The 72,089-nt window shown below is 36.4% G+C and overlaps 1 protein-coding gene and 1 long non-coding RNA gene across 2 annotated transcripts; both read left to right on the forward strand.

Annotated features, from left to right (window-relative positions):
• The first annotated feature begins 31,671 nt into the window (after positions 1 to 31,671).
• LOC138894586 (uncharacterized) lies at positions 31,672 to 32,664 on the forward strand. Its single transcript, XM_070179291.1, has 2 exons — positions 31,672 to 31,849; positions 32,069 to 32,664. Exons 1-2 carry the CDS (start codon positions 31,672 to 31,674, stop codon positions 32,662 to 32,664), a joined length of 774 nt encoding a protein of 257 aa, XP_070035392.1.
• An 18,808-nt stretch (positions 32,665 to 51,472) lies between these two features.
• On the forward strand, positions 51,473 to 52,057 carry LOC138894995 (uncharacterized). The gene is made up of 2 exons (XR_011409181.1): positions 51,473 to 51,563; positions 51,784 to 52,057. It is a non-coding gene; the product is annotated as an uncharacterized lncRNA (long non-coding RNA).
• Positions 52,058 to 72,089: the final 20,032 nt, after the last annotated feature.

A 72,089-nucleotide genomic window follows, 5' to 3' on the forward strand; every position in this document is an offset into this window, starting at 1 on the left:
GGTGGGCGGTAAGAACTCTCTGGGATAGCATTGAGATAAGGTCACACTGGAGCACCTCAAGGAGGTGGTGGTGCTGGATATGGGGGTCTGCTAGACTGTCCCCTCACGAACTGTCCTCTGCCCCCAGACGGAGCACCTCTAAACTCTCCAGAGTACCTGAACCGCTTATCTCTCATAATCTGCTCTCGGCTCCGCTGACGTACGCCCTCAATCCTCCGGGCTATCTCCATAACTCGCTCATAAGAAGTACCCATCTCAACCTCTCGAGCCATAGTGGCCTGAATACCAGTATGTAAATCGGCTACAAACCTTTGCACTCTCTCCGCCTCAGTAGGGAGTATCATTAGTGCATGGCGAGATAATTCAGAAAACCTCGCCTCATAATCAGTCACTGACATCTGACCCTGCTGGAGCTGCTCAAACTGAAACCGCAACTCTTCCCTCTGGGAGGGTGGAATATACCTGTCCAAGAAGATACGGTGAACCTGTCCTAAGTCATGGGAGGAGAATCTGCCGGTCTGCCAAGAGCATAAGACTGCCACCATCTACGGGCTCTACCCTCTAGCTAAAATGTAGCAAAATCAACCCCATGGGATTCCAATATCCTCATGTTGTACAGTCTATCCTTGCAACGATCAATGAAATCCTGTGGATCCTCATGTCGCTCACCCCCGAAGACAGGAGGATGTAGTCTAGTCTATCTATCCAATAGTTTCTGAGGATCGGCAGCTACAGCTGGCCTGGGCTCAGGTGTAGCTGCTGCCACTGGCGGAACTCCACCCACGGGTAGTGCACCCTAGGTCTGATATACAGCAGCTGCCTGTCCATGAGCCTGCGCAGTAGGGGTCTGTGCTCCCCCGCCCGCCTGAGATGTGGCTGGGTCTGCTGGAAATAAACCGGCCTGAGTCATATTATCCATGAATCGCAGCATACGACCCATGACATACTGAAATCCCGGTGCAGATGTGAAGTCCACCGGAGCTGGCTCTGCCACAGGCACCTCACCCTGCTCCTCAATAATGGGATTCTCTGCTGGATCCACTGGCGGCATAACCGAAATAGTCCTAGGACGTCCTCGCCCTCTACCACGGGCTGGAGCCCTCCCTCGGCCTCTAGCAACTGGAGGAGTAGCTCTTCCCTGGTCTGGAATCTCATTAGAGCGTGTTCTCACTATCTGTGAGAGAATAAGAGAAGGATATTTAGTACTACATCAATTGCACGATAGAATATGAAGAAAGGTAGTTTCCTAACATCATATAACCTCTCGAAGATAAGTACAGACGTCTCCGTACCGATCCGCAAGACACTATTAGGTCTGCTCATAACTTGTGAGACCTACGTGAACCTAGTGCTATGATACCATGTTGTCACGACCCAATTTCACCTATAGGTCATGATGGCGCCCAACACTACAGCTAGACAAGCCAACTAATAAGTCAAACATACATTGGTTACTTTTATTCCAAGAAGATAATAAAATACCAATTTCTACCAATGTGTGTGCCAAGACCCGGTGTCACAAGTGCATGAACATCTAGTAGATTATACAAAACTCCAAATACTGTCTGAAATGAAATAGACAGAATATAAATATCAGAAGAGACACTGGTAGTTGCAGAAAGGCAGCTCACCACTATGTCTCGGGATGACGTGGGTATGTGATGATAGGTCCTCCACCAGTACCTATCTCAGATCCCGCACAAAAAGTGCAGCAAGTGTAGTATGAGTACGTAAACAACGTGTACCCAGTAAGTATCAAGCCTAATCTCGATGTGGTAGAGACGAGATGGCCGAGTTTGACACTCACTATGGGTCAATAATAATTGAAATAGAATTAGAATATTCAAATCGGCATGATTTACAGAATTTCTAAATAATTTATTTAATCAGCGGAAATAATCAAATTCCTTCAAATGTAACAATTCTCAATATATTAATTAAATTCTTTCAATTCAAATAAATTCCAATTTATCAATTAAATCTCATTTACAAGAGTAACAATAAATTCCTAAACAAGCAAGAATAATAATTCATTAAATTTCAAGGATTTTCCAATTTATTAATTAGCTTCACAAGTTGAAATAAATTATTAAAGTATCATGTAATTATTATTATTAAGCACGATTTCTGTCGAGGACGTACGACCCGATCCAGAGTGTCGTGTACACTGCCGGGGGACGTGCGGCGCGATCCATAGATGCATCTATCCTGCCGAGGCGTTCGGCCCGCTCCACAAGAAAGGAGGACATTTTCTTATGTGCCTCCGGAAGGACAGTATGTTTATTATAAGATAAATTTGGGAGGAGAATAATTTCTTGTGATAATTAATTGATTTAAATAGAAATCAAGCCTATGAGATTTCCATCCTTTAATATCTTTATCATACAATTCACAATATATTCATATATATCAATTAATATTAATTAATCAAAGAATATAATTTACGCAAATAATACATGCTTTGAGTCCTAAACTACCCGGACTTTAGCATTAATAGTAGCTACGCGCGGACTCTCGTCACCTCGTGCGTACGTAGCCCCCACAATTAGCAACAATTATTTAATCTTAATCACCTATGAGGTAATTTCTCCCTCACAAGATTAGACAAGAGACTTACCTCGCCTTGCTCCAATTTAATCCACTATAAGGCCTTTTTCACGATTATCCAACTCCGTCTGGCTCGAATCTAGCCCAAAATAATTCGATACAATCACTAAATATTATAGAAAATAAATTCTATAAGGAAATACTATATTTTTATTAAAAATCCCGAAATTAATTAAAATTTTGCCCGTGGGGACCACATCTCGGAATTCGACGAAAGTTATGAAATCCGACAACCCATTCAATTACGAGTCCAGCCGTACCAGTTTCACTCAAATCCGACTCTGAATCAATACCGAAATCTCAAAATTTCGTTTCTATGAGATTTCTAAACTTTTTCCAAATTTCAATCTCAAAACACTAATTAGATTGTGAAAACAATGATATACTTGTATATGTAGACCAAATCCGAGTTAGAATCACTTACCCCAATATTTTTCCCTTAAAAATCTGCCAAAAGTTGCCTCTGCTCAAGCTCAAGTTCGCCAAAAATGGCAAATGGGACGAATGTCCTCTGTTTTTATAACTTACAGCTCTGCCCAGTTTGATCAAGGAGCTCGATCTCGGGAGCTCGATCTCAGGGAGCTCGATCAAGGAGCTCGATCTCAAGGAGCTCGGTCTTAGGGAGCTCGATCTCAGGGAGCTCGATTTCAGGGAGCTCGATCTTAGGGAGCTTGATCTCAGGGACATGGTCATGGCTTCGATCAGGGTATCGAGGTTGGGCCTTCGATCATAGCCTCAATCATTGCATCGAGCTTGAGCCTTCGATTGTGACCCTCGATCTTAGGTCTCGATCCTGGCCCTCGAGCCTTGCCTTCGATCATGGCCCTCGAGTTGGACCTTCGATCATGGCTCTCGAGTTGGACTTTCGATCATGGCTTCGATACACTAGTTCGAGCATGTACCTCGTCAACCCCGGGCTAGATATTTGGCTCGATATCTTGGCTCGATATCTGGCTCGATATTTGGGCTCGATCACGGCCTAGAATGTCCAACAGAAGAGGAAAAATTGCAGCGGGTTTTTAACTCAAATTTTTGATCTGTTAACCATCCGAAACTCACCCGAGGCCCTCGGGACCTCAACCAAATATACCAACAAGTCCTAAAACATCATACGAACTTATTTGAAACCTCAAATCACATCAAACAACGCTAAAATCACGAATCATGCTCCAATTCAAGCTTAATGAAACTTAGAATTTTCAACTTCTACATTCGATGTCGGAACCTATCAAATCAACTCCGATTGACCTCAAATTTTACACACAAGTCATAAATTACATAATGGAGTTATGAAAATTTTCGGAACTGGATTTCGACTCCGGTATCAAAAAATCAACTCCCTGGTCAAACTTTCAAACTTTAAATTTCTATTTTAACCATTTCAAGCCTAATTTCACTACGGAGTTCCAAATAAAATTCCGATCACGCTCCTAAGTCCAAAATCACCATACGGAGCTATTGGAATCATCAAAATTTTATTCCGGGGTCGTTTTCTCAAAATGTTGACCGAAGTCAAACTTAGCACTTTAAGGCCAACTTAACGAACCAAGTGTTCCGGTTTCACCCCAAACACTTCCAAATCTCGAATCAACCATCTCCGCAAGTCATAAATCATTATAAGCACCTCCGAAAAGTTTTATTTTAGAAAACGGGATTTAAAAATTAAAATAAATAGTTGGGTCATTACATTAATATTCAAGTTTTGCGTGAGTAGGCCTCCCGTATTAAATCAAGTGGTACAGAATTTATAGTTCCATTGGATTTCCCATCTCCGATATAAAAAAAAACGAAAATGTTGTTTTAGGCTTAATTAACATACTTAAATTATCATCTATTTATTTCTATATTATTACTTTTATATCCTTAAAAACTAAATTATTTTCTTCAACGAGATTTTTCCATGTAGGATAAAATGGTAAAGTTTAGCACTATCTTATATAGATGCTACTTTGAATTCAACTAAGAGAACTGTTTAAACTTTGTACTGGGATAAGAATGCTTCTCCTAAACGAACAAGATTCCAGTTTCAACTTAATTTCTAAAACCAATGAATTTTATCTTGTTTTCTTTCACATACCTATCTTGTTATACCTTAACGCTTAACTAAAACTTTGTACTGGGATAAGAATGCTTCTCCTAAACGAACAAGATTCCAGTTTCAACTTCATTTCTAAAACCAATGAATTTTATCTTGTTTTCTTCCACATACCTATCTTGTTATACCTTAACGCTTAACTAAAGTAAATCATCGCATCACAAAAAATAGTAAATAATGTTGTATTCTTTATGTAATTTTAAAATCTTTTTTTTTATCCGGTATCAGGTACCCCCATTATACTCCGACAAAATTCGGATTCGCATAAAAAAATCTCACATTGGAGGCAAACCGGTCCCTAACTATGTGATTTCAGAAAGTTTAATTTGTTTTCTACATTATGTCAAAACATTATTACAGACTGGTTTGAATTATATACTATATATATTTTTAAGGATTTGATTATTAAACTCCACATTATGTACTTCCGCAACACAATATATATAATTGAAAGTTTAGTTCTTTCAGTATGTATTTCTCGTGCAGCGCACGAACGCAGAGACTAGTATTATATTAAAAGCACTAAGGTCCTTAGCGAAATGTCGTTCGCTTTTTTATGCCCTTTAAAAATAGAGTTCACATTGAACAAAATAGTCATTTGACTATTTTCCTAATATTTGGAAATATTTATTTAGTTAATTTTCTAATATTTAGGGAATAGTCACTTAATTATTTTTTAAATATTTAAAGGTTTAATATTTGAATTTCCTTCCATTTTAGGAGTTTAATGCCGTTCCATTCACACTAGGAAAGCTTATATCTTAGAGAATTAATTTAATTTTCCAATTCCTTCATTAGGAAACTTTAGTTCTTTTCAATTCCTTCACTAAGAAAGTTTTGTATGATTTTCAATCCCCTCAGTTGGAAAGTTTCGCTCTTTTTCAAACCCTTAAAAATATATAATTTATTTATTTCCTAATTTTATAGACTTTAAAATTAGCTAAAATTTTGATTATTAAATATTTCCTTGTTTAAAATATGTATAATGATATTAAATGCACTAAATCTTCTTTTATAAACTACTTATATTTAGGAGTTTGTGATCATTAATGAATTTGCCATTTTTATTCTCAAACAAAGTTCAACATTAAAGTCTTTATGAATGGAAATAAGTTTAAAGCCTACGATCACCAAAGTATGCCTTCTAAAAATCCTACCAAATCTGGTGGCTTTGGGTTCACCTAAATACAAAAGTCACGTCGGAAAACTTTTCTTTTTCCATTGATTCCACCAAATGACTCAATGTAGTTTTTCATATTTAAGTTATTTGTAATAATTTATAAATCTTTGAGAAATTGTAATAAAAGCATATGGAGTAAATACCATACTTTTAGATTTAATATTAGGTCACACAAATAATAACATTTTTTAAAAGCAATAGTTAAAGGATATTTTTTTCAAATTCACGCAAAGATCGATAGATCAAATCCTTATGTAAAATTAAACAACTTTTTAACCTTATAACAAGCACTCATTCTATAAGAATATATGTACAAAAAATAAGTACATATTATACTCTTTAATTTAATATCAAATTCTAGAAATACTTAATTAATAAAAGGACACTTAACAATTGCACGTCAAGTTCAAATGAGACACCTAATTTTAGAGGAGAGAAAGATATTATTATTACATCCTTATCATTTACTTTATGTATATCAAGTATATTCTATTAATTAATTCCAATATAAAGAAGAATCGGGCAACTTCAATAACGTAATTGGAAGCATCAAAATCGCCACCATTTTATTTTGAACTTTATTAAAATAATAAATGGAACTATAAATTGCGTGTCAATCAGTAATTGAATACTCATTATCATAATTTAAGTTTTTCCTTATATTTTGAAGTTTTTAATTAATTAAATTTTATGGATTAAATCCTTCATTATTTGAATTGTATATAAAATTTTAATATTACATACATTACGAATTCTTTTCTTATTTAAATTATGTAAATTTTTATTTTATAATTCAAACATAAATTTAATATATATTTACATAATTATTTTAAATATATTAATTCATCGAAATGGGGTACACGCGCAAAGCACGTACCCTAAGACTAGTGTCAACTAATAACGTGAGTGATGCTGAAAGTGGAGAGTTAAAAATGCCACTATGAATATCTATATTTCTGTGAAATATAAAACCATAAAAAAGAAAAGAAGAAGATAGCAAAAGCCAATTAAATCGCTAAATAGGACGATGCGCGATGGCGCAGTTGGAGAGCGAGGTAAGGAGTTTGAATCACCAAGTTTAAATCTCTTTGAATCATGAGATATATCTTTTCAATTCAATTTATGTGATACACTTTTTTTTTTGTCTATCATAAAAATAATAATATTTTTTTATATTTAATAACAATTCAACTTTAATTTTTTTTTAACCCTTAGTAAAATAATTTCTAGCCACTTAAATTTTTATGATTTATTTTCGACCATGATATAAAGAATCTTCCTTTATTTTTTAAATTTTGTGTTTCGTCAAATACCTTCACATAAATTGAGACGAATGAAGTATACTTTAAATTCTTTATTCCTCGGGAATTAGTTCTAGTAACAAGTTTATGTTCTGTAATTGCATGTCATGTGACTTGTCAACAAGTACATGTGATAGAAAATCATGCTTCATAGTTGGGTTATCCAAATTAGAAGTAATAAGTTGACTTGATTTTATAAATACATGTGGGAATTAAAGATGGATGATTATATCTCACATGATTACAACCTCGTTAATTAGTGAACCTAATGCTTTGTAATTACTTATTCTATAGATTTAAATAACAACTGTACAAAATTAATTTTTAAGTGTTGTGAGCACCTAATTTTTTATCGTGCTTAAATATTTTCCGCTCCCATCTTCCCACGCGTGTCCCTACTCTTTGTCCCCCACACTTTGTCCCCACTCTACTTTCTCTTATCCCACATGCTTGTCCTCCCACACTTTGTCCCCTCTCCACTTTCCCTTATCCCCCATGTTTGTCCCCCACTCACAAACTTCATACCACTCTCCCTACCCATTAAAAACAACCCCCAATTCATTTCTTCTAGAGGGAGAAGATCACAGAAACCTCCCTCATTTTGGAAACCGGCCGCACCTCCCCAAAAATGGAGAACTCTCCATCGTCTCTCTTCTCTCAACTGAGAGTCAACAACCACCCTCTCATCTCTCTCGATCGAGACTAACTACACTCCACTGAATCTCTCGACCAGCCGACGCCCAACCTTATTCCACCTTTGCCATTGCCCAGCAACCGCCGTCCAAAACTCGCTGCTGCCAAACAGCCACCAAACAACCTCGAGTCTGTCCCAAAACCAACATGAAAAATCCAATGAAACACTGTCGAAAAGCAGCTCAAAGTATCCATAAAGCTCACTCCAAAATTACTGAAACACCATAATATTTGTCCAAGGTTCAGTTAGTTGAGTTCGATCAGTTTCGAGGTCATCGTTGAGGCTTTGGTAGTCGACGTTGAGTCTTACCATGTTCAATCAGTTAGATGTTTTTGTTGCCCTTGTACAAGTTTTGGAGAATACTTTTCAACAATAAAGGCTCTCTCTTCACTTTGTTGATATATCTTTTCTTATAAATCTTATATTGTTTGAATTTGCTGGTCAAGTCTTTGCTGGATACCATGATTGGTTTTGAGTTTGGAATGATAATTTTATGTGTTTAAATTGATGAGTGTGAGCATGATTATCTAGTAGCTTAAGAATATTTGTTTTCTAGCCCTTCTGATGTTGCAACGTTGGACCATGTACTATTGAGATATTTAGTTGATAGAACTTTAGGCCTATGGTAACTTAATAGATAGTGGACTGCCTTTAATTTGGAATAGATGGGGGCTTAAAATCAGATTTCTTTAGAACAATAATGGGCTCAAATAAGTCGATCCATGCTGGCCCGTTTCCTAAATCGATTTGTCCAATTTTTGTAACTACATAAGATGTCCTTAACTACTATGTGGATTAAATATCGTTGAAACTCTACATATATTTTCACAATGTTATATCCACGAAACAAGAGCCTCACGGTCAATATTAAAGTAGCTTAGGAAAATATTCATGAATAAACATCGCTAGTATGCTTATAGGCGCGATTAACAATAAATTATCGTGACTATGGGTACGGTTCTCGTGGCATAGTCATGATACGTAACCCAAATTTCAAGTGCACATATACGGGACTTGACTCTAACTTCAAAATAATAATAAAGTAAACATGTTTTAAATCGCGGGTACGTTTCACATGGCGCGATTCGCAATGTGCACAAAAACAAACGAGTGCGCGACATCGCGACTTATTCAAACAAATTCCATAAATAATAAAAGCGGTATAAAAGCGGTAATGTATAAAAGGTTCTAAAACATGTAATAATTCATTAATTCAAGCCAAGTTATAGTCAATAAAGTAACCGTGCTAGAACCACAGGACTCGGAGAATGTCTTACACCTTCTCCCCGGTCAACAGAATTCCTTACCCGAACTTTGTTTTGCAGACCAATAATAAAAGAGTCAAATCTTTCTTTGACTAGGTATTCAAACAAAAGGTGACTTGGAACACCCAAAAATCAATTTCAAGTGGTGACTCTGTAAATAAAATAATCTCTATTCAAGTTTGTCACTTTAATTGGAGAAACTTTTTAACCCACCATCCATAACACACATTATCGTTTTGGGAGGCATAAAAAGGGTGTGACAGCTCTGGCGACTCTGCTGGGGATACTCCATGAATTCGAGCTTGTACATTGACTTTATTTGGCTTTATTAATTTTTGTATATATTGTGATTTATTTGGGCCTAATGTGTTACTTGTCGAGTTTTTACTGTTTTGATATTGTTGAACTGTACATATAAATTGTATCTTCTCTCACATCCCTCTGAGTCTTCTGATAATTAGTTATGTTGTGTTTGCCTACCAGCATCACAAAATTTCTGTCTTGAGATAAAGCCAGTTAGCCTACCAGCTTCTGGTGAAGGATTTAGTCACACGTTTTTAGGCGGGAGAGTTGTTAGCTAGCCAGTGCTGTTCTACTACTGGTGACGCTTGACGCTCCTCGGCTCGGGTTGTCCGCGCGGGTAAGCCAGGTCTAGATACCATCTCCTTTAGGATTTACAAACTTATAAGAACAAGCCACAAGCAATGAATATCCCTAGTAGGCTACGCTTTATTTGCATCATGTGCATTTGACTTAGCAGCGCTCGACACAGAGGTCGAGTTCTGTTTTAGGACAGGCTTTGTTGAGACCATTATGTCATGTTACGTGCTACTTGTTGCATTATTTGGGAGGCTTGCATGTCGACTGGCTTTAGCATATATCAGTTGAACGAAGAGAGAAAAATGATGTGGTTTAGTGCGTATGGTTTTTAAAGATTAATTTTCATAAAAAAAAAGAACATAGTCGATTTGACCGAACTACGCGGGTTTGATTCTCACCGGATGTGAGATACGTAGGCAAACCTCATCGGTTCCGGCCCCCAATTTTCAAAAATTCAAAAAAAAAAAAATTCTTTAATTCCTTCTTTAGAAGTCTTTCTTTGAAACGTCAAATCCAAAATTCCAAAAATATTTTCTTCCTTTTAAAAATAAAAAAGGTCTTTCTCCAAAAATTCAAAAAAACAAAAATCAAAATCCAAAAAAATATTTTTTATCTTTTTAAATTTACAAAAAAAAAAAAGTTCAAAATATTTTCTTTCTTTTTAAAAAATATATATATATTTCTTTCGGAGATTCCAAAAAAAAAAAGCAAAATAAAAAAAAAATTTGTCTTTAGAAGTTTTCTTTCAACAAAAAAAAAACAAAATTCCAAAAAAATAATCTGAAATATTTTTCCTTGTTAGCAACTTTTATGGAATTATTTGTATATAAGTAAAAAAAAAAGAGTTAGTTTATTTTACTTTATTCTCGATTTGCCTGAACTACGTAATGATCTGATTCATGCGGCGACATGATACGTAGGCAACCCATAAAAGGTTCGATCAAAATTTTTTTCAATGATTCTAAGATGAGGGGAAAAAAAAAAGCAACCTCATAAGCCGGAATGAAACATGAAGCCTCTAAAAGCATGTTAGAAATAGTGACAATGATAAGAGCACGACACATTATGTGTGATTCATATCTATGAAATGCTTAACCCTAACACGTTTGTTGTCTCTTACGTAGTAAGCTTAAGGTGGTTGGTTTGTGGTGAAACTGGCAACACACCATTACTTCACTAGATCTAAGGGAGCAGTAGTAATGGCCAACGATGGTGAGATCGAGCTGATCAGTGATGACCCCCAGGTCAATCAGTTGAACAAGAGTCGGAGGAAATAAGAAAATTGAGACAACATTTGTCTGATGTATATCAAGCTTGGGTGTCTGGTCAGCCTCCACCCCGGGGTCCCTCAGAGGGAACTTCCACCGTACTCCTGGCTACTCAACCACCGCTCTATGCAACGAGCGACCACATTCTACCACCAGGGTATGTGCCAAACTACAACCTCCATGTTGCTCCTGGTACCTCTAATGTGCGACCTCCAGTCGCACCGGTCAGAAACACTCCTCTAGTCGTGTCTGGAGCACCAACATACACAATCCAGCCTCCACCTCCTATGACGAGGCCAATCAACGAGCCACTATCTCATGCTTATGATGGCCAATACTACTCTCCAAATATGGCTTTCGGGATCTCGGCTCCATGTAATCAGACTCCTCAGTACGAGTCACCAGTGGAAAATGAAAAGCCTGCCAAGACGGTTGAGGCGGATGAGATGGCCAGGAAAATGAAAAGTCTTGAACAGAACATACAGAGACTAGGGGGTCACAAAAGTGTTTCGTTCAGTGATCTATGCATGTTCCCTCACATCCATTTGCCACCAGGGTTCAAGACCCCAAAATTCGAGAAGTATGATGGACACGGCGACCCTATCGCCCATTTGAAAAGGTACTGCAACCAGCTAAGGCGTGCAGGTGGAAAATAAGAATTATTGATGGCTTATTTTGGGGAAAGTCTTATGGGGGTAGCCTCCGAATGGTTCATTGACCAAGATATCTCTCACTGGCATGTCTGAGACGACATGGCCCAAGCCTTCGTCAAACAATTTCAATACAACATAGATATTGCGCCGGATCGCAATTCCCTGTCCAATATGAAGAAAAAGCCTACTGAAAGCTTTAGGGAGTATGCAATCAAGTGGAGGGAGCAAGCAGCTAAAGTTAAGCCACCCATGGATAACCACGAGTTGATCACTGTTTTTCTGGAGGCCCAAGAGCCTGATTACTTTCAGAACATGATGTCCGCAATGGGTAGACCTTTTGCGGAAGCGATCAAAATAAGAAAAATGGTCGAAAATGGCCTCAAGACTAGCAGAGTTGTAAGTCAAGTTGCTCTCAAAGCCACCACCCAAGCTATCCAAAATGGGTCGGGAAGTTTAGCAAATAGAAAGAAGAGAGATGAAGGGTCCATGATGACTTTGGGATCCAGGGAAGTTCAAAGAGGGGCATCGCACCCTTATGTGCAAGTTCAGCAGGGGCAATCCAGCTACCCTCAGCATTACTATCCCCCGCCAATTCCTCAGTACTATGTGGGACCACCACAATATATAGTGTTTAATGCTCAATCATATGCTCGTCCTCCCAATCAACAGGTATGGGAACCAGCTCCAAGATTCCCCCGACCTCAGCAGCAAAATTTTCAGGCACCCTACAATGCTCGTCCTAGGCAGGATTATGATCGAGAGCAGAGGCCGATGGAAAATTTTACTCCATTGGCTGAATCATACTCTAGTCTATTCCAGAAGTTGAAGCAGATGGACGTGGTTGGACCCATCGCTCCCCACCATATGCATCCCGATTCACATGGATTTCAAGCAAATGCTAGATGTGAATATCATTCAGGTTCTCTGGGGCATAGCACTGATAACTGTTGGACCCTGAAAAGAGTCATAGAAAGACTCATTGTTGAAAAATCTATTATAGTCACGAATGGTGAGGACCCTCCTAATGTGACCAATAACCCGTTGCCAGTACAAAATGATGTTCATTTTGTGGGAATGATTGGCCGAGATCATTAATACAAGCCGGTTGGTCGAGCAGAAATGACAGTGGTAACGATTCAAGAGGGAACCAAACTGGAAGTAAGTCCAAGCCTAGATGCACCGTTGATTGTGAAAGGCTCCCAGAGCTCAGAGAGGGCAACTTTATCTGTTCCAAAAATCTCGAGGTTGGAAGTTCGCTCCAATGTTCCAAACCCAAAGTTATACGTCCTTGGAGGTCACCCCATCATAAAGCAGAATTAGGGCGATACAACGGGTATAATAGAACCGATCATAGTCAATCCTGCCACACAACCCCGTGTAACAAATACGAAAACCATCCCTTGGAACTACAACAAAACTGTAGTAACCTACAAAGGCAAGGAAATCATAGAAGAAGTGGGGGAAACTGGAGGTTTGACTCGATCAGGGAGGTGTTACTCTCCAGAAGAGTTGAGGAAGGCTAAGCAAATCAGAGAAGGCCAAATGCCAATAAAGAAACCGGTCACTGAAAAAGAGGCGGATGAGTTTTTAAAAAAGATGAAAGTTCAGTATTACTCAATCATTGACCAGCTGAGAAAGACTCCTGCCCAAATCTCTCTGTTATCTCTGCTCATACACTCAGGAGAGCATGCCCGTGTACTAATCAAAATCCTGAACGAGGCACATGTCACAGAGAATACCACCGTGAATCAGTTAGAGAAGATGGCCAATAGATTTTTTGAGGTGAACAAAATTTCCTTTATTGATGATGAACTTCCTGAGGAGGGATCCGGTCACAATAGGGCTTTGCACTTGATTGTCAAATGTGAGGGGAATTATTTGAAGCGAGTCATGGTTGATGGAGGCTCGAGTGTAGATGTATGCCCCCTCTCTACCTTGCAAAGTATGAAGATCAATACAGACATGATCCGACCCAGCAATGTTCGCATCCGGGCTTTTGATGGCTCAGCGAGAGATACCATTGGGGAGATCAACCTTACTATGACGATTGGGCCTATTGATTTTGAAATTGTCTTCCAAGTAATGGACATGAAAACTTCTTATAACTTTCTTCTTGAAAGGCCATGGATCCATACGGCCAGATCTGTGCCATCCACCTTGCATCAAATGCTTAAATTCGAGCACGACAGGCAAGAAATTATTGTTCACGGAGAAGATGAGTCATCTATTTATAAAGACCCGTTAATCTCATGTATTGGGGCCAAGGAAGGATGTGAGTCTATTGTCTATCAGGCTTTCGAAGTGGTTGTTGTGGGCCATGTTGAGGAAGGAAAGCCCATTATGCATCCTCGTCTCTCCTCCACATCTGTAATGGTGGTTGCACTTATGATGAGACAAGGTTATGAGCCAGGAAAAGGCTTGGGGGCATCATTGCAAGGAATTTCAGAACCTATTTCTCCGTTCAGTAACAGGGGTACTTTTGGTTTAGGCTTCAGGCCAACACAAGCGGACGAAGACAAAGCCAAGCACCGCAAAAAGTACGGGTGGGTCTTGCAGCAACCTATCCCTTACATTTTCTGCACTTTTGTCAAGCCACTATTCATACATGGTCAAAATTCCTCGGCGCATGCAAACATTGATGAAATTTGCCATGGCCTCAGCCAGATATTTTCTGAAGTGAATATGATCCAGGCTGGTGAAGGCCCTAGTCGTGCCGATATGCAACTAATTAGCCCAGACACCATGCTCAATAATTGGGAAGCAACTCCTCTCCCCACAAGGAAGGAGTCTTGGTAGTTGACTTTTGCAGCTTCTTTCTTTTGTACTTTGGGTTACTTTCAGGGTTGTAATCCAAATATCTTAGTATGATTGTTTTATTTTGACGTTAACCCTTCTATCCTTTCAAATTCAATGAAATGCAGTTCAGTTTCGTATTAAATTTTGTATCTTTTCCTTTTCCTAATTCCTGTCATTTTATTTCCATTTCAGTTTTGTTAATGTCGACTTTAATAACATGACATGCATGCGGAATTCATGCCCAAATCTCAAAAAGCTGTCTAATTTCGAAATAATGCATCAAGAGGTCGAATATGATAAAGATAAGGTTTTTGATAAAATAAAAAGAGAGTTGGAACAATTTGAAAACAAGCCTAGGCCCAACCTCAATGAAACTGAGCCAATTAATATCGGAGGTCATGAAGAAGTCAGAGAAACAAAGATAAGCATTCACACTGAACAAAAAACCAGAGATGCCTTGATTCAACTTTTATTTGAGTATAGAGATGTGTTTGCCTAATCTTATGATGATATGCCTGGTTTAAGCGCTGATTTAGTGGTTCATAAGCATCCCACGTATCCTGATTTTCCACCAGTCTAACAGAAGCAGCGAAAATTTAAAACGGACATGAGTGATAAAATCAAAGAGGAAATAATGAAGCAATTGAGCGCCAATGTTGTCAGACCCGTACGATACACCACCCGGGTGGCAAATGTTGTGCCCGTGCCAAAGAAAGATGGAAAAACTAGAGTCTGTGTTGACTACAAAGACCTGAACAAAGCAAGTCCGAAGGATAATTTTCCTTTGCCGAACATCCATATTCTTGTAGATAATTGCGCAAAGCATGAGATACAGTCGTTCGTGGATTGCTATGCTGGGTACCACCAGATTCTAATGGATGAGGGTGATGCAGAAAAGACCGCTTTAACCACTCTGTGGGGTACCTATTGTTACAGGGTCATGCCATTCGGTTTAAAGAATGTAGGGGCAACTTACATGAGGGCCATGACCACCATTTTTTATGACATGATGCACAAAGAAATTGAAGTATATGTCGATGATGTCATCATAAAATCAAAGACACAGGTTGATCACGTGAATGATTTGAAAAAGTTCTTCGAACGGCTTCGAAGGTATGACCTTAAGCTCAATCCAGCCAAATGTGCGTTTGGGGTTCCATCTGGGAAACTCCTTGGTTTTATAGTCAGCCGGAGAGGCATCGAATTGGATCCATCTAAGATAAAGTCCATTCGAGATCTGCCACCCCCGAAGAACAAAAAGGAGGTCATGAGTTTGCTCAGAAGGTTGAACTACATCAGTAGGTTCATTGCTCAGCTCACAACCACGTGCGAACCCATCTTTAAGTTGCTGAAAAAGGATGCTGCAATCAAGTGGACGGACGATTGCCAAAATGCTTTTGAAAGGATCAAAGATTATCTATCAAAACCCCCTGTACTGGTCCCACCTGAACCTGATAGACCTTTATTTTTATATCTATCAGTGATGGATAATTCCTTTGGATGCGTTCTGGGGCAACATGATGCAACAGGCAATATATTATTTGAGCAAGAAGTTCACCAATTATGAGGTTAAGTACACCCTTTTAGAAAGGACATGTTGTGCCTTGACTTGGGTCGCTTAGAAGTTGAGACATTATCTTTTGGCCTATACTACTTAACTCATATCCAGAATGGATCCTCTGAAGTATATTTTCCAAAAGCCAATGCCCACTGGCAGGCTCACAAAATGGCAAATCCTGCTCACAGAATTCGACATCATCTATGTCACTCGCACCGCGATAAAAGCACAGGCTTTGGCCGATCATTTGGCAGAGAATCCAGTTGATGATGAGTACAAGCCACTTACCACATACTTCCCAGACGAAGAGGTCAACTCAATAGAGGATGTAGTTCTAGACGACAACCCTCTATGGAAAATGTATTTTGATGGAGCTGTCAATATCAAAGGAGTTGGGATCGGGGCAATACTCATCTCACCTATTGGACAGTATTACCCTGCAACAGCCCGACTTTGGTTCTTCTGTACCAATAATACGGCATAATACAAAGCCTGTATCATGGGTTTGAAAATGGCCCTCGATCTGGATGTGCATGAACTATTGGTTATGGGAGATTCTGATTTGCTTATCTAGCAAGCCCAAGGTGAATGGGAGACTTGAGACATCAAGCTTATTCCATACAGACAATGTGTACAAAATTTGAGCAAAAGATTCAAATCCATCGAGTTCAGGTACATTCCCAGGTTTCACAACGAGCTAGCCGATGCTTTGGCTACTTTAGCCTCGATGCTCACTTATCCGGGAAACACCCATATCGATCCACCCAAAATCCAAGTTCGGAATCAACACGGTTACTGCAATACAATTGAGACAGAACCAGATGGTGAACCATGGTATCATGACATAAAACGATTCCTGAAAATAAGAGAATACCCAGAGCATGCCAAGGGAGATCAAAAAAGAACTATAAGGCGGCTCGCCAGCGGTTTCTTCCTGAATGGGGAAATTTTGTACAAAAGGACCCTAAATTTGAACTTGTTGAGATGCGTAGATGCCACAGAAGCTGAGCGAATCATGAGTGAAGTGCATTCGGGGGTATGCGGACCTCACATGAATGGATATGTTTTGGCGAAGAAGATTCTGCGGGCAGGATATTATTGGCTTACAATGGAGCGAGATTGTTTCAGTTTTGTTCGCAAGTGTCACCAATGCCATATTCATGGTGACATGATTCACTCTCCACCTTCGGAGTTGCATCCCATGTCCTCTCCTTGGCCTTTCGTTACTTGGGGAATGGATGTTATTGGGCCAATTGAGCCAAAGGCTTCAAATGGGCATAGATTCATTTTGGTTGCAATTGATTACTTCACCAAGTGGGTGGAGGCCGTCACTTTCAAAGCAGTCACCAAGAAAGCAGTGGTAGACTTTGTTCATTCCAACATCATCTGCCGCTTTGGTATCCCAAATACCATTATCACTGATAATGCAGCCAATCTCAATAGTCATTTGATGAAGGAGGTATGCGAGCAATTTAAAATTATGCATCGCCATTCTACCCCTTACCGGCCAAAAGCCAATGGAGCTATTGAAGCAGCGAACAAGAACATCAAGAAGATTCTTAGGAAAATGATCCAAGGTTCGAGACAATGGCATGAAAAGTTGTCTTTTGCTCTTTTGGGATACCGCATGACTGCTCGCACATCTGTTGGTGCAACTCCTTATCTGTTGGTATATGGGACGGAAGCTGTAATACTGGCTGAAGTCGAAATTCCCTCTCTTCGGATCATTGTGGAGTCGGGGATTGAAGATACAGAATGGGTAAAGACCCGATTAGAACAACTAATGCTGATTGATGAAAAACGGCTAGCAGTAGTGTGCTTTGGCCAGTTATACCAGCAAAGAATGGCACGCGCTTACAACAAGAAAGTGCGTCCAAGGCACTTCGAGGTAGGCCAACTCGTTCTGAAACGTGTTCTTCCACACCAAGTAGAAGCTAAAGGAAAGTTCGCCCCAAACTAGAAGGACCCTACATCATCAAGAAAGTGTTACCAAAAGGGGACTTGCACCTGGTAGATGAAGAAGGACGGGTACCAGACATGACTATTAATGAAGATGCAGTCAAAAGATATTATGTATGATATATACCCACTGTGGAACTTTCACGCATAATTTTCTTAGATCGAGATGATGAAGGCTACCATTGCTCGCTATTCCAAGCAAGTGTCACCCTTTTGTTACCCCTTTTAAGCTGTATTTTTCATCTTCCTTGTTTTCCACTTTTTGGAACATGTGTACTTACAAAGTCAAACAACAAATTTTTTGAGTCATTGAACTACGTCCGAACTGATTCCGAAAGGATACGTAGGCAGCCTTACCCTGGGTTCGGTCCCATCGCAACAAAAAATCCATATTCCCAATACTCCAAAACTAGGGCAGAAGTTTGTTTTTATCTTACGGTTTTCTCGTAGGAACAATTCCAAAAGTTATAATTCAGTTCAAGGTTCTTTTCGCCTTTTCCTGTTAAGAATTTCTGATCGATCTTTGAGAATACTTGAAGTCCCCATGCCAGGGGCATTGGCCAACCTTCCGCATGAAGAAAAAAAAAAAAGAAGAAATGAGAGAGTCTTATTGGTGAAAACCTGTATGAGCACTGTAAGGTGACAGTGAGCAGAGAAATGCAAGAGTCTTATTGGTGAAAACCAGATGGGCACCATAAGGCAACAGTGATTAAAGAAATGAGAGAGGTGAGTTAGCGAAAACCCACAAAGGGCGCTACTAGCCGAATGAGGGTCTTCGATGCTCCGGCATGAGCACAACCAAGACAGTTTCAAGATGAACATTTGCGACGTATTTTGAGAATTAGACAGCTCAGACAGATCAGACTTCCAGTCCAAAATACATGTCATGATTCATTGAAGTCGGCACATATCTCTAGATAAGTCTCATTGTTTCTCTCCCCTAAAGGGACACCTTTTATTTAGACACAATTCCTTTTTCACTTCCAATTGCTCTTCTATTATTTTCCATAATTTTTCTTAAATTTCCTTTCGGTCTAATCTTGCATCAAAAAAGCAAAGCAAAAATGGCTGCAAAACTGTCTACAGTTTTCCCGTAATACCGAGCATAATTTGGAGCATATACGGCATTGACGAAGGCAGGAATCCATCTGTGATCTCTTTTGATAAGGCGGACAAAGTGTCTCAAGAAACTGAAAAGGTCGCCTAAGCAAGACTTGCTTCATGGGAAAAGTTGATAAGCACTACAGACACAAATTGGTTCTCAGTGCAAGACAACTAAGTTTGATTTTAAAGAAAAATTGCTTTGTCTTAGATACAAGGGTTAATAGTACCGTGGACATCCGGGTATGAAACAGCCAGGGGAGACGTCAGAAAGACAAAGTCTCCAGAAAATGATACAAAGTATCCGAGCATCTCGGTACCACTCTGATAGAATCAGTTCTTCGACAATGGGGTATCCGTGAACTCAAACTCCTCAGTGCATCAAGGCCACAAACCGACCACCACTTTAAAAACTCACAAATTTTCTTTGTTTGAAGTAGGAACAAAGCAGTGCAGAATGGCGGTTCTCAAAGGACGAATGTCACCAAATGTAAGCTCCTTAAAATCTTCAGCATGCATCACTACTGTCCATACCTCTCATTTGCGTAGCTTAACCCATATAGAACCTTTTCGCCTAGGGGAATCCAGCTCATAGTTTCGGGTAGAAGTACTTTTAGCTCATGTTGTTTTACGTAGCTTTACCCAGGTAGAACTTTTCGCCTAAGGGGATCCAGCTCATAGTTCCGGGTAGAAGTACTCTTCGCTCAGGTTGTTTTACGTAGATTAACCCAGGTAGAATATTTTTGCCAAGGGGGATCCAGCTCATAGTTTCGGGTAGAAGTACTCTTCGCCCAGGCTGTTTTACGTAGCTTAACCCAGGTAGAACATTTTTACCTAGGGGGATCCAGCTCATAGTTCTGGGTAGAAGTACTCTTCACTCATGTTGTTTTACGTAGTTTAACCCGGGTAGAAACTTTTCGCCTAGGGGGATACACCTCATATTCCGAGTAGAAGTACTCTTCGCCCAGGTTTGCTTTTCGTTAGTTTAACCCAGGTAGACCCTTTTCACCCTGGGGATTCAGCATTTTTTTAGTAATACAGGGCGCCAACCCCTGGTTACATTTTCTTTTCAGTAATACAGGGCGCCAACCCCCCTGGTTACATTTCCTTTCCAGTAATACAGGGCGCCAACCCTTGGTTACATTTCTTTTTTTAGTAATACAAGGTGCCAACCCCTGGTTAAATTTCCTTTTAAGTAATACAGGGCGCCAACCCCTGGTTACATTTCCTTTTCAGTAACACATGGCGCAAACCCCTGGTTACGTTTCCTTTTCAGTAATACAGGGCGCCAACCCCTGGTTACATTTTCCTTTTTAGTAATACAGGGCGCCAGCCCCTGGTTACATTTCTTTTCTAGTAATACAGGGCACCAACCCCTGGTTACATTTCCTTTTGAGTAATATAGGACGCCAACCTCTGGTTACATTTCCTTTTCAGTAATACAGGGCGCCAACCTCTGGTTATATTTTCCTTTTTAGTAATACAGAGCGCCAACCCCTAGTTACATTTCTTTTTCAGTAATATAGGGCGCTAACCCCTGGTTACATTTTCCTTTTCAGTAATATAGGGCGCCAACCCCTGGTTACATTTCCTTTTCAGTAATACAGGGTACACAAATCCCCTGATTATATTTCCTTACCAGCATAGGGTACACCAATCCATGATCTCCTTACCAGTATAGGGTACACCAATCCCTTACTGTGTTCTCCAACATAGGGTACACCACTCCCTAGTTGATTTGATTTTAAATGCAGGATACACCACTCCCTGGTATCATTGCCAATATAGGGTATCCCATTCTCTTACCATATTTTCCCAACATAAGGTACACAAATCCTTAGTTGAGACATTCTTTTGGGACAATAAAAAAAAACAAAATCATCATGACCTTTTCAGGGTACACCATTACTGTTATTTGCTTTCAATAAAGAAGTAGTTTAGAATTTTATTACAATAACTCACGAAATTTTCCTAGTGAAAACTGGGGCAGAAAATTTTCGTTTGTTTGTTGTGATGTCTGATCAGGTTTTACCTTGAGGCACAAGGTTTGAGATGAACAAAAGAAAAAGTTTGAATCCAAATGCAGAAGCAGATCGAAATGATATGGACTGCTCAAAACATGACTGAAGTTACGAGCTTCACATTTCCCGTTTTGCTCAGAAGAAGCCGTAGAAGAATGAACTAGCACCTATAGCTAGCAAGCATCAAGGTTCAGATCAGAGTCTGCATGAACAACCAGTCAAGACTCAAGATCAAGGTTTAGAAATCTTATAACTTATAACTGATATGTTTGTTTAGTTCCTTTAGATTTTGATGTAATAACAGGGCCACAGACCGGAGCCTTGACGGAACCTAGATCGACTTTCGAACTCATCACTCCATCATTCTTCTTGAACTACATGCGACCTGATTCCCTTATAACCCGGGATATGTAGGTTGTCCAAAACCAGGACTCGGTTGTACTTTTTTCTTTTATTTTCTTCCTCTTTTGAATAACGATATAGTCAAAACTTAGTCACACGGCTCACTTTATCTTTGCCTGAAAACTTTTAATGTTTCCAAGCAAAGAGGGGCATGCTGTGAGCATCTAATTTTTTACCGTGCTTGAATATTTTTCGCTCCCATCTTCCCACACGTGTCCCCACTCTTTGTCCCCCATACTTTGTCCCCACTCCACTTTCTCTTGTCCCCCATGCTTGTCCCCCCACACTTTGTCCCCTCTCCACTTTCCCTTGTCCCCCACTCACAAACTCCGTACCAATCTCCCTACCCATTAAAAACAACCCTGAATTCCTTTCTTCTAGAGGGAGAAGATCACAGAAACCTCCCTCATTTTGGAAACCGGCCGCACCTCCCCAAAAATGGAGAACTCTCCATCGTCTCTCTTCTCTCAACTGAGAGTCAACAACCACCCTCTCATCTCTCTCGATCGAGACTAACTATACTCCACTGAATCTCTCGACCAGCCGACGCCCAACCTTATTCCGCCTTTGCCATTGCCCAGCAACCGCCGTCCAAAACTCGCTGCTGCCGAACAGCCACCAAACAACCTCGAGTCTGTCCCAAAACCAGCATGAAAAATCCAATGAAATACTGTCGAAAAGCAGCTCAAAGCATCCATAAAGCTCACTCCAAAATCACTGAAACACCATAATGGTTGTCCAAGGTTCAGTTAGTTGAGTTCGATCAGTTTCGAAGTCGTCGTTGAGGCTTTGGCAGTCGACGTTGAGTCTTACCATGTTCAATCAGTTAGAAGTTTTTGTTGCCCTTGTACAAGTTTTGGAGAATAATTTTCAGCAATAAAGGCTCTCTCTTCACTTTGTTGATTATATCTTTTCTTATAAATCTTATATTGTTTGAATTTGTTGGTCAAGTCTTTGCTGGATACCATGATTGGTTTTGAGTTTGGAATGATTATTTTATGTGTTTAAATTGATGAGTGTGAGCATGATTATCTAGTAGCTTAAGAATATTTATTTTCTAGCCCTTCTGATGTTGCAACGTTGGACCATGTGCTATTGAGATATTTAGTTGATAGAACTTTAGGCCTATGGTAACTTAATAGATAGTGGGCTGCCTTTAATTTTGAATAGATGGGGGCTTAAAATCAGATTTTTTTATAACAATAATGGGCTCTGATAAGTCGACCCATGTTGGCCCGTTTCCTAAACCGATTTGTCCAATTTTTGTAACTACATAAGATGTCCTTAACTACTATATGGATTAAATATCGTTGAAACTCTACATATATTTCCACAATGTTATATCCATGAAACAAGAGCCTCACGGTCAATATTAAAGTAGCTTAGGAAAATATTCATGAATAAACATCGCCAGTATGCTTATAGACGCGATTAACAATAAATTATCGTGACTATGGGTACGGTTCTTGTGGCATAGTTATGATACGTAACCCAAATTTCAAGTGCACATATACGGGACTTGACCCCAACTTCAAAATAATAATAAAATAAATATGTTTTAAATCGCGGGTACGTTTCACATGGCGCGATTCGCAATGTGCACAAAAACAAACGAGTGCATGACATCGCGACTTGTTCAAATAAATTTCTTAAATAATAAAAGTGGTATAAAAGCGGTAATGTATAAAAGGTTCTAAAACATGTAATAATTCATTAATTCAAGCCAAGTTGTAGTCAATAAAGCGACCGTGCTAGAACCACGGGACTCGGGGAATGCCTTACATCTTCTCCCCGGTCAACAGAATTTCTTACCTGGACTTTGTTTTGCAGACCAATAATAAAAGAGTCAAATCTTACTTTGACTAGGGATTCAAACAAAAGGTGACTTGGAACACCCAAAAATCAATTTCAAGTGGCGACTCTGTAAATAAAATAATTCATATTCAAGTTTGTCACTTTAATTGGAGTAACTCTTTAACCCACCATCCATAACACATTATCGTTTTGGGGCATAAAAGGGGTGTGACAAGTGTGGAGGAATAACATTGGAATAAGTGAGCTAATAAATTGTATTTACCAACGGTTTAAATTAAGAATAATGAGGTGGATTTTGTTTTAAATTCTTTTTTTTCGATAGATACATTTGAGAATAATTTGATTTTAGATTCCTTCATTTCGATAAATGCTTGTGAGGGATTTGACTCCCCTCCATTTCTCATTCTCTCAATTACCCTAAGTTCCTATTTAGATTTGTGACACTTGTCCTCTTTACATATTAATGGTCCAGATTTATTTAATTATCAAATAGTCTTAATCATGGTTAATAAGGTTGATATTTCCATTATTTTAGGAAATATACTCTAGAACTTTAGTAAGAATTAACTCCAAAAATATTAAAGTATTTGCCTAACAAAATACGAAAACGTTGATTTTGGCCGTTGATAAATACGTTTCAACTTCATTTTGTTCTATGTTAAATGGGTGACTTCATGGCTTCCATTCAGTTTCTGCTAGTGGAAAAACTAATTAACTTAGAGTTCATTACTCAGATTGTCACTCAATTATCCGATATTATTTATCAAAGTCATTTTTTTTCGTTTGTAACAACAAAGTCACTTAACTGACAAGTGAGGTTTGCTCAATTGGTAAAGCACCTCCACCCACGATCGTCAGGTCGTGAGTTCGAGTCACGCTGGAGGAAAAGTGTGGAAACACTATAGATCCTCCTACATTGGGGGGAGGGGAATTTTTTTTTTTCAAAAAAAAAGTCATTTAACTATACCTATAGTACCTAGAAGGTCACTCAACCAAATTTTTCAAACTTTTTATCGCCAAATACCTATTTTACCCTCTAAATTATCAACTTTGATCTTCTTTTTATTTTTTTAGCTTTTTAATATTGTAATTTTTCTCTTTTTAGTTTATATTATGGACTTACCTTAGAATAAACAAGTATTATTTATAAATTAAAAAAATAAAAATAGTATTTAAGCATATATAATGTGGAATAACAAAATATTAAGCATAGTAGAAAGTTAATTAGAACAATTTGGTCGTAATAAAATTTTTGATATTAACAACAAAATCTCAAACATTTATTTACAAAATTGAGAACGAAAGAAAATAAAAATTTTAAAATATATATTCCATACACGTACTATAGAAAATAATTATTTAAATAAAGATATTTTTATAATATGCATTATATATTCTTGAAAATTATGCTCAATTATATTATTATTCCGATATTATATATGCTAGAAACTAATTTTTTATCTTTAAATAAAATTTATTTATTCTATAGGTAAATCCATAATGTTTATTAAAAAGTATTAAAAAAAGAAAAATATAAAAGTTGATAATTTAGAGTGTAAAGTTAGCATTCGACAATCAAAAGTTTGAGAAATCAGGTTGAGTGACATTTTGAGTGCTATAGGCATAATTAATTTTTTTTTTGTTGCAAATAAAAGAAAAATAACTTTACAAGATAATTTTGAATAGTTGAATGACCATTTAAGTAATGGACTCAGTTACCTTATGCATTTTTTGATCCAATGATGTACAACTTTTAAGGATGTTTCTCAACAAAAACAAATAGAGGCGATAATGTCAAATGTTAGATATATATTGCAGCAATTTATTCAACTTTTTTTTTTTGTGACTGGTTAAAATTTCCGCCAAGTAGGCAAATAAGTTACATATTATCTTCATTTAGTCTGTGTATCTTTGTTTTAATATTATTTTTGGAGATGAAAATTTCATACTAAAGTTAGAGAGTATTTTTTCCTAAAATAAAGGCATGTTAACCATGATTAAGACTATTTGGTAGTTAAATTAATCTGGACCATTAATATGTAAACTGTAAAGAGGACAAGTGTCACAAAGCTAAATAGGAACTTGGAGAAATTGAGAGAATAAGAGACGGAGGGGAGTCAAATCCGCTTGTGAGAACTCAAAACAAACCAGAGCCACTGCATTTTTCAATATGAGCACTAAAATATTCTATTAAACAAATTATACATTTCTTGTACGGTTTTATTTTAACGGTACATATTCTCATGTTAGAATTCTAATTAGGAAATCTTTTCTGTATATTTAGCTCCATTCCAACCATTTCATTTTCTCTTTGTTATATTCGTTTGAGTTAGTTTTGATATTTTATTTTCAAAAAATTGCATATGAATCACAACATTACTAAGATGTCTCACTTGTTTATAAAACGATAACAAGGTTTTATCTATATTATATTAAAGGTATGAAGGCCCTTAGCGAAATATCGTTCGTCTTTTTTATCCCTCTAAAAATAAACTTCACACTAGACAAAATAGTCAGTTTATTATTTTCCTACTATTTAGGAAAAAACTTTTAATTAAGTCCCTAATATTAAGAATTGTAATTTAATTATATTAAAAAATAATTATTTAATTAGGACTTTGTAATCAACTAATTTTAGTTATTAGATCTTGTCTTATTTGAAATATGCAGGAGTTGTCGGTTAAAATTTTTACTTTATTAAAAAAAATAAAAAATAAAGAAGCTATAGCCCAGAAAAAAATGTTATACTTGGAAGATAACATAAAAATATAATAATCCTAAGAAACGAAATAAAGAAACACAAGTTATGGATAAACTAATTACTCTGGAGTTTGTGTCACGACCTAAAATTTTCACCTTCAGGATTGTGATGGCGCCTAACATTTCACTTGCTAGGCAAGCCAACGTTAAAATAATCTTAACTGTTTTTAAGCAAATTTAATTAAATAGAAGTCAAATTACTAAAATAAAGTGCGGAAGACCATAAATACCGAATTATCAAAATACATCCCCAAATTTGGTGTCACAAGTGTACGAGCTACTAGGATAATACAAATAAAGGTCTGAATAAAATTCAAACTATTTGAAAGATAATACACAACTGAGATAAAATAGAAAGAGACTTCAGAACTGCGAACGTTGTGCAGTTATACCTCAAGTCTCTACTGAATAGCTGAATCCGAGCACGTCTATGGTACGCTACTGGGACCAACTTCAAAATATGCACAAAAAGTGAAGAGTGTAGTATCAGTACAACCGACCACATGTACTGGTAAGTACCGAGCCTAACCTCGACGAAGTAGTGATGAGGTTATGACAAGACACGTACATAATCAACTTGTACAAGTATATACAAATACAAAGTAACAATAATACAATAAATAACAATTTATCAATTGGGAGGGAACATGCTAAGGGGAATGATATAATAATTTTAGCAGGAGAAGTGTCACTTAGCAGCCAATTAATTCATCAACAATAAAATGAGCAAATGATAATATGAAAGTGGCACGGCGCCATCTTCGTGCTTTTACTCTCAATTGGCACGGCATCACCCTTCGTGCTTTTACGCTCTTTGAAAATAACACGGCATCACCCTTCGTGCTTTTACACTTACAAATGGCACGGCAACACCCTTCGTGCTTTTACACTCACAAATGGCACGACAATACCCTTCGTGCTTTCACACTCTTCCTTACTATGACAATGATATTATGAATAATTAAAATGGCACGACATCACCCTTCGTGCTTTTACACTCTTCCTTACCATGAAAATAATAATATAAATTTGAAAAGAGTATTTAAATGCGGGGATATACACTTATCAATCAATTCAATACCAGAATACCGACTTCACCTTTCAAAATATTCAACAATAATTAAATGAATAATAATTTCACGACTAATGATTAAATAATCAATAATAAACTTAAGCAGGAATATCTTAATTAAATAGATAATTATTCACAATAAACAAATTCCACTCGCATGCTTTGACTCAACCACAACGCATAAGTACTCGTCACCTCATATATACGTTGTACCCGCACATTAAATCATGTAGCAAATAGATAAATAAGTCATACTCCCTCAAGTCAAGGTTAACCAAAACACTTACCTCGCTTGCAACCAAATTCAAGAATCCAATAAACCTTTGCCTCGCATATTCGTGTCTGAAATCTTCAAATTTAGTCATAAACAATTCACTATACTCAATACAAATCGTAAGAATTAATTCCATATGAATTTATTAATTTTTCGGATTAAAATTCAAAATTCATCTCAAAAACCATCAATGGGGCTCACGTCTCGAATCTTGAAAAAACTTACGAAATTCGAACACCCGTTCCGAGACGAGTTCAACCATACAAAAATTATCAAATTCCGATGTCAAATGGACCTTCAAATCTTAATTTTTTATTTTTGAAAAGTTTTACAAAAATTCCAATTTCTTGCATCTAAATCCGAAATAAGTGATGAATATAGACATGGATTTATAAAATATAAATACTTTTGGTTATAGAACACTTACCCAATTCAAAATCGTGAAAAACCCCTTTGGAATCGCCAAAATTCGAGACTTAAAATGTCTAAAAATGAGAAAAATCTCAGACTCTTTGATTTATACACTGCCCAGGCATTTTTGCACATACGGTGCCTGGGCTCGCACCTGCGTATCTGCTTTTGCGGAGGGAGTTTCGCTTCTGCGAACCTCATTTGCCCAGCCTCCGCTTCTACGATGCTTAAGACCGCATCTGTGGTCGCACTTTTGCGCAAAAATGGCCGCACTTGCGAAGACCCCAGCCCAGCCCAATCCCGCATCTGCGATGGAAGGCTCGCTTCTACGAGCTCGCACCTGCAATGGAAACTCCGTAGGTGCGATTACATCAGATGGCAGAAACCTTCAGATTTTCTTTTAAGTCCAAATTCGATCCGTTAACCCTTCGAAACTCACCCGAGGCCCCCGGGACCTCAATCAAATATACCAACGAGTCCTAAAATATAACACGGACTTACTCGGAGTCTCAAATCACATCAAATAACATCAAAATTACATTTCACACCTCAATTCGAACTTTTGAGTTTCAAACTTTTTAATTTACAAAACTTGTGCCGAAACATGTTAAATGAATCCGGAATGACTTCAAATTTGGCATACAAGTCTTAAATGATATAACGAAGCTATTCAAATTTTCGGAATTGAATTCCGACCCCAATATCAAAAATTCAAATCCGTGGTCAAACATTTGGAAATTTTTAGCCTTTAAACTACTAGTTTTTGTTAAATGGTCATAACTTGAGTTAGGGACCTCCAAATTAAATTTCGGGCATACGTCCAAGTCCCAAATTATGATACGGACCTACCGAAACTATCAAAATACTGATCCGGGTTCATTTGCTCAAAATATTGACCAAAGTTAACTCAGTTGAGTTTTAAGGCTCTATTTCACATTGTAATCCATTTTCACATAAAAACTTTTCGAAAAATTATACGGACTACGTACGCAAGTCGAGGAATGATAAATAGTATTTTTTGAGGTCTTAAAACACAAAATTAATTATTAAATTTAAAGATACTTTTTGGGTCATTATAGCTTATAATGATTTAAGAGGAAGAAGAAGATTCATTCTTGAAAACATGAACCCTCAAAAGAACAAAAAAATAATTCATAAAGTATATATTACTTCAGTGACTTTGCCTTTATTAATAAAGTATATTTTTTATGAGTTCTACTTATTCTTCTATCAATTATCTAACAAAAATTTCATAAAAAGGAAAGAAGAAAGAATAAATCTAAGAGGAGAAACAAAGAGACACAATATCAGTAATATTCATTTTATTTTTTTATAAAAAAGTAAAAAAATAGTTGCATAAATCTATAAAAGAGGTTTTCTCGACAGAATTAAGAGGTTGCATAAATCTATAAAAGAGGCGTTCTAGACAGAATTAAGAGGTATTGATGTGCATATTAAAATTCAACGAGATTTATAGTTTTGAAGGATTTCAAAATTGTAGTATTTTTGAGTAATTCTACCTAATGTTTAAAAGTTTGAAATCCACTTATTTTTTACTTATAATTTCAAGATGAATAACTTATGCTTGAAAGAATAAGGATGAGACAGATTAAAATATGTTGGACGTAAGTTGTAATTAATTATTAATGTTTCTTTTCATCTTCTATTATTATTGAATATTATTTAATTATTTTGAGATTTTCTTTATACACTGAATTACTCAATCATTTTGATTTTTTTATTCCCTCTAAATAAGTTCTTCAACAATTAACACTCTATCATATGGACTATTTTTTCTATTTAATATTTAGAATTGTTCATTATTATTAAGTTCTCTTGATTTCTTAGGAAACTTTTTTTGTAAATTGACCAATCCCGGTCATTCAATTGAGTAAGACTAAGAAAATAAAAATAATAGTATTTGCTAGCAATAAGAAGTTTTATTTTGCTCGTCTCCTCTCATGCTCTCAGCTCACGTTAGCTAAACGTGCGCTAGTTGCGTCCGCCATGGGAAGGGAGCGAGGTAGAGGAAGAGGAAGACCAAAAAAAGTTCCTAAAACGCCGATCTCAACAACTGGAAGCTCAATTAGTAACAATTCTAAAGCCGGAGAGGCAATTCAAGGGCAAGGTCATGAGCTAAAAACGCCAGAACATCAAGGATTAGTTATGACTGGAAGTGATGAGATTACTCCCTCGACTAGCTCGGAGGTTAACAGGAAATTGACTCTAAGTACACCAGCTCAAATTGATCAAAGTGAAGCGAGTGTTAATCCTATGGTTGACGGAAACTCCAATGGAATACTAATTAAACTAAACACTAAGGACATGCAGGGGGATCTAGGCAAAGAGGCTATGTTAGATCAAATTGAAGCTACTATGGGAGCTATTGAGCAGGTGGCTCTGGACTCTAAGGTGGTGAATCTTGTAGATCGAAAAACAGAGCCAAAAATATGGACCAAATTGTTTCAGCAAAATCGAGTAGCTACTCATGGAATGGCTCTCGGGTATGTTCCTCCTCAGATTATAGAAGGTCAAACTGTGGTGAAACTAGATTTGAAAGATGTGAAAGAAGCAGAAGAGAGATGGAGTGCTTCGTTGATAGCCTATATTGTAGGTGATAATCCTGGATATAATGCTATGAGGAGGTATATTGCTCAACGTTGGCTTGATGTTGCTGAGCCAGATCTATCTCTTCATGAGGATGGATATTATGTGATAAAATTTCAAAACCTAACTGATATGTATCGAGTGTTTTATGTTGGACCTCACACTATCAGAAATAGACCAATAATCCTCAAGCCATGGTCTCAGATTTTGATCTAAGTAAAGAGTTCCTATCTGATATACCACTGTGGGTGATTTTTCCTAAATTGCCAATGAGCTGCTAGGGTAGTGATGCCTTGAGCAAAATTGCTAGTGCTATTGGGAAACCCCTATTTGCTGATGAGTGCACCACTAACCAAACACGAATTTTCTATGCAAGGATGCTGATTGAAGTGAATGTTACAAAAGCAATGCCTACTTAGATTATGGTGATGGATCCTAGAGGAACGGTATTTCAACAGGACTTGGTGTATGAGTGAAAGCCAGTATACTATGACAAATGCAAACAAAGAAAGTAACATATGAATGGAGGACTAAAGATCCTATCACTAATGCAGCAGGTAATACAGAAAATGTGCAGAAAGAAGCAAGTGGTATAGAGATCTCTAAGAAAGATGGAGTAACTGATAAGCAAAATAGGATTGTCCAGGAGAAAACTCAACACTGTTTACCAGTGGAGACAAGGCAGTCCAATCATAATCAAAGTGAAGGAGGTATAAAGAACAATGGAGCAGCTGCAATAGACAAAGGCAAGAAGCAAGTGTTAGATTTTAGCCTTGAAAATTTTCCTATGCTAACACCTTTGTCTAGTAGAAATGGATCTAAAATTGGAAAAACAGGTCCTAGTGGGAGCTTTACCTTGCCTCATGATAGGGGTGGGGTAACTAAACTCAATCAATGAAGTGGTTACTATGGAATGACAGGGGTATTAATAAGTCGTATAAGAGGAAGGAGCTGAAAAACTACTTGAAGACCAAAAACATCAAATTTGCAGGTATCATTGAAACTAGAGTAAAGGAGCACAAAGCTAAAGGAGTCAGCCACCACATTGACTCTGGCTGGAAGATGCTACACAATTACAATATTGCAGTAAATGGAAGAATATAGGTGATATGGGATACTAGTTACTACTCAGTCAAGTTAATCAAGGCAGAAGCGCAGGTTATCCATTGTGTTGTTAAAGACATCAGGAAGGACAAGGAGTATGCAGTATCAATAGAAAAAAGGAAGCAGTTATGGGAAAACCTGATAGACATAGATCAAATGACATCCATTCCATGGGTGATTGGGAGGATTTTAATATTGTCCTACAATTGCAAGATAGGATGCATGAAAATCCAGGTACTATGGCTGAAACTCAAGACTTCAGCAAGTGTATACAAGACCTAAGACTTAGTGAACTGACTTGGGAAGGTGAGTACTACACATGGTCTAATAAACAAGATGGTTATGACAGGATATAGAGCAGAATTGACAGGATTTTTAGTAATTATGAATGGATGATGCCACGGGGACATATTTCTACTGTATATGAGATGCCTTTCATTTCTGATCATGCACCTATAAGCTTAACTTTCAATGATAACCAAAGAAGCAGGAAAACTTCATTCAAATTATTCAATGTCTGGGCAGACTATGAGAGGTTCTTAACTGATGTTCAGCAAATTTGGCAACAAAGATTTCACAGACAGAAGATCCAAGATGTGTGGATGAAACTCAAAGCATTAAGGCCAGTACTGAGAAAGCTTAATATTGAGGAGTTTAAGTTCATTAGACAGAAGATAGAGATAGCCAGAATTGAACTTGAAAAGGTACAAAGAAGCATTGATGCAAACTGCTCTGTTGAGATGCTGCTGAAGGAAAATGAGCTGGTTCAAAATCTGGAAAAATGGGATATGATTGAAGAAGGAGCTCTGAAACAAAAAGCCAGAGCAAAATGGATACAGCTAGGTGATTCCAATACTAAATATTTCTCAGCTGTCATGAAAGAAAGGAGCCAAAGGAAGCAAATATTAGAGCTGCATTCTATCACTGGTAACAGAATAACTGACTCGGAAAGCATCAAAAGGGAGATAATAGAATTCTATAAGTCACTGATGGGCGCTGCTGCTCAATCACTTCCTGCTATAGATAAAATGGTTTTGCACAAAGGGCCTAAACTTAATCAACAACAAAGGATTGAATTATGTAAAGATGTGACTCCAGAAGAAATTTATGAGGGTATGTAGTGATGTATAGATGCTCATGCACTCTATGACACCCCGATAGTTGGGAACTTCCGCGTTGTGTTTTGGATTTCTCTCCTTATTTATGAGAATTTTTATTGTTAAAGCTGCTTTAATTCAATTTCTGTTAGAAGTATTGAAAATATTTTTGAAATGTCGATTTGCCTAGTACAGCGATAGGTGTCATCACGACAGGTTAGGATTTTGGGTCGTGACAGCACGTCGTAGAAAGTATTATTGATTTATGATAGGAGCGGGCTGCATGCCGCAGCAGATGTTATTGATTACGCCATGATTGACTTATTATAGCGCTTGGGATGAAGGAGCCCCTCTAGATTCTGTACACACCCCAGTGAGCGCAGGTACCTACTGAGTGCGAGTGCCGAGTGCGAGTGCGAGTGCCGAGTGTCTGGGAGGATTGACTGACTTTGAGGACTGGGTGACTGTGAGGATATGAGCGATTGGGAGGACTGAGTGCATTGATTCACCGAGAGTATGCATATGGTTTCATCACTGCATTGTATTACAGTTGGCATGCATACATTGACATGTAGGCATAGAGATGTACTTTTCTCATGCCATTTGATAATGAAATATCTTCCCTGTTGTTGGAAGTTTTTAGGAAAAATCACAGTTTTCAAACTTACTCATATTTTTGGTGTTTTCGGTGAAAGATTTAGAATTTACTGTTATACTTGGAAAGTATGCCTATTTTCAGTAACTTTGAACGAGCTGGGCATCATATCTTTGAGTTATTTCTTGTACCATATTATTTATATTGATGTAAACTGTTGCTGGTTATTGGAGTTGGACTCTAACACTTGTCCCAACTCTTTACTACTTTCAACCTAAGGTTAGTTTTGTTACCTATTGAGTACATGGGGTCAGTTGTACTCATACTACAATTCTGCACCTTGCGTGCAAATGTTGGATGTTGATGTTGTTGTTATGGCGGGAGCTAGATTTGAAGATGTACCTGCATTCCGGTTACAACTTCCTCTTGTCCTTGGTAGCTTTAAAATTTTAATCTGTTCATGTATATTTCAAACATATGATGTATTTACTTCATACCAGCTTTGTAAACTCTAAATCTTAGAAGCTCATGATTTGTACTACCTGTCCTTGAGAACTTTTGTATAATAGTTCAGTATATTATCATTTCTCCTCTTAATTAATCTCATTAAAATGGATAATTGTTAATTGGCTTACCTAGCGGGTTGGGTTAGGTACCATCACGACTAGTCGAATTTTGGGTCGTGACAAACAACAACTGATTTAAATAAAAGGAATTTGGGAGATTTTGGATTACTTAACAGATCAAGGTGTATTTTTAAAAGTTTACTGATTGTAGGGGTAAATTTGGCCTGATAGTATAATGGTATGGGGTAAATTTGGCCCCACAATATAACGGAGGTTAAACATAGATAATATATGAAAGTAGAGGGGTATATTTGGCCCTTTTCCCTTTCTTAAATGAGAAGGGAGCATTACGACCATTTTTACCGACGGATTCTCTTTGTAGGTGTTTGGACATAAAAATTATAATTTTTAAAAAAAAGTCATATTTGGAGTTAAGTTAAAAAATAGTATTTGGAGCTTGAAATCATGTTTGGATGTGCATTTCACTTGAAAATTATGCTGCAGTTTTGTGAGTGGAAAAAAATGTTTTTCTATAAATTTTGAAAAAGTTGTCAAACACTTTTGGATTTTTGAAAAACTCATAAGACAACCACGTTTTTTCTAAAAAAAATCGAGAAAAAGAAAAAAAAAATCTATGGACAAACAGGTCCAAATTTGTGATTGTGTGATTGAGGTTAGATGTGTATTTATTGCCAATGTGTTTTTCAGTGACAATTAGCATTTGCTTGAAAATAAAAGTACGAAAATTATATTCGTGGTAAAAGCTAGGAGTGTACATAGGTCTGGTTGGTTCAGATTTTATAATTACCAAACCAAATAAATGGTGTCCGGTTTTTAAATCTTTAAGCCAAGCCAAACCAACAAAGTCGAATTTATCAATCTCGATTTTCTCGGATTTTTTGGGTTTTCCGGATTTTTAATTTCTTTTCCGGTAAAGTCTTCATAACATAAAATCTGTAACTTGTGCTCCAAATTATTTCTTAAGTCCTAGTAAGATACAACTATATAATGTATTTTTCAAGAAAATAATACAATAATATGAGATAAGTCATAGCATTATACTAAAATATTCAATAACAAAGATAATAAAATTGCATAAAGCACATATTGCTAATTAATAAGCCATAGTGAAAATTAACATAATCTAAAAATACTATATAGGTCATGCTAAAATAAGTATAGCTAATAAGTACTACAATATTATTTACATTACTAATCACTAAAGAAAAAGATAAAATAAGTTATGCATTTTCATTATAAACTAATATAAAACTGAAAAATAGATATCCAACACTATTGGCATTCCTAGTGTTGAAGTGAATTTCTTTTGTTAGTTTTAGTATTGATTTGAACTTTGTTTGAGTTATTACATTTATGGGCTATAAAATTTATTTGTCATTCAAGAATGTTAAGTCCAAACTTGAAATAATACGTTAAAAGATAAAACTGTGAAAAAGTTTAAGAAATATTTATAAATTACATTACAATAAATATTTATATGTATAAAATATTTGTAAAAATTATATAAATATACTATCGGGTTGGTTTAGCTTCGGTTTGACTTTTCTTAGTTAAGACCAAACCATACCAATTATGGTCGGGTTATTTTTTCAATACCAAACCACAATCAGATTTATTTTTTTTGTAGAATAATACCAAGTAGCCACTCTAAAGGGCTGCTATTTAGAAATTAGTCAATGCGTCCTGAATTTCAGCTTTTCAATTTAATTTTTTAGGACGAAAATGTCCTAAGTTATCCCGAAGTTGAAAGTTTTAGTTTAAAATTTCAGAACAAAATAAGTATTGGCTAATCCCTAAATAGCATCCCTAAAATGGCTATCTGTTCACTTACCCCTTTTTTCACTCGGATTATTGGTTTCTTTTTACACACCTAGTAAAAGCACATCGTACAGCCACTGTCTTTTAGTTAACATTTTCAAATTATACTTACATATTGCGATATAAATAGTGATAGAAGTTAATGAGATAACTTTCTCTTCGTGACAAAATTAATAAGGAAATTAGTGACGGGTTTTTTTAAATTAGTGGCAAATTCTTCACGTTGCTTATGTTCCTGAAATTCGCCCCTATTCTCTTAATTAGCTCCGACAGTATTATATAGAAGCTTATTATCGTTTTTTGAACAAATGAATCATTTTAGTAATGTTGTGATTTTTATGTGACTTTTTGAAAATAAAGTATCAAAACTAAACGAAACGAACATAACGAAAAGAAACAAAATGATCGGAATGTAGTTGAATTGACATAAAATATTTCTTCATTATGATTCTAACATGAGAACATGTACAATTAGTGTAATGATCCGACCGGTCGTTTTGAGTTCTAGCGCGTCGTTCAGCGGTTTGAGACCTTGAGTAGTTTCACTTCAGGTATTATGACTTGTACGTGTGGTCGGAGTTGAATTTCGGGAAGTTCGGAGTTGATTTGGAATGAAAAGTTTAATTTCAGAAGCTTTATGTTGGAAAAATTAACTAAGGTTTAACTTTTGAGCAAAAGACCTCGGAATAGGGATTTGCAGGTCCCAATAGGTTGTATGATGATTTCGTAGTTGAGCGTATATTCGGGTTGGGTATCGGACCACCCGGGAGCATTTCAGCGCCTATTATGAAAGGTTGGCATTTTGAAAGTTTAAGGAATTCTTAAGTTTGATTTGAAATGAATTTTGGTGTTATTGATGTCCTTCGGAGTTATGGGTATTGGAATATGTTCGTATCGTGATTTGTGACTTGCACGTAAAGTTTGGCACCATTCCGAGATGTTTGAGTGTAATTCGGATGTGTTCGGCGAAGTTTGAAGGTTGGAAAGTTGAAAGAAAGGTTTTGGCCATCGATTTGTAATTTTGATGTTGTTTGACGTGATTCGAGGTTTCGACTAAGTTCGTATCGTGTTGCGGGATGTGTTGGTATGTTTGGACAGGGTCCCGAGGCCTCGGGTGCGAATCGGATAGGAAACGGATCGAGTTTGGACTTGGAAGAACTGCTTAAGCTTAAGGCTTGTGGAGCGATCGCGCCTGCGAGGTTATGGCAGCAGGTGCGAGACCGCAGAAGCGGCCCAAGGATCGCAGAAGCGTTAGGGAGTGAAGGTGGATAGATTCACATGTGCAAGGAATTTGCCGCACCTGCGGGCTCGCAGATACGGGCGGAGAAACGCAGAAGCAGAAGTGGTCTGGGGCTGGTTGATTGCAGGTGCGGTCATGGGCGCGCAGGTGCGGAGTAGTGCTTGAGCTGGGGAGTCCGCATGTGCGGAGGTTTTCCGCAGAAGCGGATGCGCACCTGCGGTTGGATGGCCGCAGAAGCGGAAAAAGCTAGCCTTGGGGGAAGCTGCATGTGCGAGGAAGCTTCTGCAGAAGCGGCTACTGTTCTGCAGATGCGAAAATGTCGCTGGGCAGAGGACTTGGTTTTATACGGGATTTGACCCATTTTCTTTCATTTTCACTTGGTTGGGGCGATTTTTATCAAGCAACACAAGGTAAGTGATTTTCGCCTATTACAAGTTAAATACATGGTTTATATATGGATTTAAACATGAAAATTAGTAGAAATTTGGAATTTTGATAGAAAACCTAGAATTTGGTATTTTGGATTTTGACCACGAAATTGGACATGGAATTGGGAGTAAATCATATATTTGAGTTCGTAGTGTTATGGGTAGAGTTTATTTTCGTAAATTTTCGGAATCCGGACACGTGGGTTCGAGAGTGAATTTTATTGACTTTTAGCGCGGAGTTGGAGATTTTTATGAATTGATTAATTATGGGCAATAGAGTATATATTTATGGATTTGAACATTTGTTTGACTAGTTTTGGAGAGACGAGCATTGATTTGAGGTGTTTGAGAGGTGTTGGAGCCGGTCATGGAATTTCGGAGCAAGGTAAGTCTCTTGTCTAACCTTGTGAGGGGGAAACTACCCCTTAGAAGATAATTATTATTATGTGCAACTAGTTGTGGGTGCTACGTACGCACGAGGTGATGAGAGTCCGTACGTAGCTAAAGCATGTTATGTTCGGGTAGACTTAGGACTTTATCACGTAATAATTGAATTATATGAACTCATTCTGCTGGCTTAATTAATTAAAGTTATAACTTAATTTCATTTAGAAATAAATATATGTATAATGGGTCGAGCCTTAATACTTTGAGTTGTGGGCGAGTTATTTGAGAAACGGTAAAGATTATATTCGTTCTGTGTTCATGTACTGTATTGTAAACACGTGTATCAAAATTCGGTTACTTCCTTCTTTTCTTGTAGAGCAGGACGAACGTCTCGGCAGTATAATAGATGCATCTATGGTTCGTGCCGCTCGACCCTCGGCAGTGTACATATTATTCTGGATCGGGCCGAAACCTCGGCAGAATCGTGTGTTATATCTCCAGTAGTCCAAATATTCACGAGATAAACCTTCCACTGAAGGCCCGATATTTTTATGGTATTCCTTATTTATTTGATATTGGCACTTGACATTTTCTGAGTTGTTATGGTAAAATACAAGATCGAGAAATTTATACTTTAAAAGAAATATTTGAAAGATTATCAAATTTATAGATTTACCCAACTATCGTTGTGCACTTCATATTTGTTATGAATTATTGTATTATTTTATTGGACCTCTAGTAAGTGTCGATGTTGACCCCTCGTCACTACTTCACCGGGGTTGGGCTAGATACTTACTGGGTACACAGTGATTTACGTATGTGATGACCCAAAATGGCATCTTTAAAGTTAATAATTAATTCTGTGTTCTAACACCTCGAAAAGTACTATTTATCATTACTCGACTTGTGTGCGCAGTCCGTAAAATTTTTCGAAATGAAAAAAGGAGTAAGATGTGAATTAGAGCTTTAAAACTCAACTGAGTTGACTTTGGTCAATATTTTGAGCAAACGGATTCAGATTAGTGTTTTGATAGCTCCGACAAGTCCGTATCATGATATAGGACTTGGACGTATGCCCGAAATCAAATTCCAAGATCCCTAACCCGAGATATGGAATTTTGATGAAAAATTAAAAGTTTAAGTTCAAATAGTGACCGGATGTCGAATTATATGCAAACGACCCCGGAATAGAATTTTGATGATTTCAATAGCTCCGTATGGTGATTTTGGACTTAGGAGCGTGATCGAATTTTTTTTGGAAGTCCGTAGTGAAATTAGGCTTGAAATGGCTAAAACAGGAATTTAAGTTTGGAAGTTTGACCGAGGAATTGACTTTTTGATATCGTAGTCAGAATCCAGTTTCGAAAATTTTCATAGCTCGGTTATGTCATTTATGACTTGTGTGCAAAATTTGAGGTCAATCGGACTTGATTTGATACGTTTCGACACCGAATGTAGAAGTTGGAAATTCTATGTTTCATTAAGCTTGAATTGGAACATGATTTGTGATTTTAGCGTCGTTTAATGTGATTTGAGATTTCAAATAAGTTCGTATGAGATTTTAGGACTTGTTGGTATATTTGGTTGAGGTCCCGAAGGCCTCGAGTGAGTTTCGAATGGGTAACAAATCAAAAATTAGACTTAAAAAGCTGTTGCAATTTTCTTATGTTGTAACTGCAGAAATCGAGCCCAAAAATCGAGCCCAGGGTCGACAGCCAGGGTCGAAGCCAGGGACGAGGCTCAGGATCGAAGGCCTGGCTCGAGGGCCATGATCGAAGGCAGGATCGAAGGCCCAGCTCGAGGGCCATGATCGAAGGCTGGATCGAAGCCATGATCAAATGCCCAGCTCGAGGGCCATGATCGAAGGCAAGGCTCGAGGGTTAGGGATCGAGGCCCAGGATCGAGGGCTATGACCGAGGCCAGGATCGAGGACCATAAAGATCGAAGCCATGATCGATACCCAGGATCGATGGCTGCCTCAGCAGTTTATAAAACTGGGGATTTCGTCCCCAGTTGCCATTTTTGACGAACTCGAGCTTGAGCAGAAACGATTTTTGGCAGATTTTCAAGTAGAAACATTTGGGTAAGTGATTCTAACTCGGATTTGAAAAATATACACGAATATATCATTGTTTTCACCATTTAATTAGTGTATTGAAATGGAAATTTGGGAAATCTTTTAGAAATCTCATAAAAATAAATTTTTGAGATTTCGGTGTCGTCGAATTTGAGTGAAACTGGTATGGTTGGACTCGTAATTGAATGGGTTGTTGGATTTTGTAAGTTTCGCCGGATTCCGAGAGGTGGGCCCCACGATAATTTTTAGCTAATTTCGGATTTTATTGAAAAATATAGTATTTTCTTATGAAATTGATTCGTATAATTTTTGTTGACTATATCGAATTAATTATGACTAGATACGAGTCGATAGGAGTCAGAAAATCGAGAAAAAAGCATACTACTTGGTTAAATTGGAGCAAGTCGAGGTAAGTGACTTGTCTAATTTTGTGTGGGAGAAATTTCCCCTAGGATTGATAATTGTAATGTATGGAAAGTCATGTACACGAGGTGACGAGTGTGTACATAGGCTAAATATGAAAGATTATGTTTTTAAATTGTGTAGATCACTGTTGCACATTAATTAAATTATTTTATTTTGTTATATTCTCCATTATTGATTTAATGTTTATATTTTAAATTGTTTGACCTTTTCCAGCTAATTACTTTATCTATTTAGTTGGAACTTTGTTTCTTTTATTGTATGCTTTATTTGAAGTTGATTTTCTTTAAATTAAATATTATTCATATGAAGTATTTGACATTTTAAAATTTGGTATTGAAGCAACGTATTAAAGATTTTTGAAATATTATTTTGCTGAATTATTTATTCCTGAATATTTTTGTAAGATTTTCGTACTCATTGTGATGGAGCCGTGAGCTCTTTATTGTGGAAAAATATTATTGATGATTTATTTTGGCATGAGCCGTGAGCTCTTTATTGTGGAAGAACATTATTGTTGAATTATTTTGGCAAGTTAAATTATTTGAGCACTTGAGGTACAAATTGTGATATATTGTGATATTGATACGCATGCTGTGGTATAAGATCTGGGTATTAAAATACATGCAGTGAGATAAGAGTGGCTTGATACGCGTGGCTAGTAGGGGGAACTACTAGAAATCATGCGGTGTGATAAGGATGGCTAAAACGCGGGATGCTATTTCGAAAAAAATATTTTCTTTAAAATAAATTGTGAAGGTTCCCGCGGTGAGATAAGGAAATGAGATATTGTGAATTTATTTATGATTTGGGACTACGAGCGGTACCTCATGAGTGCCCTTGTTGATATTGATTTATGGACACAGTTGCCTTTGATTATTTGTTGTGATTTTCTTAAAGTTGAAAGGAAATTCTGTTTTGATTCCACGAGATATTAATTGTCATTATTTTATGTAATTAAATGCTGACATGTACTTGATTCATTTCCATTGTCATTTTATTTTATTATATTGTTAAATATTTTACCATACCATTATTATTTTTCAGTAGGGCCTGACCTGACCTCGTTACTATTCTACCGAGGTTAGGCTTGGCACTTACTGGGTATCGCTATGGTGTACTCATACTACACTTCTACACATCTTTTTGTGCAGATCCAGGTACTTCTTACCAGCCCAGATATCAGTAAACTAGCTGTGAGAGGAGACTTCGAGGTATATCTGCTAGCGTCCGCAGACTCCGTAGTCCCCTTCTATTCTTGTTATGTTACTTCCTTATTTTCTTTAGACTCTGTTATATAGAGACATTGAGGATAAATTTTTAGAAGCTTGTGACTTATTTCTACCGGATTTTGAGAGTTGAAATTGTTTGAATTGTAGTTTATTTATTTTAGATATTTACTATTATTCCGCATTGATAGGCTTACCTAGTCTTAGAGACTAGGTGCCATCACGACATCCTACGGAGGAAATTTGGGGTCGTGACAACGTACTCATGCTGCACTTCTGCACCAAATGTGCAGGTTCTGACAGGTTCATTTGGTGATCATCTTGGCGCATAGGCGCACCTGTTGAGGGGACTTTATGTGAGCTACATTCCATTCTATGCATCGCAGTCTACCGAGTCTCCACCGTACTATGTATTTTATCCTGTCTATTTACATTCTGGACAGATGTTGTATTATTATTATTGTACTCCTTAGAAAATGCTCATGTACTTGTGACACCGAATTTTGGGATTATACTAGTTGATGCTTACGGTTTCGTACCTTATTATCGCCTTTTATTTCTTTTATAAATTACAAATGTTATACGTTCCCGTGACTTGGAAGTGTAAATCCCCTTTTTTTATTAAAATTTGTGATTTTCAAAGTAATAAAATGAGTAAACAAATTGGTAAATCACCGTTGACTTGCCTGACGGCGACGTTAGGCGCTATCACGACCTATAGTGGATTTTGGATTATCACGATTAGAATGAAACAACCTAAACTCTCCTCAGATAACGAGATGCATATTTTGTTCAATAGAATATTCGAGTGCTCGTGTTCATATTGCGAAATGATGTGGTTTGATTTGTTTTGAGTTCTCACGTGCATCTACCAAAAAAAAGGATCCGAAATTAAATTAATTCATTATTTTTAATTAATATTTGATAAATATAATTTATTGCATTGCTTATTCCAATGTTACTCAATGTACTTAGTAATTAAATCTTGTGTACTTGTTATTCATATATCAAGTTTATAGAATTAATAAGAAACTATCAAGCATTAGGTTCATTTAATTTATAAGTTTGTAGTCGTGTGCAATGGTTCGTTTATCTTCAATTCTCACATGTATTTTTAGAGAAAAGAAGAAATACGAGATCATGTCAACTTACCACTTCTAATTGGGACAGTTGTAAAGCACACTTTACTATATCACTCCCTCGTATGCTCGTCGATTGTCACATATACGCTTGTTGACAAGTCACATGACTTGCAAGTAGGGGCGGGCATAATATCGACCAAATCGAAAAAATTAATTGAATCATAAATTTTGATTCATTCGGTTTCGGTTTTTCGACTTATTCGGTTGGTTTGCGATTTATATTTTCTATAATTTTGGTGTTCGGTTCGGTGCTCGGTTTTGCAACTTCGGTTTTCAGTTAAACCGAAAAATCGAAGTTTTCTAATATAGGTCCTAACCTCTGGGCTCCTTTTAAGTTGTCTAGCCCAACTTTTTCACATATTTACATTATAAAATTTGAAGCCCAAACACAAATAAAGTCCCACATTCAAAAATTATCCCTTTTTATTTGGAGGAAGTTTTAAAACTAGGCACGGTTTCAAACAAAATAACATAATCCTAGCATCATAAGGAGATTTACATTGATGGCAACAGAATGTTTCTTTCCATATCAGAAACTTATAATAAACAAAATCTCTCACTTGTAATCACGCCTTTTCCATATCCCATCCAAACCCTTTCTCTTCTTTTTTTTTTTCTAAATAAGTATTAATTATACAAAATGGTATAATAATAGAATAATACCAATATATTTATGATAATTCTGGTATTTTTATATTTTAATTAGAAATATTTTATTATATGAATGGTATAATCGCGTTTTCGAGTTTTAGTTGCACTAAAACATGAAATTAGTCATATTTGTTTAGTAGAAAATATCCGATTTAAAAGCTCAATACGACAAGACCAAATCGACCGAATTGAACCTAAAATCGACCGAACCGAATTAGCAAAAATCGAAGAAACCGAACTAATTTTGGTTCGGTTATTGGTGCACCAAACAGAAAATCGAAAACCGAACCGAACTTCATGAAAACCGAACTGAACCGGCCGACGCCCACCCGTAGTTGCAAGTAAACAACATAAACTTGTAATCAAGCATTAGATTTATTAATTAACAAGGTTGTAATCATGTGCAAAGGTTCATTTATCTTCAATTCTCACATGTGTCTTCGAAGAATAAAAAATACGAGATATGCGTGTTTCCCTCGCCAGTTTTCTAGATCTCAATATTTAAACTCTTTTCTTTTTAATTTTCTTTGGCTCAAATTATCCATAGTGGCAATTTGCAGTGTTGAATCAATTTAATATTTTCAGATCTCGAATTTATGTTATTTTACCTGTAATACATATAACATTATATAAGCTACTGACAAGTAATATCTATAAGACTGTTGATCAACATCAGTTAGGGGCGGAGCTGGAGTTCTAGCTACAGGTATAGTATACTCCAGTAACTTTGGTCAAACCCTATATATTCATCTAAAACCTAGTAAACTGCATTTTCTAGAATTTAGAACCCTTAAATTCAAAATTGTGGATCCATCTATTATATTGGTATACATCTCATGTAGTTGATCTTATACTGAAGTTAACAAAAATTCAATTAAAATCTTTAATTTTAGAATCTTGATACCTTATAACGATTTATCCGAAATGAGAATGTGCGTAATTTAAACACAAAAGTGAACTATTTCCTTTTAATAAAGTGAAATGTAGTTTAACGGCATATTTTAGTTGCTATATATACTATTGTAATGACCCGCCCGGTCGTTTTGAGTATTATAACCCCGTTCTCCAATTTACTGCTCAATTTATGCCTTACAATTAATTTATGACTTATCGGGTTAGTTGGTTCGGGTCCAGAAGGATTTCAGAGTGAAATGAGACACTTAGTCTCATAATTAAAAATTTAAGTTGGAAAAGTTGACCGGATATTGACCTATGTGTAAACGACCGCAGAATTTAATTCTGATAATTACAATAGCTATATATGGTGATTTTGGACTTAGGAGCGTGTCCGAAAAACTATTTGGAGGTCCGTAGTGGAATTAGGCTTGAAATGTCAAAAGTTGAATTTTTGGGAAGTTTGACCGGGAGGTTGACTTTATTAATATCGCAGTCGGAATCCGATTCTTGAAATTGAAATAGCTTCTTTATGTCATTTATGACTTGTGTGCAAAATTTGAAGTCATTCCGGATTGATTTGATGTATTTCAGCACAAGATATAGAATTTGAAAGTTCAAAGTTCATTAGGCTTGAATTGAGGTGCAATTCGTGGTTTTAGCGTTGTTTGATATGATTCGAGGCTTCGACTATGTTCGTATGATGTTTTAGGACTTGTTGGTATATTTGGTTGAAGTCCCGAGGGGCTCGGGTGAGTTTCGGGGTGGTTTTGGACTATTTTTAGGCCATTTTTAATTGCTGGTTTCTGCCTACAGAGGTGTGTGCATCGCGATCGCGAACATTTGGTCGCGTTCGCGAAGAGCAAACAGCAGTTTGGGGCCTTGTGAATCGCGATCGCGGAAGCTCTTTCGCCATCGCGTAGAACAAAATCTCGGCTGCACTAACCCGACTTTGGAAGCTTATATCTCGCAATCTATAAGGAATTTGGAGATGATCCAAAAACGAAAGTTGTAGCCCTTGATGTCTAGTTTTCAAGATTTTGGCAAAATCTTCCAAAAACGAAAATTTAAGATTTGGAGGTCGAGTTGTTATTGGAATTCGATAAAATTGGTATGGTTGAACTCATATCGGAATGGGTGTTCGGATTTCATGAAAATTATGTCGAGTTCCGAGGGACGGGTCCCACGTTGAATTTTGTTGAGTTTTTGGAATAAATTTTTAAGTCGGCGTATTATTATTCGGAATTATTTCTGATGAATTTTAATGAAGTTATACAATTTATTTGGATAGATTTGGGCGGTCTGGAGGTCAATTCAAGCAAGAATGCGATTTTGGAATAACTGCATAACTTCAAAAAGGTAAGTGTCTTGCTTAACCTCGAGCGGGGGAATTACCCCTTAGGCACCGAGTCTTATGTGCAATTTGTAAAATGTGAAAAGGCGAGTGCGCGAGGTAACGAGTACGTACTCGGGCTTATATGTGCAAATTTTATTGGTTTAAAGTTTTAGGCATTCTTATGTATTAAATTAGATAATTGTTGGCATTAGTAAATCCTTGAATTATCACGCCTCGTTCCTTATTTGTCAAGTTTGTATTTTATATAATAAATTTGGTGTTATTGTCACTTGGATTTTACGTGAATTCCATGTGTTTGTTGATTTGATATTTTATTAGAATTAAATCTATGATGGAACCCTTATCTGTAAATATTTATTAATAAGTTTAAATTGAGGAGTTAATATAATTATCAAGAAATTGGATTAATGAAGGCATTGCCCTATACTGAATATTTTTCACCTCTGTTGATTATTTTGAGGTTTATTATACGTTGTGTGGAGTCTTGAGCTATTTGTTGAGAAATTTATTGATTCTGCTACATATTTGGAATTTGGTTATGGTCAGTGGAAAATTGCGATATGAATTGTTGTATTGTGTTGTAGTTTAAATACTTTTCTTGATGTTATTTATGCTTCCTACATTGCTTGTTAATGATATACATGTGCTTGGTAAAGAAGTGTGTAAAATACGAAGGGTGATACCGTCCATTTGAGAGTGTAAAGCACGAAGGGTGATGTCGTGTCATTTCAGAGTGTGAAGCACGAAGGGTGATGTCGTGCCATTTGAGAGTGTAAAGCATGAAGGGTAATGCCGTGCCATTGAGAGTGTAAAGTACGAAGGGTGATGCCGTGCAATTATTTTTATGTTCATATATTCATTGCATGAAGGGTATTTTCGTGCAGGCGAGGACGAGAGACATACATTATATTGTGATATCGTTTGTTGTGTATACATTCATGCCATTATCTTAAGATGTTGTTGTGCACCTATGTTTTCTATGTAACTTGTAGTCATTGTTGCTTCCTGTGTGCCTCCACTTTATTTCTTTTATTGTTATTGGCATTTTTTTCACCTAGTTGGTATTATTATATGTATGCACGGTGAGAAAGATATAAATGCACGAAGGGTGTTGCCGTGCCAATTAATTTGAATCACACACACACACACACATACACACACACACAAATATATATATATATATATATATATATATATATATATATATATATATATATATATATATATATATATATTGGGTTAGAATGAGCTAAGTGCACGAAGGTAATGCCGTGCCATTTGATGTGATATGCTGAATGTATTCCTCACGCCAGGAAAGTTAAATGAGGCGTCACATGGTGACTTTTATTCGAAAAAATTATATTAGAAAGATATTTATTTGAAAGAATTATATTATAAAGATATTTACTTGAGAGAAGTATATTTGAAAGATATTTATTCGAAAGAATTATATTAGAAAGATATTTATTTGAAATAATTATATTATAAAGATATTTACTTGAAAGAAGTATATTTGAAAGATATTTACTTGAAAGAATTATATTCGAAAGGTATTTACTTGAAAGAATTATATTCGGAAATATATTTATTGAAAAGGATTATATTCCAGAGATTTTTATTGAATAACTTAGATAAAAAATGTATATTCTGAAGGACCTGATTAATTGGCTGTACATGTGTTTATTACTCGTTTGAACAATATTTATGGTGTTCATGTTACCTTGCTGTTTAAATCACTAGTTAATTGATGTTGCTATTACTGCTATTTGTTTTTTATTATTTTTGCATGCTATATTGCACAGGTTATTTGACTAGTGAGTATCTCAACTGTACCTCGTCACTACTCCTCTGAGGTTAGTCTTGATACTTACTGGGTACTGACCGTGGTGTACTCATACTACACTTCTGCACATTTTTGTGCAGAGCCAGGTATTGGAGATATCGGACTTGAGCAGAGTTAAAGCGGGATCGTAAGGATTCAAGGTAGAGCTGCTTGATCGTCGTAGTCCCTTGGAGTCTTTTCATTTCATTGTACTGTTAATTTTTAATCAAACAGTATTGTATATTCGGTACTCGTGATCATTCCATGTATCAGTTAGAGTTCGTGACTCAGTACTACCAGTCTTGTGAGGTTGTATTAATTTATAAAAAAAAATTGCTTCAAAATGTAATTGAAATCAATTTACCTAATTTTAGAGACTAAGTGCCATCAGATGACTGTGGTGGGATTTTGGATCGTGACAACTATGGATGGGGTCCATCACTGTTATGTAGCAGCCACAAATAAACTTATTTCAACATGGAAAAATATCATTCAAAAATATATATATTCCAGCCCTAAGTACACATCGCTTTGACAAAAATCTATAATATAAAAGGAAAAAAAATGTTCGTCATGGATTAAAGTATTAAGATACGTAAATATGGACAAGGCCCGAAGTAATAAATCCATGCTCTAAAATCAGGTGAACTTACTTTTAATTGGAGAAATAATCTATACATTATTTCTTGGTCAAAACGTCTGGATATAACTATGTTAATCAAGCCTAAAACAATATTTTTCTTTTTTATTTTTTTATATCGGATGTGGGAGACAACGGAACTCTAAATATGTAGTGTCATTTAAAAAGGGTGATCAACTTAGACAAAACTTGAATAAAACAAGTCAAAAAATAATTAACAAACAATACCATGATTATTCTATAGAGCCAGTTCACTACAAGGAGTCTATAAATTAAGCTCTTTGTAAATAGAAAAGATGCTCACACAAATACTTTTGTGAAGTGTTAAAGTACTATCTTAAATTTGGTGTCGTCTTAACTATTATATTCTTCGCATTCACAGGTTAGCATCCATCTTAACTTGATCTCTAGATTAATATTGTAATTTGCATTATTTTCCTTGTTACTGTGTATACAAGTACGCTCTGTGGGTATATATACATTATCTATTTTATATTTATGAATGGACATGCATGTGTTTCTACGCATAATAACTCAATGTGTGTTTTTCATTTATACCACTCATAACTAGATTCTGTTACCTATAATGATAAATTATTTCAGTTAATATGTCATGGTTCTCAAAGACGCAACTTGTGGCTGCAAGAAATGCTGATCTTATTCACCCAGGAATCAAGGGAAGACTACTCCCACAACTTAATACTTGTACGAGATCTTGTACTTCTGATAGCGATTGCAATGATTGCTGGACTTGTTGTCATTGTGGATCGGTGTTAGGTTTTAGTCCTTTTTGTAAAACTGGCTAATTATAATGAAGTCTGCTGGGGAATAATCATGGATTTGAATAAACAAGCTAGATTGGCTAGCTTTTCAGTTATACTTGCATGATTCAGTACTGTTGGCGCATCATATTTAAGTATCGATGCACCGCTTACTAAATCTACTACGTTTCTTTTATCTTGTTTGTGTTATTTATAATCCTTTAGTTTTACCTTTTCCTATTGTAATATTTCTTTCTAACAAATCATGCATGTCTTTTCCTTTGTTTATTGTGCTCTCGTTTTAAATTTTTATAAAAGTAAATACTAAACAGAGACTCGAATTTAGAGGTTGTGGTGTCACAATATTTCCAAACATAGATATGTTGGTATTTACATGGTCCAAATGAGGTATTTATTTGATTGGTTTGATCCATTTCGAGTTCCAGTTCAAATTATTCATCTTTTCGACTTATATAACAATTGATTGAGAAAAAAAAATACTATTTAATAATTATAACAGCCTAGAGTAAAGTACAGACTTTCCTTGATCTTATATCACAAAACATAGGAGATCAATCACACTCCTTTCAAAGTAGTTTGGATCAAAATTAACAACTATAACATTCATGAAAAGACAAAAACGACTTACCAATTTAATGACTCGAAAAAGGGGAAGGTACGGGAGAAGAATGCTTTTCGATATGAGTTTGAATTTTGAAATTCTAGTTGTCATTTGATTAAAGCAATTGGTTTGTTTAGTTTAAAAAATAAAAAAAGGTACTAATAGTTTTATAATAAAAAGGTAAAGAAAAAAGGTGAAAGCCTAAAACTGAAACGGAAATATGTTAGAAGCAAATGTCGATTCGGATTTGAATTCTTGAACTTGGATACGAAAACACGGCATTTTAGTGGTGGCACCTAGAACATGTTTATATAGGTGCCATCAATTGGTATATATGAATTTCTTCTGTATATACATAGAATATATGAATTTTGACCAAGGTGTGGCACCCCCACATCCCTTAATAGATCTGCCCCTGATACTAAACATGCAGAAGTAATAATGAAATAACATTACTCACAACGTGATTTTTTAGAGCAACGGTGCGCTTAACCTGGGGCAAATTTAGGCCCAAATTATGATGCACGTAAATTAATGATATTTTTTTCAAACTAGATATTTTATATGCCTATTTTTTTAGAATTGATTTAATATTATTTTTTGGCCTCTATGTATACGGTCGAAATCGATTTCGGCTTTCGTACGACTGGTCGAGATGAGAACATAATGGACCGAACAGAGTCTTCATAATATCGAGATGAGATCTGAAGAAGGCACAAACGAGCTTCGAGTTTCAGGGACAGATCAAATACCGAGCTTGAAGTCATTATCGAGCTCAAATCCAAATTGAACTATGATGAGAAGCGATGGAATCGAGTTTAAGAGCCAGAGGCCAACCAATACCGAGTCCGAGTCAATACCGGACCCCGAGTTAATATCGAGCTCGAGCACACATCGAGCTCTAAGCCTGGAAACCGACCGATACCAAGTCCGATCAAGATCGAGCCAAGAGACAAGAGCCGTTACAGCCTCACTAAGAAAGGGAATCTCGGCGGAAATTAGGGAAAAACTGATTTATCATGGGTTCCCCACTATGTATTTTTTATTATATCCAAAGTAGGAACCCTCCACTATAAGAGGGATGACTATTATTCTTGAACAATATTTATGGTGTTCCTGTTACCTTGCTGTTTAAATCACTAGTTAATTGATGTTGCTATTACTGCTATTTATTTTTTATTATTTTTGCATGCTATATTGCACAGGTTATTTGACTAGTGAGTGTCTCAACTGTACCTCGTCACTACTCCTCTAAGGTTAGTCTTGATACTTACTGGGTACTGACCGTGGTGTACTCATACTACACTTCTGCACATTTTTGTGCAGAGCCAGGTATTGGAGATATCAGACTTGAGCAGAGTTAAAGCGGGATCGTAAGGATTCAAGGTAGAGCTGCTTGATCGTCGTAGTCCCTTGGAGTCTTTTCATTTCATTGTACTGTTAATTTTTAATCAAACAGTATTGTATATTCGGTACTCGTGATCATTCCATGTATCAGTTAGAGTTCGTGACTCAGTACTACCAGTCTTGTGAGGTAGTATTAATTTATAAAAAAAAATTGCTTCAAAATGTAATTGAAATCAATTTACCTAGTTTTAGAGACTAAGTGCCATCAGATGACTGTGGTGGGATTTTGGATCGTGACAACTATGGATGGGGTCCATCACTGTTATGTAGCAGCCACAAATAAACTTATTTCAACATGGAAAAATATCATTCAAAAATATATATATTCCAGCCCTAAGTACACATCGCTTTGACAAAAATCTATAATATAAAAGGAAAAAAAATGTTCGTCATGGATTAAAGTATTAAGATACGTAAATATGGACAAGGCCCGAAGTAATAAATCCATGCTCTAAAATCAGGTGAACTTACTTTTAATTGGAGAAATAATCTATACATTATTTCTTGGTCAAAACGTCTGGATATAACTATGTTAATCAAGCCTAAAACAATATTTTTCTTTTTTATTTTTTTATATCGGATGTGGGAGACAACGGAACTCTAAATATGTAGTGTCATTTAAAAAGGGTGATCAACTTAGACAAAACTTGAATAATAAAACAAGTCAAAAAATAATTAACAAACAATACCATGATTATTCTATAGAGCCAGTTCACTACAAGGAGTCTATAAATTAAGCTCTTTGTAAATAGAAAAGATGCTCACACAAATACTTTTGTGAAGTGTTAAAGTACTATCTTAAATTTGGTGTCGTCTTAACTATTATATTCTTCGCATTCACAGGTTAGCATCCATCTTAACTTGATCTCTAGATTAATATTGAATTTGCATTATTTTCCTTGTTACTGTGTATACAAGTACGCTCTGTGGGTATATATACATTATCTATTTTATATTTATGAATGGACATGCATGTGTTTCTACGCATAATAACTCAATGTGTGTTTTTCATTTATACCACTCATAACTAGATTCTGTTACCTATAATGATAAATTATTTCAGTTAATATGTCATGGTTCTCAAAGACGCAACTTGTGGCTGCAAGAAATGCTGATCTTATTCACCCAGGAATCAAGGGAAGACTACTCCCACAACTTAATACTTGTACGAGATCTTGTACTTCTGATAGCGATTGCAATGATTGCTGGACTTGTTGTCATTGTGGATCGGTGTTAGGTTTTAGTCCTTTTTGTAAAACTGGCTAATTATAATGAAGTCTGCTGGGGAATAATTATGGATTTGAATAAACAAGCTAGATTGGCTAGCTTTTCAGTTATACTTGCATGATTCAGTACTGTTGGCGCATCATATTTAAGTATCGATGCACCGCTTACTGAATCTACTACGTTTCTTTTATCTTATTTGTGTTATTTATAATCCTTTAGTTTTACCTTTTTCTATTGTAATATTTCTTTCTAACAATTCATGCAAGTCTTTTCCTTTGTTTGTTGTGCTCTCGTTTTAAATCTTTATAAAAGTAAATACTAAACAGAGACTCGAATTTAGAGGTTGTGGTGTCACAATATTTCCAAACATAGACATGTTGGTATTTACATGGTCCAAATGAGGTATTTATTTGATTGGTTTGATCCATTTCGAGTTCCAGTTCAAATTATTCATCTTTTCAACTTATATAACAATTGATTGAGAAAAAAAAATACTATTTAATAATTATAACAGCCTAGAGTAAAGTACAGACTTTCCTTGATCTTATATCACAAAAAATAGGAGATCAATCACACTCCTTTCAAAGTAGTTTGGATCAAAATTAACAACTATAACATTCATGAAAAGACAAAAACGACTTACCAATTTAATGACTCGAAAAAGGGGAAGGTACGGGAGAAGAATGCTTTTCGATATGAGTTTGAATTTTGAAATTCTAGTTGTCATTTGATTAAAGCAATTGGTTTGTTTAGTTTAAAAAATAAAAAAAGGTACTAATAGTTTTATAATAAAAAGGTAAAGAAAAAAGGTGAAAGCCTAAAACTGAAACGGAAATATGTTAGAAGCAAATGTCGATTCGGATTTGAATTCTTGAACTTGGATACGAAAACACGGCATTTTAGTGGTGGCACCTAGAACATGTTTATATAGGTGCCATCAATTGGTATATATGAATTTCTTCTGTATATACATAGAATATATGAATTTTGACCAAGGTGTGGCACCCCCACATCCCTTAATAGATCTGCCCCTGATACTAAACATGCAGAAGTAATAATGAAATAACATTACTCACAACGTGATTTTTTAGAGCAACGGTGCGCTTAACCTGGGGCAAATTTAGGCCCAAATAATGATGCACGTAAATTAATGATATTTTTCTCAAACTAGATATTTTATATGCCTATTTTTTTAGAATTGATTTAATATTATTTTTTGGCCTCTATGTATACGGTCGAAATCGATTTCGGCTTTCGTACGACTGGTCGAGATGAGAACATAATGGACCGAACAGAGTCTTCATAATATCGAGATGAGATCTGAAGAAGGCACAAACGAGCTTCGAGTTTCAGGGACAGATCAAATACCGAGCTTGAAGTCATTATCGAGCTCAAATCCAAATTGAACTATGATGAGAAGCGATGGAATCGAGCTTAAGAGCCAGAGGCCAACCAATACCGAGCCCGAGTCAATACCGGACCCCGAGTTAATATCGAGCTCGAGCACACATCGAGCTCTAAGCCTGGAAACCGACCGATACCAAGTCCGATCAAGATCGAGCCAAGAGACAAGAGCCGTTACAGCCTCACTAAGAAAGGGAATCTCGGCGGAAATTAGGGAAAAACTGATTTATCATGGGTTCCCCACTATGTATTTTTTATTATATCCAAAGTAGGAACCCTCCACTATAAGAGGGATGACTATTATTCTTGAACAATATTTATGGTGTTCCTGTTACCTTGCTGTTTAAATCACTAGTTAATTGATGTTGCTATTACTGCTATTTATTTTTTATTATTTTTGCATGCTATATTGCACAGGTTATTTGACTAGTGAGTGTCTCAACTGTACCTCGTCACTACTCCTCTAAGGTTAGTCTTGATACTTACTGGGTACTGACCGTGGTGTACTCATACTACACTTCTGCACATTTTTGTGCAGAGCCAGGTATTGGAGATATCGGACTTGAGCAGAGTTAAAGCGGGATCGTAAGGATTCAAGGTAGAGCTGCTTGATCGTCGTAGTCCCTTGGAGTCTTTTCATTTCATTGTACTGTTAATTTTTAATCAAACAGTATTGTATATTCGGTACTCGTGATCATTCCATGTATCAGTTAGAGTTCGTGACTCAGTACTACCAGTCTTGTGAGGTAGTATTAATTTATAAAAAAAAATTGCTTCAAAATGTAATTGAAATCAATTTACCTAGTTTTAGAGACTAAGTGCCATCAGATGACTGTGGTGGGATTTTGGATCGTGACAACTATGGATGGGGTCCATCACTGTTATGTAGCAGCCACAAATAAACTTATTTCAACATGGAAAAATATCATTCAAAAATATATATATTCCAGCCCTAAGTACACATCGCTTTGACAAAAATCTATAATATAAAAGGAAAAAAAATGTTCGTCATGGATTAAAGTATTAAGATACGTAAATATGGACAAGGCCCGAAGTAATAAATCCATGCTCTAAAATCAGGTGAACTTACTTTTAATTGGAGAAATAATCTATACATTATTTCTTGGTCAAAACGTCTGGATATAACTATGTTAATCAAGCCTAAAACAATATTTTTCTTTTTTATTTTTTTATATCGGATGTGGGAGACAACGGAACTCTAAATATGTAGTGTCATTTAAAAAGGGTGATCAACTTAGACAAAACTTGAATAATAAAACAAGTCAAAAAATAATTAACAAACAATACCATGATTATTCTATAGAGCCAGTTCACTACAAGGAGTCTATAAATTAAGCTCTTTGTAAATAGAAAAGATGCTCACACAAATACTTTTGTGAAGTGTTAAAGTACTATCTTAAATTTGGTGTCGTCTTAACTATTATATTCTTCGCATTCACAGGTTAGCATCCATCTTAACTTGATCTCTAGATTAATATTGAATTTGCATTATTTTCCTTGTTACTGTGTATACAAGTACGCTCTGTGGGTATATATACATTATCTATTTTATATTTATGAATGGACATGCATGTGTTTCTACGCATAATAACTCAATGTGTGTTTTTCATTTATACCACTCATAACTAGATTCTGTTACCTATAATGATAAATTATTTCAGTTAATATGTCATGGTTCTCAAAGACGCAACTTGTGGCTGCAAGAAATGCTGATCTTATTCACCCAGGAATCAAGGGAAGACTACTCCCACAACTTAATACTTGTACGAGATCTTGTACTTCTGATAGCGATTGCAATGATTGCTGGACTTGTTGTCATTGTGGATCGGTGTTAGGTTTTAGTCCTTTTTGTAAAACTGGCTAATTATAATGAAGTCTGCTGGGGAATAATCATGGATTTGAATAAACAAGCTAGATTGGCTAGCTTTTCAGTTATACTTGCATGATTCAGTACTGTTGGCGCATCATATTTAAGTATCGATGCACCGCTTACTGAATCTATTACGTTTCTTTTATCTTATTTGTGTTATTTATAATCCTTTAGTTTTACCTTTTTCTATTGTAATATTTCTTTCTAACAATTCATGCAAGTCTTTTCCTTTGTTTGTTGTGCTCTCGTTTTAAATCTTTATAAAAGTAAATACTAAATAGAGACACATTCAGAATTTAGAGGTTGTGGTGTCACAATATTTTCTGTATATACATAGAATATATGAATTTTGACCAAGGTGTGGCACCCCCACATCCCTTAATAGATCTGCCCCTGATACTAAACATGCAGAAGTAATAATGAAATAACATTACTCCACAACGTGATTTTTCAGAGCAACAGTGCGCTTAACCTGGGGCAAATTTAGGCCCAAATTATGGTGCACGTAAATTAATGATCTTTTCGTCAAATTAGATATTTTATATGCCTATTTTTCTAGAATTGATTTAATATTATTTTTTGGCCTCTATGCTCCAAAAAGGTTAAATGATACACTTGGTTCATGATTGAATGCTGAGTTATTTAGTGGCGTCCCATATTTTTATAATCCTAGATCCGCCTTTGTGCTTAATAGTAAAAAACTTACTCCATATGAATAGCGCAAATTGAAAGTTTAGCATGAGTATAAGTACATTACAGTTTTCGCAGAATGATGCAGTTAATGGCAAATTTTAGCTTTTTACTGCTAGGTTTTGATTTCTTTGAAAGTGATACGGTGGTGGCATGTGTCACCGTTAGTTTTTAACCCAATGTGTTAGTTGGGCCAAAGGTGCTTTACTTTCATAAACTTAAGGATTAAAAATACTTAAGGGTATATTTAATATAAAAGGTTGGACCTACTCTCATAAATATGGAACAATTTTGGCTAATAAAATGTTCAAATATATGTACCACAAACGCATTATAAGGGAATTTTAATTTCTTGATGAAACTTTCCTTCGTCAGTTGTCTAGATCTCAATAAAAGGAAATAATTAATGAATCAATGCATCCCTATATAACATCAGATTTAAAATCAGATCGACCTTCTTTTTTATTGGAGAAATATACTATATTATTTCTTGGTAAAAGTGTCTCGATCTAACTATATATTAAGCCTCAAATAAACGGTATATAAGGTGTACCAGTAAAACTTGCAAGTAAACAATATAAAAAGATGGTACTAGAGTCATTATTTCTATTCTTATCATATTTATATAATTTTAAGATCCAAATGGATTTATAATATGTATGTTTATTTATAATGAAATGATAGATAAAGTCAACAGATCGAATGAATACAGTAGGATGTATGACTCGTCTTTTTTCCTTGATAGATAGTCAGACCTTCATTTGAGTTCGAATCCTACTGTGAGGTCCATTAAAGAATATAAAATTTTGAAGAAACAACGGATCTTATTTCTGTCCCTTCCCGGCTTCAAAAATCATTTATATTTGATTCTATAAAATTCAAATTTCATTTTTGAACGAAGGTAGACGATATAACTCTAATTAGTTCTTCAGCAGCAAAAAAGCTCTAAATATTAGTTTAATAGTTCAACCAAGAGTTATCCAATGAATGGGTCGATTAAATTGCAGGATAGATATATATTATAGATGATGAATCAATTTCTTATATTTTTCATTAAACGAATAACATCTTCTTTTGTAATTTTTTGCTAAAATAAAATTTTTTATTACCAATTGGTCGTTATGCACGTAAGGAAAAAACAGCAGATTGTTGAACATATTGTTCCAACAACTGAAGCTAAGCAAACATCTACTACCTGCTACTACAAAGCTTCTACTACTGCCCTAGTCCTATTTATTCTTAGTATGATATTGTAAAATCTCAACTCAAACAACCATGAAACATATTTTTTTTCCTTCTATTTCGAAGGTGAGAGACTACAAAATTCTAAAGGGTTAATTTTACCGAAGGTTATCTAACTTATTCTTTATTTCACAAAAGTCACTTATCTATTTTTCATCACTTAAAAATCACTCAACTTTACCTTTATAACTTAAAAGTCATTCTAGTTCAAAACCTATATAATATCCAATAAAAAATATGACATGTCATTATATTTAATTAAAAACTAACAATAATGCCACATAAGCTTAAATAAACCATATCTAAGTTAGACTCATTTCTTCCTCAGTCCGATTTGACCTATAACCAAAATGGGTTATTAATATTTGAACAATTAACTGGACTAGCACTTTGATTTTGTGGTTAATTTGTAGAAAAAGAAGTCTAAGAAATTTAGGAAAAATTAGGTCTTTTAAATTTATCTTTAAGTTTTGGTTATACATTTACGGTCAATGACACAATATATTGTCTCTTTCTTTTGTCCAAACTATCGATATAGGTCGTCTACGATTGTGGTGTGTATTGTCAACTTCTACTATGCAATTTCATTGTTGGTGTTTCTTACTGAGCAGTATTTTTGTCTGTTAGTATTGCTTAATAAGCAATATTTTGACTTTAATGGAATAGTAATTTGTGAAAATAGGTTCAACTTGTTGTTCTTGTCTGTTAGTGGTACATTTATATGTTATGTGAGATTAATACGGTAGTATTTTAACTTCATGAAAAATTATAAAATGATATGAAAGATGCAAAAACTAGTTCTGTGCTAGTTTTGTTCATATTTTTAATAAAATTATAGGTGGTGACATTAAGGTTATTATGTAACAAATAAAGTAAGATATTTTTAGCACAAAATAATTGTTCTCCTCTTTTCCTTCTAATGTTTAAAATATTAAATCTCATTTGGGTTATGGGTCAAATCAAATTGTGGATGAAATGAGTCTAAATTGGGTATGGTCCATCTAAGCTTATGTGACACTATAATTAGATTTTTTAATTAAATTTAATGTCATGTCATATTTTTATAGGATATTTTATAGGTTTTGAACTAGAATGACTTTTAAGTTCAAAGATAAAGTTGAGTGGTTTTTAAGTGATGAAAAATAGATAAATGACTTTTGTGAAATAAATGATAAGTTGGATGACCATCACTAAAATTAACCCAAATTCTAAACTACGTAGCATGTCATAAATAGAACGGTCAACCCAGACAATAGTTGAATATAAAAACAAGTTAAGAAATTATAAATTAAAGAAAACAATTTATCTAAAAAAAACAACTATGCCTATTTGAGAGAGCTATTTCACTACTAGGGGAGAGTATAAATTGCGCTCATTGTAAGCAATAAGATGTTCATACAAATACTTTTCTGTGGTGTTAAGTATTGTTCTTAGGATGGCATTACTTAAGCTTGGTTTTGTTTTCACTCTTCTTCGCGTGGCAGTCACAAGTTAGTATCCCTCTTATTTATTTATCTCTAGCTAGACTGTAATTCAACATTATTATCGTTGTCACTATGCATATATATGCTGGTAAATATGTGATTATATACATTTCATAGTTATATATTTTCACTTACCACAAAATCATATATGGGGTTTTCTTAATTGATGAAACTTAAATATTGGAAGCTTAAAGACTGCTAAATCTGTCAGTGCATGTTTCCCTCGTCATTAGCTAGATCTTGTTATGAAAATAATAATGTGGATGTCTATTGATTACTCCGCTATAGATAATCTTCCAGAAGAAGATTATCCATTTGGTACTCTATTAAAATTTATCTACAAGCAGCTGATGCAGGCAGGTTGCAAGCAACTCAATGAAATGATTTGCAACAGCTTCTTATTAAATATGCAGGTTGCAAATAGCTCATGCAAACAGCTTACAAGCAGCTCAAGAAAAGCCTCGCAGCTGCTTCCTGAAAAGCCTCGTAACTGCTTCCTTTCTTCTATAAATAGAGAAGTTTTCAATTCATTATGTACATCAGTTTACAACAATAACAACAACAACAACAACAACAACAACAACAATCCAGTAAAATCCCACTGGGGTCTGGGGAGGGTAGTGTGTACGCAGACTTTATCCCTACCCCGAAGGAGTAGAGAGGCTGTTTCCGAAAGATTCTCGGCTAAAAAAAAAAGACAAAAGGACAACAAAAGGACAAAAAGGAGACAATATTAGTATCACAACAACAATCATAGGATAAATAAATAGGAACACCATAAAATAAAATCCAGAAGAAAGATGCAAAGCAAAGGGAGACAATATTAGTAAATATTAGTATCACCACAACAGTCATAAGAAAAATAGGAACACCATGAAATCTAGATGAAAGATGCAAAGCAAAAGCGATAGCTAGTAAATAGGACATACACTGAAAAGCGAAATAGTAAGCCACAACATTTTCACTAGCTATCTTAGACAAAAATCCTATATGGCTAGTCCCATCATGGTACGAAGAAAGGCACGACTCAACTACCTCCTAACTTACAACCCTAATACTCGACCTCCACATCTTCCTATCAAGTATCATGTCCTCGGAAATCTGGAGCCTCGCCATATCCTGCCTGATCACCTCTCCCCAATACTTCTTAGGCCGCCCTCTACCTCTTCTCGTGCCCTCCGCAACCAGCTGCTCACACCTCCGTACCGGAGTATCTGAACTTCTCCTCTGAACATGTCCGAACCATCTAAGCCTCGCTTCTCGCATTTTGTCATCAATGGGAGCCACATGCATCTTCTCCCGAATATCATCATTCCTAATCTTATCTATCCTAGTGTGCCCGCACATCCACCGCACTATCCTCATTTCTGCTACTTTCATCTTCTGGATATGTGAGTTCTTAACGGGCCAACACTCAGTCCCATACATCATGGCCGGTCTAACCACTGCTTTATAAAACTTACCTTTGAGTATCAGTGGCACTCTCTTGTCACACAGGACTCTAGATGCTAACCTCCACTTCATCCATCCTACCCCAATACGGTGTGTGACATCCTCGTCGATCTCCCATCCCCCCTGGATAACCAAACCAAGGTACTTGAAGTTGCCTCTACTCAGGATGACCTGCGAATCAAGCCTCATATCCATGCCCACTTCCCCTGGTTCAGCGCTGAACTTATACTCCAGGTATTCCGTCTTCGTCCTGCTCAGCTTGAAACCCTTAGACTCAAGAGCCTGTCTCCAAACCTCCAGCCTCTCGTTAACACCGGCTCGCGACTCATCAATCAGAACTATGTCATCGGCGAATAACATGCACCATGGCACATCCCCTTGAATATGGTGTGTTAACGCGTCCATCACCAGGGCGAATAAGAACGGACTGAGCGCAGAACCTTGGTGTAACCCCATTACAACCGGAAAATGCTCAGAGTCGCCTCCTACTGTCCTAACCCGAGTCTTAGCCCCATCATACATGTCCTTAATCGCCATAATGTAGGGAACCGACACACCTTTTGCCTCCAGGCATCTCCAGAGAATTTCTCTAGGAACCTTGTCATACGTTTTCTCTAGGTCAATAAACACCATGTGCAGATCCTTCTTCCTCTCTCTGTATAGTTCCACCAACATTCTAACAAGGTGTATAGCTTCTGTAGTCGAACGATCCGGCATGAACCCGAACTAGTTGTCGGATACAGACATTGTCATCCTCACCCTCGCTTCAACCACCCTCTCCCACACTTTCATGGTATGACTCAGTAATTTGATACCCCTATAATTATTACAACTCTGGATATCACCTTTGTTCTTATACAATGGAACCACCGTACTCCACCTGTTCTTATACATCAGTTTGAAGTTGAATAATATATCAGTTTCTCTCTATACTTGTCTTTACTTTACAGTCTTTATTTTATAACACGTTATCAGCACGAGACTCTACCATCTTGAGCAAATACTTTGAAAGTATCAGAGGTACGTACTTTCCCTTTCTAAATAATGTCAAATATTTCTAAACTTGAATTTGTAGCCCTGGATATATCGGGCAAAAGCTATATGTCTTGGGTGCTTGATGTTGAAATTCATCTTGATGCGATGACTTTGGCAGACACCATCAAGGATAAAAATCAGGCATCAATTCAAGTCTGTGCCAAAGCAATGATATTCCTATGACATCACCTTGATAAGGGCCTAAAAATGAAATATCTTACTGTTAAAGATCCAGTTATACTGTGGAGAATTCGCCTTGATAATACTGGAGAATTTTCATCTCAAGCTTTTGATGATTACTATCTATCAGTTGGGATAAAAGTTGAACATCATGTAGCTTATTTCATACTCAAAATGGCCTTGTTGAGTCATTTAGTAAACACCTGCAATTGATAGCAAGACCACTACTTATGAAAATAAAATTGTCCACTACTATTTGGGGCCATGCTATCTTACGTGCAACATCACTTATCCATCTCAGACCGACACATTCTAATAAATATTCTCCATCACAATTAGTTTTTAATCATGAACCAAATATTGCCCATCTACGAATTTTCGGATGTGCTGTATATGTGCTAGTAGCACCACCACAGCACAGTAAGATGGGCCCCCAGAGAAGGTTAGGAATATATGTTGGGTTTGAATCACCCTCTATTATAAGCTATCTTGAACTATTGACATGAGATTTATTTACTGCTCGATTTACAGATTATCGTTTTGATAAAACAAACTTCCCACAATTAGGGGGAGAGAAAAAGGAAATTAAAAGAGAAATTGTGTGAAAAGTTTCATAATTATCTCATTTTGATCCACGTACCCCTATATGTAATAAGGAGGTCCACAAGATTATCCATTTATAAAATATAGCAAATCATATGCCGGATGCGTTTACTGATTTAAAAAGGATAACTAAGTCATATATCCCTGCAGAGAATGTGCCTATCCAAATTGATGTCCCAGTTGGACCATCTACTAGCATGAAAGCTAGTGAACCTAAAGCACACCTGAAGCGTGATAGGCGTTTAAGTTCTAAGGATCAAAATCCTCGAAAAAGAAAATCGATAAATGATCAAAATGATATTATAAAGGGATTTCCTGAAGAGAGCCAAGATCTGATTAGTTCTGGTATTCCTGAAGAAATCAATGAACCCGAGACTCAAGTGAGCGAGGAACTGTTAATAAGTTCTACTGGTGATGGGATTAATTTAAATCGATATGAAATAGTGGTGGATAATATTTTTGCATATAATGTTGCACTTAACATTATGCAAGATAGTGAGGATTTTGAACCCCGATCTGTCGAAGAATGTCGACAAAGATCTGATTGGCTAAAATGACAAGTGGCAATTCAGTCAATTCAATCAGAATTGAACAGACTTGCTAAAAGAGAGGTCTTTGGACCAGTAGTCCAAACACATGGTGGTATAAAATCAGTTGGTCATAAATGGGTATTTGTGCGAAAAAGGAATGACAAAAAGGAAGTTGAAAGATACAAGGCTCGCCTTGTCGCATAAGGATTCTCACAACGACCTGGAGTCGATTATGAAGAAACATATTCACCCATTATGGATGCTATAACATTTCGATATCTCATCAGTTTAGCCTTACGTGAAAGGCTTGAAATACATCTGATGGATGTGGTTACAGCTTATCTATACGGTTCACTTGATAATAAGATTTACATGAAAATCCTTGAAGGATTTAAAATGCCTGAAGCAGATTCAAAATCTCGATAAATGTATTCAATCAGATTACAATGATCTTTGTACGGTTTAAAGAAATCTAGGCGCATGTAGTATAATCGCCTTAGTGAATATTTATTGAAAGAGGGTTGCATAAATGATGTTATTTTTGCATGTATTTTTATAAAGAAAATGGCATCAGAATTTGTTATACTTGATGTTTATGTTGATGACATAAATCTTGTTGGAACTCCAGAAGACCTCCAAAAGGCAATTGAATATCTTAAGAAAGAATTTGAGATGAAAGATCTTGGAAAGACAAAACTTTGTCATGGTCTGCAAATTGAACATTTAGCAAACGAGATCTTTATACATCAATCTGCCTACACAGAAAAGGTCTTAAAACGATTTTACATGGACAAAGTTCACCCATTGAGTACACCAATGGTTGTCAATCACTTGAAGTGAATAAGGACCCGTTCCGATCTCCAGAAGAGGATGAGGAACTCCCTGGTCCTGAAATACCCTATCTTAGTGCAATTGGTGTACTTATATATCTTGCTAATGCTACAAGGCCCGACATAGCATGTTCTGTTAATTTATTAGCAAGATATATCTCTTCTCCTACACAGAGACATTGGGATGGGATTAAGCATATTTTGCGATATTTAAAGGGAACTCTTGATATGGGTCTGTTTTATGCTAACAAAGGTAGTGTAGATCTTGTTGGTTATGCATATGCAGGTTATTTATCTGATCCCCATTAAACTCGATCTCAAACTGGGTATATGTTTACATGTGGAGGTACTGTCATATCATGACGCTCCACAGAGCAATCTATTGTTGCTACTTCTTCAAATCATGCTGAGATAATAACTATTTATGAAGCAAGTAGGGAATGCGTATGGTTGAGATCAGTGATTCATTTTATTCAAGAAAAATGTGGTTTGGAATGTGATAAAAGATCCACAATTTTATACAAAGACAATGTTGCAGGCATAACCCAATTAAAGAAAAGATTTATAAAAGGAGATAGAACGAAGCACATTTCACCAACATTATTCTACACACATGATCTTCAGAAAAATAGTGACATCGATGTGCAACAAATCCGTTCAAGTGACAATCCAGCAGATTTGTTCACTAAATCTTTGCCAACTTTAACTTTTGAGAAGATGGTATACAAGATTGGAATGCGGAGACTCAAATATTTGGAACAAGGTTTTTATCGGGGGGAGTGAAATACGTGATGTACTCTTTTTTCTTACTAAGATTTTTCCCATGGAGTTTTTCTTGTAAGGTTTTTAATGAGGCAACTAGAATTGCGTATAACTAAATATGTGTACTCTTTTTCCTTCACTTGGATTTTCCCACTAGATGTTTCCTAGTAAGGTTTTAACGAGACACAATATCTTTTAATGAACATTCAAGGGGAATGTTAGATGAAAATAATAATATGGATGTCCTATTATTACTCTGCTATAGATAATTTTCCTGAAGAAGATTATCCGTTTGAAGTCCATAAGGAGTCCTCTCTCTCCTTAGGCTCTCAGCGCGCGTTAGCTAACGTACGCTAGCGCGGCTGCCATGGGAAGCGGGCGAGGTCGTGGATGAGGAAGACCCAAAAAATCACCCATAATCGCATTTGGAAGCACAGTTAGTACTACAACAACATCCAAATTGAGTCAATCTCAGGAGCAAGACCTGTCGACACCGGAGATGCAAAAGACGGCGATTAAACCAAGGGAAAGTGAATCAACATCGAAAACTACTAGGGTAAGTAAGTAATTGCATTTAAGTGCTCCTCTATCAATTACTCAGAAGGATCAATCAAACAAGGAGAAATCCAATGAGAAAATCAATGGAACAGTAACACCTAACCCTAATGTGGAGATTGGGGCTGGAGATAACAGAAACAAAGGGAAAATGCATGAGCAGGAAGAGATAAGTGTAAATAAACCAATTGCACCTATCATAGAGGTGATTGAGAGTGGAAAAACCCAGGTGCCTATCACTAAAGTAAACAAGGATATAGCCAAAGGACCAAAGCCTTGGGCAAGTCTGTTTCAGCAGAACAGAGCAGCAACACATGGGATGGCACTCAGCTATATCCCACTAGCAATAGTGAATGGGAAAACAGTGGTGCAACTAGATCTACAAGATGTAGAAAAAGAGGAAGAGAAATGGCGATGTGCTATGATTGCATACATAATAGGAGAAAATCCTGGATACAATGCGATGAGAAGATATATAGCTCAATATTGGCTGGACATTGCAGAACCAGATTTATTCCTATATGAGGAGGGATACTATGTTGTTAAATTCCAGTCGATGTATGATTTGCATAAAATTCTATATGCTGGACCCTATACAATCAGCAACAGACCAATCATCCGGAAACCTTGGACACATGACTTTGATTTGAGCAAAGAATTTCTCACAGAAATTCCATTGTGGGTGATCTTACCTAAACTTCCAATGAATTACTGGGGTAGTGCATCTTTAAGTAAGATTGCTAGTGCAATTGGAAAACCATTATTTGCTGATGAATGTACCACCAAGCAAACAAGAATCTCATATGCGAGGATGCTGATTGAAACTAATGTAACCAAAGCCTTGCCAACAAAGATCACTGTGATTGATCCTAGAGGAAAACAATTCCAATAGAGATTAATGTATGAGTGGAAACCAATGTGTTGTGACAAATGCCAGACTATTGGGCATAAATGTGCCAATCAACAAAGGCCTAGAATACAACAAGAGGAACAACCTAGAAGAAGAAGAAGAGAACCAAAAAAGGTCACATATGAAGGGAGAACTAAAGAAAATGTGGCTGCAACAACAGAAATTGTGGCAATAGCAACAGAAGCTCCAGGAGATCAAAGTAGGACTGCCCAACAAAGTCAGGGTATAACTCAAGATGAGACTCAAAGGATCTCACAACTAAAGGAAGCCAGAGTACCAGTGCAATCTGAAATGCATAAAGATAAAGCCAAGGAGGTGAGTAGCCCAACTTTGAACTTGATTAACTAACTTTTCAAGACTATCACCCTCCACTAGCAGGAATGACAAGGTGGATTCAAGAAGGAATAGTGGTGTAAGCCGGTCCTTACCTCATGACAGAGGTGGGGGCAAAAATCATACACAATGATTTGGTTATTCTAGAATGTCAGGGGCATGAATAAGAGATATAACTAGAAGGAACTGAGGAACTACTTGAAAGTCAATAATATAAAACTAGTTGGTATTGTTGAGATTAGAGTTAAGGAGCATAATGCAAGTAGAATTTGTAATTATATTGCCCCTGGCTGGGATGTGATACAGAACTATAGTCATGCTGTAAATGAAAGGATATGGATTCTGTGGGATTCTAGATGCTATACAGTTACACTGCTAAGGACAGATGCACAAATACTGCATTGTCTAGTTAATGGAATTACTGGGAATATTAACTGTTATCTGACAATTGTTTATGGATTTAATACTATTAATCAAATGAAGCTTTTATGGGATAATCTGAAAGAGGTTTCTCAAGAAATTACTAAACCATGGCTAATTGGTAGTGATTTTAACTCAATATTGTACACTCAAGACAGACTACATGGATGTGCAGTTAATAGTGCTGAGATTAGGGATTATGCCAATTGTATTCAAATACTAGGGCTAACTGAGATAACATGGAAAGGGAAATACTATACGTGGTCTAATAGGCAGCCTGGGTCAAATAGGATATGGAGTAGAATTGATAGAATGTGGGGAACTATGAATGGATGATGACATGGGGACATATCAATATTGTATATGGTATGCCTTTAATCTCTAATCATTCTACCATGACTTAAGCTAGATCTACAATAGATAAGTGGGAAAGCATCTTTTAAGTTTTTCAATGTGTGGGCAGAGCATGAAGAATTTCTGAACATTGTGCAACAACACTGGGAGCAAACATTGCATTTCAAGAAAATGAATAATATTTGGCTTAAATTGAAAGCTCTTAGACCCCTGCTCAGAAAGCTGAATATTCAAGAGTTCAAGTATATTAAGTAGAAGATTGAAAGAGCCAGAGCAGACCTTATTAATGTACAAGAAAGAATATGTACACAGTGCATGGATGATCTTTTAATGGAGGAGAGGATCCTTATGCAAAACCTGGAGAAATGGGATCTTTTGGAGGAGGGTGCTTTAAAGCAGAAAGAAAGAACAAAATGGATCAAACTAGGTGATTCTAATTCCAAATATTTCACAGCAGTGATCAAGGAAAGGCAGCACAAAAATAAAATAGTTGAACTAACCTCTCTGATAGGAGATAAAATCACTGATCCAACAGGCATTAAAGAGGAAATTGTAAACTTCTACAAGGGATTAATGGGAACACCTGCACAGAGACTACCAGCAATTGACAAGAGTATAATGGCAAAAGGTCCTACTCTATCACAATAACAGAGAATCTTATTATGTATGGATGTCACTGAGCAGGAAATTTATCAGGGATTATGTTCTATAGGGGATAACAAAGCTCCTAGTGTTGATGGTTTTAATGTCGATTTTTTCAAAAAAACATGGAGCATCATCAAAAATGAAGTCACTGAAGTTGTTACAGAGTTCTTTGCCACAGGGAGCATATACAAAGCCATCAACTGTACAGCCATTACTCTAGTACCCAAGACTTCCAAGCCTAATACAATAAAATAGTTCAGGCCAATTGCATGTTGCACAGTCCTCTATAAGCTCATCTCAAAGATTCTAGCTTCAAGACTCCAGGCTGTTATCTCTACTGTTATAAGTAACTCACAAGCTGGATTTATCCCAGGAAGAAAACTTGCAGACAATGTTATCCTTGCACATGAATTGGTCAAAGCATATTCCAGAAAACACGCCTCTCCCAGATGCATGATTAAGATTGATCTCCAGAAGCTTATGATTCTGTTGAGTGGCCTTATTTAAAACAAGTTATGGAAGAGTTGGGGTTCCTCAATTGTTTACTTCTTGGGTTATGGAATGCATACAAACTGTGAATTACTCTATTGTAATAAATGGTGAACACACAAGACCTTTCAATGCTGCTAAGGGACTCAGACAGGGGGGATCCAATGTCACCCTTCCTATTTGCAGTGGTAATGGAGTATCTGAACAGAAGTTTACAGGAGCTTAGGACAAACAAGGAGTTCAAATATCACCCTAGATGCTCTAAATTAGGAATAACACATATGTGTTTTGCTGATGACTTATTGCTCTTTGCTAGATGTGATGTAGTATTAGTGAAGGCTATATATCAGAAATTTGCATAGTTCACTACAGTATCTAGATTGCAAGAAAATCAGACCAAAAGTGCAGTGTATTTTGGGGGAGTCACAACAACAAAACAACAAAGGATCCTGCTGCAATTAGGCTTCAGTGGTGGTGAGCTTCCTTTCAAATATCTTGGAGTTCCCTTTTCTACAAAGAAGATGATTATTATGCAATGGCAGCCTCTAATAGATAAAATGACAGCATGAATTTCATCATGGACTGCACGCAAACTCTCTTATGCTGGAAGGGTTCAATTAGTGCAAAGTGTACTCTTTGAGATACAAGCATTCTGGGCACAATTATTTATCATTCCTGCTAAGGTGATTAAAACAGTTCTAAAGCATATGTCGATCTTATGTTTGGTCAGGTGACAATGTGATCATAAGAAAGGCTCTATTAACTTGGGATAAGGTCTGCCTACCTAAAGCAGGGGGGACTAAATCTAACTAATATGTATATTTGGAACAAGGCAGCCATAGCTAAGACATGTTGGGACCTAGCTCACAAACAAGATAAATTGTGGATTATATGGATACATACATATTATATTAAAGGCCAACAGTTTGCTAATGTATCAACACCTCAACAAGCATGCTGGATGGTGAGGAAAATATTTGAAGCTAGAGGAAATATTGAGAATGTGCAGTGGGAACAAAATGCAAAGAAGAGTCTGATAAGGCAGATTTACTTTAACCTACTCGGTGACTACTCAAAGAGTTGAATGGAAGAGTCTCATGTTCAACAATGCAGCGCGTCCAAAAGCAAAGTTCATAATGTGGTTGATGATGCATGACAGAGTTTTAACTGCTGATAGACTGAGTAAATGGGGGATGAATGCCAACACACAATGTATATTGTGCCAGGTACAAGAGGAGACACGAAACCACTTGCTTGTGCAATGTGAATATACCAGGAGAATCTGGCATAAATTGTGGCAATGGATAGGGATCCAGGAAGAAAACACTTTGAACTGGAATGACTTTAACCGATGGATCATCAAATGTGCGAAAGAAAAATCTCAACAAGCTCAAATCTTTAAATTGGCGTACACAAAGACAGTTACCATATATGGATTGAGAGGAATATTAGGATATTTGAACACAAAAGCAAATGCTGGGAGGACATTGCCAAAAAGATAGCCTTTGTATGTTGTGCACGAGCCTCTTCTAAGATTGTCCATAAACTTAGGAATTGTCTGTTTTGAAACTTCTTTGTAGCTGAGTAGATAGTATACTGTGAAGAATAGTTATTTTGTCTCAGGTTTAGATAGCTAGCTTTGTTGGCCTAGCTATGGCTTTGTAAATACTTTACTTTGGTGATTAATACAAGTAAATTAGTTACCAAAAAAAAATATTATCCGTTTGATACTCTATTGAAATTTATCTACAAGCAGCTAATGCAGGCATGTTGCAAGCAACTCAATGAAATGATTTGCAACAGCTTCTTATTAAACAGGTAGGTTGCAAGCAGCTCACGCAGATAGCTTACAAGCAGCTCAAGAAAAGCCTCGCAGTTGCTTCCTTTCTTCCATAAATAGAGAAGTTTTCAATTCATTATATACATCAATTTAAAATTGAATAATATATCAGTTTCTCTCTATATTTGTCTTTACTTTACAGTATTTATTTTATAACAGATCCCAATATGTAAGCTCTTTCCTTTTTTAATTTTCTTAGGCTCAAATTATTCTAAATTTGAAGATATGATATTTGACCTGTAATACATAGCAACGAGTTATACCTAAAAGTAATATTTGTAGATCAGACCGCTGATCTCTACATCAAATACATCTCATGTAGTTGATCTCAAATTAAAGTTATTAAAATTGAATCATAACTTTTAATTTTGAAATTTTGATACTGTCACGACCCAAAATCACACCTGTCGTGATAGCGCCTATCTTAATACTAGGCAAGCCGAAAACCTCTATAAACCACAATTTTTTTTAAATGCGGAAATATAATAATTAATTTAAGAGAAAACTCCACACATACTGATATAAATACACTCCCAAAACCTGGTGTCACTAAGTACATGAGCATCTATACATTACAAGTCTGGGAAACCCGGTCTATAATTGTCATGACTCAAATTTTCCTTCCGTATAACGCCGTGATGGTACCTAGTCTCTATGACTAGGTAAGCCTAACATTTGCGAAATAATAAAATGAAAGCAAAATTTTAACACCTAACTGTTCAAAAATACACAGCAAATCCCAAAACCCAGAACATCGTGAATCACAACCTACAAAAGGAAAAATCTAGTGTCTCTATACATCAGAATTCTAACAAGGAAGATATATAAGATAATGGATATGAGAAAGAGTAGAAGGGGACTCCGAGGTCTGCGGACGCGACAGATATACCTTGAAGTCTCCAAAGTTGTCCCGGCTCACTGATAGTGCGGCTAATAAGGTGCACCTGGATCTGCACACGAAAAATATGTGCAGAGAGTAGTATGACCACAATCGGTACCCAGTAAGTGCCAAGCCTAACCTCGGTCGAGTAGTGACGAGGTCAGGTTAGGACCCTACTGGTAATTATATAATAAAACAATATAGAGTGTAATACCGCAATAAAATAAAGGCTGAAATTTAACAACAATAGAATCATAGAAGGTAACAGCTCAGTACACAGAAACATAACAGGGGATCTCCCGAGATACCGTCTCGTAGTCCCAAATGTAAATGAGCAGGAAAATCTCCCGGAATACCGTTCCGTAGTCCCAAAGTAAATGTGCAGGGGAATCTCCCGGAATACCATTCCGTAGTCCCAAAGTAAATATACAGGGGAATCTCCCGGAATACCGTTCTGTAGTCCCAAAGTAAATATGCAAGGAAATCTCCCGGAATACCGTTCCGTAGTCCCAAAGTAAATATGCAGGGGAATCTCCCGGAATAACGTTCCATGGTCCCAAAGTAAATATGCAGCGCGAGTGATAGAAAGACAACTACATCCCGAAATTCTTACAATTTAGACTAAGTACCAGTCAGGGAAGAAGCAGAAAATTCACTAAGCATACTGCACATAATTCACATAAACAATTAAGACACGTAGACATGCTGTATTAGACTAAACATGATAGCTACACATATTGGAATAACTCAATTAATAATGAAAATAGATTAGTACTCATTAAAATGGTATAACTCAAAATAACAGAAAAATATGTCGCTGCTCAGTAAGAAAATCGGGTTTCTCCACAACTAGCCCGTGTACGTACTCGTCACCTCATGTACACTGTGCTCACATAGAACAATAGTTCCAAATCATAAGGAAATTTTCCCCACACGAAGTTAGGCAAGCCACTTACCTCGAACCAAGCTCAATCAATCGGTCACAATGCATTTTCCACGAATATCCGGCTCCGAATGGCCCAAATCTAGCCAAAAGCAATTACATATCATAAATACAACAATAATAGGCTCATCTAATTAACGAAATTAACATTTTAACAAAAATTTCGAAATTAACTCAAAATCGTCCGTGGGCCCCACGTCTCGGAACCCGACAAAAGTTACCAAATATGAATGCCCATCCAACTACGAGTTCAACCATACAAATTTCACCAAAATCCGACATCAACTCGAGCCTCAAATCTTCAATTAAAGTCTAAGAAGATTTCTACCATTTTCAACCCAATCTTTACCCATTTGAACCTAATAATCTTTCCATAACCTTATTGGTATGTATACATAATACTCTTACACCCAAAAATCATATTATAAATCACCCTTCTTTACTCCAAACCCGAAATTGAAGAATTGAGGAAAGAAATTCTTACCTCTTTGAAGCCCTAGCAAGATCCTTGTGAAATTTTCAAACCTTGAACAAGAAATTGATGGATAAATGACTAAGTCTTCACTTTCTCTCTCTAATATGCTCTCCTCTCTCTAAAATATTATATGAAACCCTTCAAAATGACCCCCAATAGTGTTTTATAAGAATGAGGTCGGGTTTATAAAATCAG

Source organism: Nicotiana tomentosiformis, chromosome 6, assembly GCF_000390325.3.
Source record: "Nicotiana tomentosiformis chromosome 6, ASM39032v3, whole genome shotgun sequence".
In the NCBI taxonomy this organism is placed as follows: Eukaryota; Viridiplantae; Streptophyta; class Magnoliopsida; order Solanales; family Solanaceae; genus Nicotiana; species Nicotiana tomentosiformis.

What these genes read in the sequence shown, in the direction of transcription:
- LOC138894586 (XM_070179291.1), top strand. Translation starts at nt 31,672, where the DNA reads ATGGGAAAACCTGATAGACATAGATCAAATGACATCCATTCCATGGGT. An exon ending in TAGTGAACTGACTTGGGAAG is followed by an intron (nt 31,850 to 32,068) that starts GTGAGTACTACA and finishes ATGTCTGGGCAG; the next exon opens with ACTATGAGAGGTTCTTAACT.